General features: G+C 42.7%; 1 protein-coding gene and 1 long non-coding RNA gene across 2 annotated transcripts; one reads left to right on the top strand and one right to left on the bottom strand.

Annotated features, from left to right (window-relative positions):
• Positions 1 to 2,088: 2,088 nt before the first annotated feature.
• On the top strand, positions 2,089 to 9,260 carry LOC130276701 (uncharacterized). The gene is made up of 3 exons (XR_008845221.1): positions 2,089 to 2,207; positions 5,721 to 5,854; positions 9,121 to 9,260. It is a non-coding gene; the product is annotated as an uncharacterized LOC130276701 (long non-coding RNA).
• On the bottom strand, positions 6,609 to 37,898 carry OSGIN1 (oxidative stress induced growth inhibitor 1). The gene is made up of 6 exons (XM_056526413.1): positions 37,608 to 37,898; positions 19,007 to 19,098; positions 15,934 to 16,070; positions 14,745 to 14,936; positions 14,279 to 14,370; positions 6,609 to 10,088 (listed from the first exon to the last, which is right to left on the bottom strand). Exons 2-6 carry the CDS (start codon positions 19,068 to 19,070, stop codon positions 9,101 to 9,103), a joined length of 1,473 nt encoding a protein of 490 aa, XP_056382388.1. The 5' UTR covers positions 19,071 to 19,098; positions 37,608 to 37,898; the 3' UTR covers positions 6,609 to 9,100.
• Between the last annotated feature and the right edge of the window lie 34,191 nt (positions 37,899 to 72,089).

Below are 72,089 nucleotides of genomic sequence, written 5' to 3' on the forward strand. Positions count from 1 at the left end.
TAGTCCACAGCGCAAAGTGGGGGAGAGTGAGGGTATAGACATTGTGACAGAATCAATGGTATGAAGAGGTTAAAGCAATCAAGCTTAGAAGTCATAAGTGTAGAAGGTCACTGGTTATGTGTAAACAACAACTATCCTGAATGTGGATAGTGTTCCCAGATGGAGGATATAGTACCTGCTATTGATGTATCATCAGATGAAGAAATGGAATCCAATGTTGATTTTGCAGTTCTAAGTCCTCTATTTGGGCAGCACACTTTGTGTGGGACACAACCCTGGCCGATGGTGTCTCGATCAAGCAGCGCTGTTCAAAAATCGCTCTCCGGTATGTGATGTCACTGTGGAAGGCTACGAGGGTCAAAATTACTCAATTTTTATTACAGCAGGAGGAACAGTCAGGGAATGATTACAGCAGCTTCAATGTTCTGCTGTGTCAATGTTCTGCTGTGTTGAGCAATGTTCTGCAGCAACCTTTGGCTAGCCACTACTTGTTTCTCAGCAGACATCAAAAGCTCAGCTGATGCTAACGAGCATGCTTCTTGTTTCCCAGGCTCAGCCAGCCGCTTCCCTGATGGGCCCTGGCTATTTAATCTGCAACAGTACAGTGTGTCTCTGTCTTTAAGCGGTCTCTGAATTCCAAAAGTGCTCCTGACTGTAATTCCATGCATGACCCTGGTCTGGCCAACATCCACTCTGATTCCTGTTCTTGGTTCCGACTTCTAACTACATTGCTTCCAATATCCTAACTACAGATGGTCGAATTTTTCAAAAATTAATCCAAAAATGTGTAAAAACGCAAAAGAAAAAACGCAGCATATGAACACTCATCTAGGGTAACAACATAAACATTTTTTTTATCAATACGGGGCAAGGACTGCAAAATGTATATTCAAAATAAAAGGTAGATAATAATGAAATCACAAAAAGGGTGTGTAAAAATTTTTTTTTATATGTTGTTACCCTAGAGGAGTGTTCATATGCTGCGTTTTTTCTTTTGCGTTTTTACACATTTTTGGATCCTCCACTCTTTATGCTTGTGCAGTCCCATGCATACTTACGACTGCCCCCCCCCCCCTTTTTTTGTCATATATATTCTTCTTCTATTTATGGGTTCCTATCCAGATAAAATTGCTTCTTTATTCAGTTTTTTTGATTCCCTTGTGAATATACCCACCGGGGAATTATTTTCTGCCATGGGTGTGACCTTTTTGAGCCATATGATACGTCTATTCACACTAGTTGTATTTTAAAGGTTTATTGTGAACATATTGTTTTCTATACCACTCATATTTTTATAATTATATTTATCTGCATTTATGTTATTTATATGCCCTTTGTATATATTTTTATTTTTATTGTATGTATACTTATGCATATATTATCATGTGGTAGCATTCAAAAGTTTGTAAATGGTTAATTGTTGGGGGTATATATACCTGCCACTAGCCTCATTTTGTCATGCCTGAAGAATCTGCGCATGCGCAGCGAAACGCGTTGCATTCAATAAATCCCTTGATTTTATCCTGCTTTCTGACGGTTCCTTTCTGCGCCGGACAAAACTCCTGTCTTTATGGTCATTTCATCCTCGTTTCTACTCTACTAAGGAGGGCTGCAGTGGACCGACTTATACACTTCACGCTAAACCTTGTTGTGTGTGGGCGCACAACCAACTTTGGTGAGCGGTTTGGGATCACTTCCCTTCCCCCCACTCACAAGATCTGCTGATCCCGCACATGAGGCGCCTCCTTCCCTCTCTCTAAAGACCATAGGGTGGCACAATGATAGAGCCTGGAGGTGGCAGCAGCATGACGAGACCATAGGGTGGCACAATGACAGAGCCTGGAGGTGGCAGCAGCATGAGGAGAGGTGGCACATTTGGCTCCATACTTCCCACTGCTGCCACCATGCTACCACCTTGTTAGCTAAGCTGCTGCCTCACAGGCAACCTGCCACCCTCTTCTCCTGATGATGAAGCCCCTTGTGAACCCAGCTCGCAAGTGCGATCGGCTTCATCATCATCGAGTTGTGTCTGGAGTTGTGTCTGCACGTGACTGATGTCATCCTCAAGTTTCTCAACGGTGTCTGTTTCAGGAGCCGCAAACCTGGGTGCGCCATCACGGATGTGGTCCGGGAGTGGAGCCTAGTCCGGTCTCAGGCACGCCCTTTGGAACAGCTGATTGGAGCAGGACGGGCATGACATATGCAAGGTTTGTTGTGATTGCAAGTATATAGGATTCCTATTGGCATGACAGGTATCTCATGCGACAAGCATGAGCTGATTGGGTATGACGTCAGACTCAGAGCTTAAAAATCAGAGGGGACACATGTAGCATTCATTCTGCTAGCTGTCATCCTTGAGAAAGCCACACATAGTGGCAAAACATGTAGGATGTTAGCAGTTATATGGTTTTAATTATCCACTGGTTATTTTAATTATCCACTGGTATATAAGAAGTAAAATAAGAGGCATTGCACAACAAGCCTCTAATCAGCATCCAGTGGAAATAGTTGTGGTTTTAATATCCCTCCTTGTTTAATAAATGAATTAAAGGTTACGTTTTATAAGAGAGGGGATAGTGACAAAATAAGTGCCTCATGCCTCTTGTTGTTTAGTGTCTTAGGAGCCTGAATGCTCTCAACACCACCTCCCACGTCACTCTCCTCATCACTACTTGGCCGCCTAGCGGAGGAATCGGCGGATGTCTCCTCCACATCTTGGCTGGGCAGTAGCTGCTGACTGTCCTCTAGTTGATCGTCCTCGCTGTATAGTGAAGCTGAACCCACAGCATAAGATACTTCTGTAGGGGAGGGAACAGCATAGGACAGAGGCAATGGGAGGACAGGGACTGCTCCCGGGCCATGAGGGTTGACTGTTGACTGTGGGTGTCGTATGTCACTTGGGATGAAGTGGATGACCAAGTTAACCAATCAATGATGGCTGCTGGGTTGCTGGTCGAGACATGACTGCTAGCTAACACTGGGAGCTCAGACCTCTCACTGCGACCACGCGCCCCTAGTCTGCTGCAACCTCTGTCTGATGAATTTAGGCCTCTGTCACTCCTCTGTGCACGGCCTGGCACTTCTCTGCCTGACATACTTGTAGAATGCATATATATTAAATTTTTTATAGAGCAATATGCCCCTATATGGCTGCAACAGAAACTTGCAGAACACTCAATGTGTGTATATAGATCCCTGCTTATACACTAAAAGGCCACTAAACGCTTGAAACAGAAACCACATACAACAGCTGAGTGCGTCTATATTTTACTTTTTAAAGAAAAATACGCCCCTATACGGCTGCAACAGAAACCTGCAGAACACTCAATGGCCCTCATTTAGTATTGCAAACCCGACATGTTTTGTCGGGTTGTGCGCCAGATTTTGTCGCATTGCGCCAGAAATTCTGTCTGCGATAGATTTTACGCCAGAATTTGCACCAGAATTGAAAAAACCCCATCTAACTCCCCATTTTTCTAAGAAAAACTGAAAAAAGGGATGTCTCCGAAAAGGGGCGTGTTCCTGACATTTTCACAAAAAAATAACATATTTACTAAGGTTTCCACATGAAATGTGGTGGATTTGAGCTGAGAAAAAACAGACAGATCAGAGCATGTGTAAAAAAACCAAAATGTAGGGAAACCTTAGTAAATACCGTGGAAAATAAATTGTAAGGAATTAAAACCCACAAAGAAACCTACACAACACTTTTAGTAAATAAGGGCCAATGTGTGTGCGTATATATCCCTGCTTTTACACTAACAGGCCACTGTACGCTTTAAACAGTAAACACATATAACAGCAGAGTGCGTCTATATATTACATTTTATAGATAAATACGCCCCTATGCGGCTGCAACAGAAACTTGCGGAACACTCAGTGTGTGTGTATATATCTCTGCTTTTACACTAACAGGCCACTATATGCTTGAAACAGAAGAAAACACATACAACTGTGGAGTGTGTAAATAGAATAATACGCCCAATACGGTTGCACCAGAAATAAGCGTAACAATCTAGTGCGTAAGTCTTTTAGTACTTTTACACTTACTGCCCCCTATAAGCTTTAACCAGAAAAAAACGTAGAACTGCGGAGTGCGCACTATGGTTGCTTGCAGTCTTTGAATGGGGATTGCTCCCAGTTCTGATCTCAATTGGCAGACTCTGAAACAACTTCTTAAAGGGGTTCTCCCTTGCTTATACTGTTTTTTGTTATTATGTTTGTGTGTTATGTGTGTATAAGTATGTGTTTTTTTATGTGTGTTGTGATTATGTATATATGTATTTTCTTACCTTTTGGGAAGATCCGGAAGCTGGCCCCTTTTTCTTCCACTGGCTTGCTGTGCACCTCGGCCTCCGCCATGTTGTGCTCGGTAAGTGGGATGTCGGGGGGTGTGTTCTTGCTTCTGTCCTTCCTATCTTCTGACATCCGTGGCAAATCTTATCTTCCTGTTTCTTCCGTGGCTCAGCGATGAATCTGCAGCCTCTTCCGGTGCATGCGCAGGTAGTTTTTTTTTTTTACCAATAAAGTTTTTTTTTGTCTAATTGACAAACTGTCTGCGCATGCGCGAGTACCCAAGTGCTACGCTAACAGCGTAGCGTACGTCAGGCCTACACTAATAGCATAGCTTCGCGCAAGCGCAGACAGTTTGTCAATTAGACAAAAAAAACTTTATTGGTAAAAAAAATAAATAAAAAATACTTGCGCATGCACTGGAAGAGGCCGCAGATTCGTCGCTGAGCCACTGAAGAAACAGGAAGAAAACATTTGCCTCGGACATCAGAAGATAGGAAGGACAGAAGCAAGAACACACCCCCCGACATCCCACTTACCGAACACAACATGGCGGAGGCCGAGGTGCACAGCAAGCCAGTGGAAGAAAAAGGGGCCAGCTTCCGGATCTTCACAAAAGGTAAGAAAATACATATATACATAATCACAACACACATAAAAAAACACATACTTATACACACATAACACACAAACATAATAACAAAAAACAGTATAAACAAGGGAGAACCACTTTAACTGTCCCCGCCTGCCTGCAGTGATGCCTGAGGTCAATGGATTTCCCCTGTGCTTATCTGTATTGTCAGTAATGCTGATTAGTGACCACACAGTGTCTGCTCTCTTTCTAGCCAGAATGAATGCTGGCTTGAGGTGAATGGATTCGCAGCTGTAAAGATCTGTATTGTCTGTAACAGTGATTAGTGTGCACACACAGTCTCTACTCTCTCAGCAAAACATCTGGGAAATGCCCATCTTCAGCAATGGCTGCCGAATATACAGGGCTGATTGGCTGGCCGGCCGGCAATAGGCTGCAAGCCGCCCTGTGATTCAAGGTGATCTCGCCTAACCGCCTTCCCAGACTTCCTTGCCCCATGTCCTCACACTTGTAGATGCCATTTTGGGCCCCCGGCCAGCACAAAATTTAGTGAATGGAGCGATCCATTACCACAAAGCGCAAGGAAATTCCGATTTGTTCAGAATCAAATTTCGTATGAAATTCAGAAAGAATTCGACTTCGTCAGCTTCGATTTGTCCATCTCTAATCCTAATATTTCCCTATTTTTGAGTATCTGCTTTGATCCTGACCCCTGGCTGTGTTTGACCAAGTCATTGGATTTCTACATTGTTATTTTTGTATTTTTATTATTTTAAAAAAGGTTTGATTTGTACTGCACTCCTCATCTCTCATCTGGTTTTATGGTTCCTGACAGGAGGAGAGTTAACAGGGTGGGAAGACTGATTCGAGATGAAGGAAAGCAATGCATTCTTGGAATTGTAGTACTGAGCAACTGCTAAGACCTACAAAAGAAATGGATTTGGGTGGTTTCAGAACTCGGAAAGACAAGTAAGCAATGTTCTCTGCATCTATGGCATTTTTTTTTAACCTGATATCGGTATATTCTTTAATTGTTTAACTGACCAGAAGTTTAGTTTTAGTTACTGTTTGACAATTTATTTGGATATTGAGAATTTTGAATATTTTGCATCCATTAGTTGTTATCAATATATCCCATTTTGATGAATGTTTAGAGTGAGTACCAATTTTCCACCAATTCAGGCATAAGTTTAGACTTTACATATACTGGAACCAATGACTCAGTTAAAGGGGTACTCCACCCCTGGACAACTTATCCCTTATCCAATGGATAGGCCTCTGGGACCACCACGATCTCCGTGCGCCCCCCTGGTGTTCTGAAAATTTTTGTTGGCTGGGTTTTGGTGGCCGTGGTTGTGACGTCAGGCCACACCCCTCCATTAATGTCTTTGGGAGGGGGCGTGATGAGCTGCCACACCCCCTCCAATAGACACAAACATGTTTAGAATGTCGGGGTGCCGCCCGGGGATCTTGGGGGGGGGGGTTCCAGCGGCTGAACCCCCGCGATCAGATATCTTATCCCTATCCTTTGGAGGGATCTTAACTGACCCCACTTGCAAGGAAGTTTACCCTGACAAAACAGTGTACGAAGACTACTCTGAGCTAGCAGAGATTACAGTATGGGCGCACAGGTTTCCACCTCTACATAAATCCAGCCAGCCTGGAGGCTTAATAACAACTCCCAAAGTTTACATTAAGTAAGTGAAGAGACATTTTTGACAGTTTAATATAAATGTTATTTATTGTAAAAATAATAAAATAGAATAAAATATAAAAAAAATTCTTTAACAGTAGTTACAAAAATACAAACTTCAAATATATATATATATATTAAAATTACATGGTGATATATTACCAGTTTAACTTCTAAAATACAATGTACAGTTATACAAAGAGTTCAGCATTCCTTTCAGTGCATTTCTAATTATTTAAGGATTGATATTCCATTTGCTAGTTATGTTTTTCAGTTGTCTGTCTATTCCACATCTAGAGACATAGAACCTTCTGGGGTTGCTAAACTTAAGATTCTACTTATTTAAAAATACCAATTGATTAAGTAAGATTTGGTGTAATACATTGTTTATTTAGTAAAAATTTTACAGGGGGGCCAAATTACCTAAATAGAGCTCCCTCCCCTTCTCTACTAGGTGGCAATTTGCCTTATAGGCTTTGTTCAGGCCTAGTGGTAGCAGTGTTAGTTTTACCATGATCAATTAATAGGTTGTCTGCTTTGAAATATGTTTTTTGTTAGAAAGGTCATGTGACAATAAGGTGATCATATCGTATTCTGCATGCCGGGATCCCCTGCATCAGTAGTAATCTTAGGGCCAATATAGCAGCATAAGTTTAATTCTCCTTCGCTGGTGAACTAGAGCATTACAGGGCTGTATATGTAAGGCATGGGTATGCAGGTTCTCCACAGTGGGATACTCTCATTGTACTGCTCTGGCTAATAGTTGAATGAGAATTTCTGTATAAATGCTAGATAACCCTTTTAGGGGAGCTTCTTCTATAGAAGTAGTTTTAGCAAATTAAAGATGCTGCTATAGAATAATGATCTCAAGGAATGTTATAATGGCATTTACTTAAAGCGCACCTGTCACCAGGAAAACAGGGGTGTAAAGAAACAAATATTTAGATAAGGCTAGTAATTAGGATTCCAATCATACCTTTTTTTTATGTCCATAGTCCTTTCCAGTACTGAGATATAAACCTTTTTTATTATGGAATTGAGGCTTAAGTGTCCAGGGGTATTCCCCAGCCTGACCAGAGACAGGGGCATAGCTATAGAGGTAGCAGTCGCACTGGGGCCCTGGTGTCTAAGGGGGCCCCAAAGCACATCTTCCCTATAAGAAACTGGTATTATAATTGGCCTATGGGGCCCTGTTGCAGATTTTTCCCAGAAGCTACAAGTTACGCCTCTGGTCAGAGCCCAGGTATGTCCAATCCATGCCCTCTTTATCTACTAGCTGTTAATGAAACATGGTAGGTAGATTCAATTGTGCCAGTAGGTGGTAAAAATGAGAACATGGGCTGGATTTGTTGTGCTGGGGAATGCTCTCTGGGCACTTGAGCCTCATTTGCATAATAACAAAATGGCTTATATCTCGGTACTGGATAGGACTATGGAAATAAGACGGTATGCCCAGAACCATTATAGTGCCAGTGTTTTTCTGCTGACAGGTCCATTTTAAAATTTTCTTTGGCACATATGTATTTTATGAACACCATTTAGAAAATGTCCCACACATTACCTCTAATCTAAAAGGCTGGCTAGAAAGGTGCCCCAGAAAGTAGGGGTACTGTGTCACATTGAAAAAATCCACTAGGTGTATGGTGATTATTATAAGGTTATGCTCAATGGGAAATAGAGTGTGCACATAAGCTTGTTTTGGAGGAGACTGTGATTGGCTAATATGAAATAGTATATTCCTTCTGGAGGAGAATTCATTTGTACACATTTCCATATAGGACTTTGCCTCAAATAAAATCTCCATAGAGCAACTGGGTCTCTTCAGTGGAAAACAGTAACCGCCTTTCCTCCCAGAGAGAATTGCTATAAAAGTCATAAATAAGGTTTAAGTAATATACAATAAGGTTTAAGTAATATACATATATAAAAGTCAAATGCCTATTGAGCAGCAGTAAATGTGATCCTGTAAAATCCAGTTCACATTCATGAAAATTGTAAACAGGGTCTGAGGGTTAAAGGTCTGTAGTTTATTGGGTGTGACCTGCTGACGCAAAAACGAAATTATTTTCTTTTAACTAAAAAATATGTTGCCCAGCAAGTAACATTTGGAATGACTGTACGCTGGTTACAACCAGATTGGCCCCAAGCTAAGAACAACTCTTAACCTTACATGTTATGTTCTTCAATTGGACATTTTTTTCTTTTCTACTGAGTGTTTATGAAAGATGAATTACCTATAAAAAAATGTCATAGAATTTTTGCTATAAAATATTAATACATATTTTTTTACCCCTCAATATCAAAATATAGTCTTGTAGAATATTAATACAAATGTGAACCCCTTAATATTCTTGTAGAACGGTAATAACAGACAAAATTCTTGAAGTTGCATTCTTTTTACGTATGTAAGTCCAGTAGCTTATTTTATGGGACATTCTACATTGTTTTAAAAATGGCCTTTCATCCTGTTATTGTGGCTGGCCTAAGATGTATCCTAAAATGTGGTACAGTATTGTATATCATTAGGGGGGCCTTTTCTTAGATTTTAGGAGATTGCTAGCAACAGCCAATGCACCCCCTTGGACAAAGCGTACAAAATAATCACCGGCCAGGGGTCCCACGGCATACAGTCCTTTCTCTTGAATACACTCGTATGTGAATGGATCAATATCAAGAGGATTCCGTTTGGAGTTGACCGGTTGCTCTGTATCCAAAGCCAAGTCTGTGCCATTTTTAGGAAGGAAAGACAAGTTTGGGTTAGATCCAATGAGAATAAAAACCATTGAAACCTTAAAAGCTGTGTGCTGACCATTCTTGTCTCTGAAGGTACATTTCATGTCATCATTGAAGCACACAGCATGGTGCTCTGGTAGGCTTGTGTAGCCCTTGTAGGGTCCTCCTTGAAAGACTGATTGTTCTTTCATCATTTGGTGTACTTTATGGTACTCTGGGTACATGATATGCGGTAACTGGTTAAAGATGAGCGCAGGATCATTAACTCGTCTTCTGAAAGCATGGATGACAGGGATGTTGTAATGGCGAGCTAGAAGAATGGCATCTGCAGCAGTCAGTCCGGCCCCTATGATCAGCACTGGGTCAGACTCTTGGTGGACCTTCTTAAATTTTACTGCTTCCTCAAGAGCAGATATCTGATGTGAGACAAATGGAAGGTCTTCTCCTTGGATACCCAGCCAAGAAGGGCTGTCAAATGTGCCTGTTGCCAGTACAACATTCTCAGCATAGAGACAGAATTTCTGCATGGAACCAATGTCATTTTCAATAAATCCACTAACTTGGAATACACTTTTGTCCTGGTTTTGCTCTTCTTTAAACTCTGCATTATTCCAAATGGGCTCACTCCCGATACCGTTTTCCATGTCTTTACTGATTTTCATAACAGAAGTGACAACTGCACCAGATAAGAAATTGTTCTCTAGTCTTTTATTCTTTACATAGTATTGGTAATAATTCAGGATGTCCCCTGCAGTGGACCTGTCATTCCTGAGGTTCCTAAATGTAAGAAGAATAAAACCTACATTAATATTTCATGACATGCCAACATTACCATAATTTTAATACACTGAATTAAGTGATTTATATCGCTGAAACGAACAAAAACCCACAATTCACATTGTTACTCTTAGCATATTACCATATAGTCTGCATAATGCAGACTTCACATAATCAATCTCTTTCTTTTCAGAACACTTCTGTTACCTTGGTAACTGAAGATCAATGACACGTTCAGGTCTTTTCAACATAATAAGAAAACATTGCCTTCCAAAGGAAGTTCATTTTAAGAAGTCTACTTTCTTAGATTTTCTCGCAATGATGCTAAAAGTGATTTTATTCTATCCTTGCACCAACCATTCTTATTCTCTCCCAATCTAGTAGAAATCTTGGATTCAATGTGCAGATAGCATTATGTCATTCAGAAGAGACTGTAGCTGCTGATAAACATAAGTGTCAAGGAGGCAGTGCTAAGCTGCAGGGTGTTCACTGTCTCCCTCCGACACCCCTCCCTACACTGACTAAATTATATACAGGGGTCAGTGCTCGAAGGTGAGCCATGAACATCAATCAATGTAAGAATGGGTGGGGGAGGGAAAAGGCGTGCATCCTGTGGCTCAGCACTGCCTCCTTGATGCTTGAGCCCTAAGCATCATCTAGAGCTTAGAGATTCCCTTTAAAGGGGTACTCCACTGGCCAGCATTCGGAAGTAAATGTTCCAAACACTGTTTTTGCGCTGCGGGGGTTGACCACGCCCCCGTGATGTCATGGTCATGCCTCCTTGATGCAAGTCTAAGGGAGGGAGCATGAAGGCCATTACGTCCCCTCCCATTTACTTGCATTGAGGGGGCATGACCATGATGTCACGAGGGGTGTGGCTGACCCCCGCAGCGCGAAAACAGCGTTCAGAACATTTTCTTCCAAACGCTGGCCAGTGGAGTATCCCTTTAAGTTGAATGTATACGCAAACAGATGGAATTACAGTAAGTAAACAAAAGCACTACATGTGCTGTTAGTTATGTTTACTCTCAATACATGCACACATCTTGACTATATACCAAGCAAATTTTACTTGTACCTCCATATTCTATCTGGTAAAATGTTTTTTTTTTCCAGAACTAGCACAACTTCTGTCTATATTCTTCATATGATATTGCAATTCAGTTCCATTCAAATGAATAGGGCTTAACAGCAATACCTCACACAACCTGTAGTGGCACTGTTTCTGGAATAAAGCATCCATTGGACATTTATACTATGCTTTAAAAATGAAGCTTGTTTCAAGAGAAAACTCAGGTAGATTGAGTTTGTTAACTCTGCAACCCTGATCTTTAAGCTTTTTTGTTAGCTTTTCTTGGAAATGTCAGAAATGCCTTTTGGATGTCATGAGGTTAATTATCCAAGGGGTTTTTTATTTATTTATTTATTTTTTTTTAAATCAACTTGTGCCAGAAAGTTAAACAGATTTGTAAATTACTTCTTTAAAAAAAAATCTTTATCCTTCCTGTACTTATTAGCGGCTGTATACTACAGAGGAAATTCTTTTCTTTTTGGATTTCTTTTCTGTCACTACCACAGTGCTCTCTGCTGACAACTCTGTCCATGTCAGGAACTGTCCAGAGCAGGAGAAAATCCCCATAGCAAACATATGCTGCTCTGGACAGTTCCCAAAATGGACAGAGGTGTCAGCAGAGAGCACTGTGGTCGTGACAGAAAAGAAATCCCGAAAGAAAATAATTTCCTCTGTAGTATACAGCCGCTAATAAGTACTGGAAGGATTAAGATTTTTTAATAGAAGTAATTTACAAATCTGTTTAACTTTCTGGCATCAGTTGATTTAAAAAAAAATTTTTTTCCACCTGAGTACCCCTTTCATAAACCCAGGCCATTATTTTGAAATATCTATCATTTTCCAGCTCTTCTGAGAGGAGGAAAAATAGTTTCTATTGTGAACGTAGAAGCATAAAGCAGCAAGCCCCTTCATTGTGATACTGGAACTAGGTGATAACCTGCCATTAAGATTTTGTATAATTATTCACAGTACGTATTAACAGTACAAAACCCCTTTATGTGGAGGCTGCATAATATTTGATAATATTACCATTGACATAATTGTATACATGGCTTATTCAAGTGCAAGTTGTGTGCGGTATGAATACATGAGATAACTGCGGGTGATTAAGTGAATAGGGGTGAACGTCTGGAGGCGGTGTGTTACAGCAATTACCTACTGCAGATTGTATCTGCTCGATTACAAAGAAGAACCTTCCGGAACGTTCTTATCATATTCACCCCTCAGCTGTTAACTGTACCATTCCATCCAATAGAAATAGGTGTTTAAATGTGAATCTACACAGGCTGTCCTCACTTTAAACATGATGTCTTTTTTTGGATAGTTGCAATATACAATAGTGTATATTTTTTATATGCTCTACAAAATACAATTATTTTACAAAGCCAAACGTCAAAGGATTTAGTCGTCATCTTAAGGTGGCCATACAGTTATAACAACTGCTGACTGCACAGTTCAGCCAACAGTTACTGTATCTCTCCCAACTCATTCCACATGAATGTACTGCCCGACTGAACAGGTTTCCTCTATGGAGAGACAGCTTATCCCTCCCAGAACAATAGGAGTGGGTGGTAAAAAGCTCATCTTGAGAGGCCACCATACACTTTAAAGCGAACCTGTCAGATCCAACAATATTTTTAATTTTTTTAAATATATCACTCAGTACCTAATCCTGACCATGTACATGTCATTTTTATGTGTCTAGCACCTTTATTTATTGTTTTATTACACTTTTAATTTAGCTCACTAGTCCAAATTCCTCTCAAAGGAAGGGGCCTTACTGTGCAGGTCTCCGCCCCCTTCCTCAGTATGCTGTCTGCTCACATCTCCCCTAGCATTAGCAAAACTACAACTCCCAGCTTGTCCTCATGACAGTAGTGGGACACAAGCTGACAGTGGGAGGATTTTTCCTCTAGCTGTGAGCCCTGCGTTCACAGCTGTCAATCATGAAGTGTGTCCATGATGCATGGACACAGCAGGATTAGTATGTGTCCAAGCAGGCGGGGGGGGGGGGGGGCAGTTGTTTGACTGGCTTTTTCAGTATGAAATACTGAACATTTTCTAATGAAAGCAATTGCAAAACCTATTGGTTTTGCATGATTTACAACATATCAAAAGTGTTTGTATCTGATAGTGCCCATTTAAGCAATTAATACCACTGAAGGCAGTGGGTAAGCCAACTTTAGTCTAAGGTGCATGAGCACCAAAAGGACGTGAGTTGAAGTATATGTATGTGAATTATTCATAAAATTACCCATTTAGATCTATTTTTTATTGGTGAAAGTGGATATTAACTCTAGCTAATAAAAGGGAGACCTGAGCAAAGGGTCCTGTTCTATGATGTCCATATTTTTATTAGGGTATAGAAAGGGGTTGTCATTGTGAGACAACCCCTTTAAGTTATGGATGCACTTTCATATACCTGGTCTGTTCAGAACAACCAAAATTTAAAGCTGGAATTGCTCTCTTTAGCCAACAATTACCTATATTATATCTGCTTATTGTTTATTTTATTTGGACTGCTTTGTTTTAGGCAGTTTTACTAAAAACATAAAACATTCTGAAAGAACTGTTTGAGATTGCACCAAAAATTCTCATAAACAATGCTACTCTTTCCCAAGTGCTGTGTCTGGTATTGCAGTTCAACCCTATTCAAAGTAATTGTAAAGCTCCTATACAAAAAAAAACTATTTTACCATCATTTACATCAATTGTATTCTAAACAATTCTATTCTGTCAGTTGTGTCTCTTTTGTATGGGTGACAATCAATATGGCCATCACTGTAGCTCACATAACAGTATTTTCCCCAAATTCTAAGGCCTGTGAATGACAAATCTATCTATCTAATTTAATACAGGGGCGAAGGGACATATCCCCATACAAATAGTCATATTTGCAATTCTGCAGGGTTGGAATCCTGGATGACAAACCCTAAGAGAACTGTAATGACAGCTATATTGACTGTCACCCAGATGTCCTGGCTACTGAAATTTGTTACAGTGGAGGATACCTCAAAGATTTATATATTTACTGGACAGTTTTTATTTCAGTGCATGTTACTGTATATTTCTATTTTATCCAGGCATATGCTTCACCTCCAAATACTTGATATCTCACCTTTTTTTCGTCCTCATCCAATCTTTGAAAGATAAATCAGGGAGCCCCATCCAGTCTCCACGACTAAGAGTTATCATTGAACCCTCAATTGCCTGAAATAAAAATGTAAAGCTTGTTATATGTCTGTCTCAAAAACTATTTATCCATATTTGGTCACAGTCAGGACGTAGCCATGGTCATAGCAGCTGGGACCTTTTCTGCCAGATAAGGTGACCCCAGTATTATGATATACATGGCACATGGTAAGTGGGTGGCACTCTGACAGATTTTGCATATGGCCCAAGGAGCCTCAAGTTGGCCTCAATCTGGAGGGATCATGTATTGCATACTTTTGATATTATTCAATATAAAGGTAAATTATAGTGAATAGACAAAGAATTGGCCACCATGCCCTAATAGGCTATTATTGACAATCCTTCCATTTCTAATATTAGATATTCACAGTTTTTTCATTAGGAATACATACATTCCACGCTCCTCCGGGTGGACCTCGGCCAAGCACCAGGTGAGGAACAGCTCTTTTGGGTTCTTTTGTCCACTGCAATACAGACTCCACATCTCCCAGGAAGTCAGTGTCTGGCCTGAGCAAGGTATCGAACAACAGAGCAACCGGACTGTTGGAGCGACCTTCCAAGCCCTCAGACAAATACTCCAGGTCCTAAAAAGAGAAAAACAATGAATAGTGAACACAACACCAGATGTAACAGCTGCTTTCCATTGTATAGAACAGGGGTCTCAAACTGGCGGCCCTCCAAATGTTGCAAAACGTCAACTCCCAGCATGCCTGGACATATGCTGCAGCTATTGGCTGTTAACAATGCTGGGAGCTGAAGTTTTGCAACATCTGGTGGGCCAGCAGTTTCAGACCGCTGGTATAGAATCACCTAGTTTAACTTAAATGTTTTAAGAGTATGATTATGTGGTTTCTGCCATATGCATGGCAGACCATTATTGTGTGACCATTGGGGATGCCCTATTGATCAGCCGAACCAGGGACTCTAGTGCTTGACTTAGAACTGTGGTCCTTTCACTGCAATAATGGTCATAACAATGCTCTTCTCTATATGGCTGTGTCTGGTATGGTAGACCAGACACAAGTATTGTTATTGGGTATACTTACTTTAGGCCACTTTCACACACAATCTATTTTGGTGAGTATTTTGCAGTAGTAATTGTAAGCAAAGACCAGGAGTGGGTCTAATCATGGAAGTGGCATACATCTTTCCATTTTCCTTTTCCTCTGTTTATTTTCCACTTCTTGTTATGGCATACAAATTACAGACCTATATACTGACATATGAACATGGCCCTAGCAGAGAAGATATGCCGATTCCGACATTCAAGGAATTTCAGAATCATTACACTTGCCCCATGAATCCATTGGTATAGATACAGTGTGTCATTTATGTACAATAAGGGTCAAGGCCATATGAGGCTTTACAGACTTTAGCTCTAAGGGCAGGAGGATTATAAATACACCTCTAGAATATAGTTCAGACTCAGTATCAATATTAGATAAGTAAAGCAATGTATTAACAAAGTTACTTAACCTTTTAAGGTAGAACACATGAATTATCAGTAGTGTGACATTGAATGATAAGATAATGTTCATATAACCATTAGAATAGATAAGTTTCTTTGTAGTCTGTACTGACCTGTTGAGTGATGGGAACATTGGGGAATTCCTCCAGCTTTCTTTGTAACATTGGGTTTGGATGTGTAGCTTTGTCTATCAAATATGGAGTATAACCAGACAGCAAGTATGAGAGACAGATGCCTGATGGACCATTACCTGGAATACAAAGGTATTAAAAATGGTTATGAAAATATAATGCCTTTAAATTACATACTCCATGATCACAGCAGCAAACATACTTTACAGGTATGCACAAATACATATTGAGACCTAGTAAGTAATCTAGAATTGTATGATAAAGCCCCAAAGTGCAGTATAGTATTATTTAAGGTGGCTGTGACATCAGTAACCAGGCCCTTCTCTAAGGCACTTTGGGCATTACCCTATGCTTATGATTTCCAAGTGTACCTATCCTTTAATATTCATGACGTCACTCCATGCCCCGTCCATTCACGTCTATGGGAGGGGGCATGAAGGCCATCAACGTGACGACACCTCCCCGTCTCGGAGGCAGCGTCCGGCACAGATTCCCGGGGGCTGCACCAAGACCGCGGGGCTCCCCTGCGATCATACATCTTATGCCCTATCCTTTGGATAGGGGATAAGATGTATAAAGCTGGAATACGCCTTTAACTCTTTGCAACAGGGGTAAATAGAAAAACCTAGTATAGTGCAGCAAAATCATGAATGGGACCCTCTTCTTTGTGCTGGTTAATGTCTACACTGAGAACAAAAACCAAAGCTCATTTGTTCCTGCTAAGTTTCTTATCTGTTCAAGAGAGGTAGAGCAAGCAAATTTATCTACAGCAGTTGCTCACTTACTTGCTTGGTATCCAATATTTTGTAACTGAAAAAGGCTAAACCCTTTTGCACCAACTGATGCTCTCCATTAGGATAAAAAGGTCTTAACATTTGTGAACATGCCCTATGTTTCTGCTGTGTTTTGAGAATCTGTTACCCTTTGTTATGACCAACCTATAGAACCACAATGGGAAAGAGAAAGATTATGTCCGGCATCGCTAGTCCTGAAGGCAAAGAACGGTGGACTGGATATTGGCAAATACTGTGTACACCTGTAGTGACTCTATGGTGTTCCTCATAAGGTGGTGCAGTAATCAGTAAACCAAAGCAACATAAGCATCATTTTTTTTTTTAGAGCCGAGGAACGTGCTCTTGAATCATCCAAAGTGCAAGAAAAAGTGCAAACGTGTTACACAAAAAAAAAAATGTGCACAGAGGATGTGGTCTATCATAAGCCCTTCTCCGATAGGAAAGAGGCCACCCAACAAACCTTACCCTTTGCCTCCGGACCAAAAGGTACCTGTGAGGTTCCAGGTTCGATGTCCCTTTTTGCCAAAGTTACTAAGGGACCACAAATGCTCCCGACATCCCCCTAGGCGTTAGCCAAGGTATCCGCCCGCAGAGCCCATAACGGTAGGTACCCTGCCAGAGCAGGAGTACCCGGGGTGTTTGCAGGGAGGTGCGGAACCTAAAGGCCACACACACCTCCCCTAGACTGCCAGGAGGGACGCCCAGAAGGGCTACCGCATCCTGACAAATCCTGTGGACACACAACACACAAAAAGTGACACAGTGAGACAAAAATAAATAAATAAGCGAATGTGTGCAGATATACTGCCCGGACATCCAGCCGGATCTATAAAAATTTCTCTGATCCTTGCCAGAAGGCCGGGAATCAAGAGGTGAGTACCACAAAGGTGCAGAGATCATGGTGCCCGTGCTTCAACTCAGTGAGTCTATCTTCCCAGTGAGTTTCAGCACCTCGGGGTCACCACTCCCCGAGGCACTAAAGTACCTCGGCTCTAGACCCTCTCAGACTCATGGCGAGACCCGGAGGAAACAGGTCGCATCGGGGCAGCCGTTGAGCTGCTCCCTACCATGCAGCACTCATCCCCACCAGCTCCACACTGGCGTCGCCTGCCACCAGCATGAAACTGATAAGAACAGATACTACACTTGATCTTAGCTAAAAGGCATATACTAGAAGAAGACGAAATGGAAAACGCACTCATCGGGCAACTTGTTGAGGCAAACAATTTCTTTGCGAGCCAGAGGAGGCCCCCACGTGCGCAAAACTAGTTGCCCCCCTTGCACGCCCCCTGCCTGTTACCATCTCAAGCTCCCTGTGCACCTGTCTCTCTAACCTCTACAGAACGCTGTGAATAAAGAAATTGTTCGTCTCAGCAAGTTGCCCGGTGAGTGCGTTTTCCGTTTCATCTTCTTCCAGTATAAACCTATAGAAACAACTTAAAGACCCCACACACTCAATTCAACTACAATCTCCTGGTCTGTCCCAGAAGTATTGGTGGCTGTTCTCCACTGTACATGCAACCAAGGAGGGTTGTGGGAAATTGGGTGCAATGTTGCATGGCACACAGCACAACTACAGTTTGGAGAGGAAACCAGGAATAGATCAGTATCAACTGTATAGTGATATCACTTTATTTTTACCTAAAATACCACACATTTGTACTCCTGGTGGTATTTGTATTTGGTGGTATTTGTATGTTGTGCACTTTGTTTAGTGGGAAAACCTATTTAATAGTATCTGTTCACCCACTTGTCAGTACATTTATTCAGCTTTAAAAAATGAAGTACACTGTTTTATTTCCGGTAGGACATTCCTTACACTCAACTCACAGCAGAATACAGCAGTCTGAATACAGAAGTCCCTGGGGTTCACTATTATCTGCTGTAATGGAAAGGCTTTCACTGCTCTGTGGGAATATGTCACAAATGTAATGAATGTTTTCTCCTGCTGTGATGGTCAAGGAGAAACTGTTGAATCCATAACAATAGAGTTTTGCTACACTATGGAGAACCTGACAGGCAGCTTTCTTAGTTGGTTTATGATGACATCATCAGCTGGCATGGGCACAGTCAACTTATGTAATGAAATACAAGTTGTAGCTTGCCCTGATGTCTATAAACCAAGGATTATATTAACTGAGCTAAATTGTAGGTCACCGGTGAACTGGATTAGTGGATGACTCATTGTCGCAATTCCAATAGCATCATGGTGGTTTATGAGATGCGGGCAGTGTTCCTGGTTGTATGAATCAGAAGCTTACCTATAACAAGCACTGGAAGCGGTGATCTCATACTTGTGTGGCATTCAGCTAGTTTTGCAGACATAGTGGTCACTCAAATCCAGTCAGAGGTCCTGTAATCGAAAACATAACTGTTACTTATATAGTAGTTTATTTTTGCTTATATCATATAATCACATAGAATAACAAGGAGACTAGGTAGAGGAACCTGTGCTTGAGAAGACATCATATTCCATCATTTTATCATCATTTTATGTACACTTGTCCCCTCCATGCCAAGGCATTCCAACATTGCCAGTTGTATTTCAAGACGTTAATATCATATGTTAGATTAAAAAAATTCAAGTTCCTGGATGATTCTGGAACTTTGGTGCTTAAATGAATATTCCTGCACTGTAACAAAAATAATATAGCTCTGGGGATCTTGTAAAATAGAAAAAGAATTATACTTACCTACTTCTGGTTCCCCCAACACTGATTCTTCTTCTTCTGGTGCCCTACTGCTTGCCCTTTTATCCTGCTTTCGAGACGACTGTTCGGAACAGGACCCGTCCTCTCAGCCAATCACTGGCTGAGACGGGGCAACGCTGAGCTGAAAGATTCTGCTCCAAATCGGAAGCAGGTTGTAGAGATGGACATCGGTAAAAAAAGGACCAGAGCATAAAGACCAGTGTGGGACTGGGGGTAGGTAAGTATATATAAATTTTTTTTTCTTTTTACCAGGGCCCCAACACTATTTAATTTTTTTGTTACAGTGTCAAAATACCCCTTTAATATTTGTAAAAGAAATCCTTTTGCTAAACTGGCTCTGCATGACTTAGAACTTGGAATTGCTTTCCATCATTCTTTGGCAGACAGACTGAAAAACTAAACCACTGACTATACAAGTGTCAATTTAAAACACTATCTATAATGGTAATCTGGGTGGGTTATAACCTGTTTCTCAGCTTTCTGGCTGATTGCCCAAAGTAAGAGGCTTAGAAAGAGCAGTACTGCCAGTGCCTACACATATTCTTTGACTGGTATTATCTTAAATCTGAGACAACTGCCAGGTTCAGTGTATGATTGGCAGAGAGTGAAAAGACTTCATTCCTACAAGATATGTGAGTGAGATTTCACTAAAACAGCCCTGCCCATCAGTCCCGCTAGTAATGCCACTTCCCCTCACCTAAGATTCATTCTGATAATATTTACAGTAGGCAGTCTGCTCGGTTTCTGCCAACAACAAAACCAAAATGGCTCTCTTTAACCTTACTATTATCAGGGATCTGCTTCTGTATAGTATGAAAATATGGATTGGCAGGAGAGTTTTAAATGGGTCACATAGATTGCCTTATAATATTACATAACTTAGGCCAGAGATACAACAATGGAAGGCACATAGGCAAAGGGGCTCCCTCAGTCACCTATTGGGTTTTCAAGGTAGCTGGATTCTTAATGACACATAATATAAAAACTATATTCATTGGGCATTATTGTTATCCTCTTGACTTGTAAAATAAGGGTAAATATACATTTATATTTAATAGCATTTTTACATTCTCTGCCCTAAACAATGACAGCTATTTAACACATTACATGTTCGCTCACAATAGAGTCAATAATTAATACAATTTATCCCACAAAGGAAAGTCCTTCCTATGTTTTTTTCCAATGACATTTTTACGTTATGACTTTCTAAACACGTGATTGAAAAAACAAAACAAAATCACTGTGCCCTCCAGATCCAAAATAGGTGCGTCATCGGGAAATTGAACTACAGGTATTTGGTGGCCCAAATATACATTACAGTAAAGTTGCCAATCTCTGCTGATTTCAGCAGGAATGGATGGCCAACTAATGTATAGAGTGGTTTTCCCATTCCCCTTGACAGATGGTGGGGAAAAATAGGTAGGGCAAGTTGAATTTCGACTACCTGAACCTTTTGTTATTCAGAAGATAAACCAATACCAGAGTAGCCTGGCAGCGGCTTAACCCCAACCCCCCCCTCCCCATTTGGAATACACCAAGGCTCAACCGGACCAACCATTCATGCCCAGGCAAGATGTGTATTGCTAGCTTAAAGAGTGCCACTTTAACTGGTTAATCCAGTGCTTCTTCTGCACAGCACCTGAATACTGGTTCTCTGGCCATCATAGCCTGAAGAAGTCTCGGACGACCACTTAGAGGTGACTGCTTTAAAGTGACAGCAGGTCATGACTGGTGCATTTTGGGTTTCTCCGCTCTGAAAATGTAACGTGCGATAGCTCAGGGTTGCATTATCCTAACCTCGCCAACTAGTTGTACAACAATAATCCCATCAGACTGCAATCTGTTTTGGAAATCTGTGAAACATATTCATGAAAGTGAGACACCATGACATGCCGGTTTCTCTACATTCCGTTGTGGAGCCAAATCTCTTGGCACAAAAGCTATAAAACGTTGTAGTGTGAGAAACTCTTATATAACGTTTCCCAAAATACAGTTTTTGTAAGGAATATCACTTGGTGAAAGGAGAAGGTTTAAATGGGGTACTCCATCCCTAAACATCTAATACCCTATCCAAAGGATAGGGGATTAGATACCTGATTGCAGGGGTCCAACCTTTGGGAACCCCCCATGATCTCCAGTGTGGCACCCCAGTCATCCGGTGCATGGAACCAACTCTTCTCCTTGCTGGATGACCACAGCCATAGACATGAATGGAGGGGGCATGGCGTGAAATGATGGCTCGGCTTTGGATAGGGGGATAAGATATTTAGGGGCAGTGTACCCCTTTAAACATGTGAGTGTTCAGCATAGAAGGGTTTCATATGTTGTAGTATCCACAGCAGCCTCAACCATCTGTCTCACGAGTGATAAGAAAGGTCTCTTCAACTACGAGTGAAACCGGGTAAATTCTAGGAATTTTAGTTTTCTGTGCTGCTATCTGTAAAGTTTTGCTTTTCTTGTAAATAATGTGTTACACTACATAGAAGATTCAATTAGATGACTATTCTACTGTTTATTGTTTACATATAATATTTATAATGAAGTTAAACAATTAGAAAATATGAATAAATAGCATTTATGTTATGTTACTATATATCAATGTTGGATAAAAAAAAAAAAAAAAAAGCTTTGGTATTAATACAATGAACTTTGCTTGGATTACACAATGCCACATTACATGAAGTCATTTATTACTAGAATATTCCAGACTTTTATCTATTTGGAAGATTGCTACATATCAGCATTCTTTAATCTATGCCAGGGTTTCCCAACTTGTGTGCCTCTAGCTGTTACAAAACTACAACTCATATATATATATATATATATATATATATATATATATATATATATATATATATATGTATATACAGATAATGAATATACAGCTTTTGGCTGTCTGGACATGCTGGGAGTTGTAGTTTTACAACAGCTGGAGGCACACTGGTTAGGAAACACTGATATACTTTATATAGTAATACAGAGGTTGTGTAACTTGTAGTTTCTGGGCTCCAGTGCAAAATCTGCTACAGGGCCCCATGTGCTATCTATAATATTGCTTTCTTAAAGGGGTACTCCGGCCCTGAGACATATCCCCTATCCAAAGGATAGGGGATAAGATATCTCACCGCGAGGGTCCTGCCACTGGGGACTCCCGCAATCTTGTATTCACCACCCACCTGTTTGAGCTGCACGCAGCGGTGCCAGCTCACAAACAGCCGGGTGGCGACCACGGGGCTGGAGTATTGTGACATCACGACTCTGCACCCGTGTGACGTCACCCCCCGCCACCACTATGCAAGTCTATAGGAGGGGGCGTGATGGCCCCGCAATCGCCACCCGGCTGTTTGTGAGCTGGCACCGCGGCGTGCAGCTCAAACTGGTGGATGGCGAATACAAGATTGCGGGGGTCCCCAGCGGCGGGACCCCCACGGTGAGACATCTTATCCCCTATCCTTTGGATAGGTTATAAGATGTCTCAGGGCCGGAGTACCCCTTTAAGGGGCAGATGTGCCTTTGGGCCCCCTTAGACACCATGGCATCGGTGCGAATGCTATCTCTGCACCCCCTATAGTTACGCCCCTGATAATATTGCTTGGTTCCCTATAAACCCTGCATATCCTTCAGGTTGCATAAAACCCAATTTGCCTATTATGTTTTTTTTCTTTGCCAGCATTGGTTGGCCAATGGGCAACACCATTATAAACCCTTCTTTATTTGGACATAGAAGATGAAAAATTCCACACATAGCTTGAGGCATTGACAAATACAGACAGAAATTTGCCATTGTTGTGAACTACCAAAACTACTAAATTGCGGCCCAATGACACATGCAGAGGTAGTGTAGCTACAACGAATTAACTCAAAGGGTTAAAGAAAGAACCTCTGTATAGCATGTGTCACACTGATACTAAAACTTAACTTTTATTCAAACTAAATGTTTAATAGGTGAGGAAACAAAAAAAGTATTAAAATTACAATTCCACTGCTGTAATGGATATATGCGATTATACGATTATGCCTAGGTCCTCTGTTGGATTCCATACTGTCAGCTGCCTCCTTGATAAAGCCACACTATAGTGGCGAAACATGTCGGGGTGTGACAGTACTGTATTTTAACTAGCAACTCCAATGCAGTCTATGCTTAGTAATAGCCAATAATAAGGTCCAGATAGAGCCACTCACACCTGCGGTGCACAGCAGGTGCGGGGTGCCAAGTGGTCATAACATCTCTGATATAAAGTCTGACTAGTGGTCACGCATATAAGTGGCAATATAGTAGAGAGGTACCATCTCAAATTGGGTAACAATCCGCCTTCTCAAAATTTTCCAGTTAACCCAGTTAAGTTTTAGTATCAGTGTGACACATGCTATACAGAGGTTCATTGTTGTGAACTAGTCACCATTGCATTTCATTCTCATTTCTCCTCTGTAACCCCTTACTGACCTAGAACCCATTTACGTAAAGCACGCCTTTCCGAGTTCCTCTTCCGTACAAGGGTGATAGGCACTGTAACTTCGAGATACACAGTTTCTTGGTCACATGTTTGTCGACTTTAAACAAAAAAAAGGCAGATTCAGCGATTTGACAGCTGAACCTCAGAGACAAGATTTTTGTGTGACAGCGAATCTGCATTTCCTGTACTTGGCAGTGAAATACCACTGTGTTCTGCATTCCAGTGATCTGGTATAACACAGCTTTCATTATACAACTATACATCACCAAGATAAATGACATTCCTAGACCAACAGTATTACTTATTGTAGCAATGAAGGAAAAGAGTAACAAAAAGTTGCACAGATTTGGGACAAATTTGTCAGCATTGGTGCCGAGGACAGATTTTGTAGGTGGTTAAGAAAATGTACTTTTCTTAATTTTACCTACTGTTTGACCTTTGGCCTAATGTAGTATTCAGGGAAATCATTTCAGGTAGAGTTGTCCTTTAAAGACTACAGGCACCATTGAAGATTTATTTTACTGCATTACATGCATTTTTATTTATTGTAGACTTTTTTTATTGCATTATATACATTTTATTTATTTATTGAAAACTTTTTTTTATTGCATTATATGCATTTTATTTATTAAATAACTTTTTATTGCATTATATGCATTTTATTTATTTATTGAAAACTTTTTTTATTGCATTATATGCATTTTATTTATTAAATTACTTTTTATTGCATAATATGCAATTTATTTATTGAAGACTTTTTTATTACATTATATCCATTTTATTTATTGACAGCTTTTTTTTCTTGCATTACATGCATTTTATTTATGAAAACAATTGTATTCCATTATAGTCATTTTATTTATTGAATAACTTTTGTTGCATTATATGCATTTTATTTATTGAAGACTTTTTTAATTTCATTATATGCATTTTATTTATTGAAGACGTTTTTATTACATTATATGCATTTTATTTATTGAATACATTTTTTATTACATTATATGCATTTTATTTATTGAAGACTTTTTTATTGCATTATATGCATTTTAGTCATTAAACCAATGTTTGCAAATGGCATTTATTAAAAATATTGTACCATTTGTCCAATGCAGTCAGTGTGTGTGTCTCACAGTTCAATACTCAGTCTCAGTCTGCAGACCCTCTCTCTGCTCTCTTTAAAGGGGTACTCCGCCCCTAAGCATCTTATCCCCTATCCAAAGTATAGGGGATAAGATGTCTGATTGCGGGGGTCTGACCACTTGGACCTTCTGCGATTTTCGGCACAGTACCCCTGAACATAAATATTTAGAACACCTGCTGTGCTAGGCTTCGGGTGGTCGTGGTCGTCATGCCCCCTCTATCAATGTCTATGGGAGATATATGGATGGGGCATAATGGCTGTGGTCGCTCATAATATGACACAGAGAAAATCTTGCTCTGTGCATGCAGATTACTAGGGTGCCGAGCCAGAAACAGATCTTCTCGTGTTCTCTATTGTCCATCAGCCACTCACCAGTAGAGCCTTATATGGCCCCATTTGGGAATTTAAAAATTTGACCCACTCCTCAGGACACCATCCAGCAGGAGCCCAAGATAAGACAGATCAATTGGGAGGACTCAATATAATTATGGGGATAATCATACCTACAATGGATTCCTCCCACCAATTTAACACCAATTACCACCATCCTGCCAACGCTACTGCCATGACACCAGATGCACAGTGCCAAAAACTTCTGGAGAATGCAAGAGATGGAACCAATAAAAGAAGGAGACACCCATATGTACCCCCAAAAATAGGGAAAGTGGGTTGTTGTTTTTTTTGTCTTGCTGCCAAACACTATACATAGAGAGTGTTGAATGGCTTACATTCACCAACACCCCTCCCCACAGGCTGTGATTTAATATCATTTAATAACAGACTCGCACCTTCTTCTATACTGTTAGGGCTTACAGAGGCATCTTGGAATGTGTAAAGGGATCTTTTCAGTTTTATGAAGACTTAAAGCTATGTTTATTCCTGTGAGACCCAGATGACCAAATAATAAAAAACATAGGAATGTATGGTTGGTCATATGCATTTGTTACTTTGTTATTAATTCTGCTTAGTCATGAAGTTAAACCGTATAATAATTTGGATTATAACTTCACATACTTGCAGAATTATTGTTTCGAAATTAGCATCAAATCTCTTTAACAAAACACAGCACATTGGGGGAGATTTATCAAAACATGTGCTAAGGAAAAGTTGCCCAGTTGCCCAGTTGCCCATAGCAACCAATCAGATCACTTTCATTTTGCAGAGGCCTTGTTAAAAATGAAAGAAGCGAGTTGATTGGTTGCTATGGGCAACTTTTTCTCAGCACAGGTTTTGATAAATCTCCCCAAATGTTAGTAAATTAAAGTTTTATCAAACCCTATGGGGGAGATTTATCAAAACCAGCCGAGAGGAAAAGTTGCCCAGTTGCCCATAGCAACCAATCAGATCGCTTCTTTCATTTTTAACAAGGCCTCTGCAAAATGAAAGAAGTGATCTGATTGGTTGCTATGGGCAACTGGGCAACTTTTCCTTTGCACAGGTTTTGATAAATCTCCCCCTATGTGCTCACTAAGGAGGAGATTTTTCAAAACCTGTCCAGAGGAAAAGTTGCTGAGTTGCCCATAGCAACCAGTCAGATCACTTCTTTCATTTTTAACAAAGCCAACTTTTCCACTTTTGATAAATCTCCCCCTATAAGTTTCATTCATTGTAATGCAGTGAGTAAAATCGGCGGTGAAAACCTGCTCTAAAAACAACATTAAAATTCCCATGAAATACGTGTGAACTCAGTTACGGATTTTGCGCTGCTTTTTCCAGCATAAATTTTACACTGTATTTGCACGTTTCCTAACCGAAGGGTAAACTCCTGATTAAGATGTCAATAGAGGGAGTGTGTCAATGCTTTCACTGGTGAAAAGCAGTGTTAAAATGTCTTGACTTTTTGTACACTGCACAAAACACAGTAAAAGCTTAAAATTTTGATGCAAGTAAGCAATTGCTTAAAAATTTGCCACAATTTCCCCCCCCCCCCCAAAAAAAAAAAAAAAAAAAATGGATATCCCTCAAGTTACAATGGGGGAGATTTATCAAAACCTGTCCGGAGGAAAAGTTGCCCAGTTGCCCATAGCAACCAATCAGGTTGCTTCTTTCATTTTTAACAAGGCCTCTGCAAAATGAAAGAAGCGATCTGATTGGTTGCTATGGGCAACTGGGTAACTTTTCCTTTGCACAGGTTTTGATAAATCTCCCCCAATATTAATTGGTTCCAGGATGACCATTGTATGTTGAAACCATTGTATATTGAGACCAGAACTCTATGGAAACCTGGTAATTGGTTCTGAAGCCCCAAAATGTCATCCAAAAATAGGAAAAAAAATGAGGATTAAAGATAAATAAGTAGATAACTAATATAGATAAAGCAAATCCTTACATATAAAAGTAAGAAAGATCTGCTGGGAGTTGTAAATCACTGTCTATGTCAGTGTTTCCCAACCAGGGTGCCTCCAGCTGTTGCAAAACTACAACTCCCAGCATGCCCGGACAGCCTTTGGCTGTCCGGGCATGCTGGGAGTTGTAGTTTTGCAACAGCTGGAGGGAACCTCTTTGGGAAACACTGGTCTATGTAGAGGGCAGGAGCTTCATCAGGGTCCTGTACAGTACACACAGTGTCCTAAAAAAAGTAAAATAGAGCCACCCTCACCTGATGCCCAAAGGAGCAGCTAACCCTGGTACAGGTAAAGAGCACAGAACATGTAATACCTCCCTGTACTGTAGGGGGCGCTACCAGACACTAGTCAGTGCATGCATTTTAGGAATACACAGGTTTTACCAGTGAAATATCCATTCTGACTGGTCGGTTCTTCCAGCCATTGACACGTTTCGCAGATTCCATAGCATTGTATGTTGAGGCTGGTTTCAAGTTACAATGGTCCAGAAAAGACCATTGTATGTTTAAACTATTGTATGTTGAGACCATTGTAAGTTGAGGGATCACTGTATTTCCCTCCCCCTCCAATAACTTGAGACTGCTGCTATTACTAATATGTAACACTTATTTAGGTATTTAAATATATAAATAAATAAATAGATAAATAAATAAACATTACATTAAAGGGTACCTCTCATCCCAAAAAATTTGATATATTATAGATTAATGTATGCAGAATAACTTTACAATTGCTTGTTATTAAAAAATATGCTTCTTTCTATTTAATTTTCCACTTTGAAGAAATGACCACTAGGGGTCTCCCTACCAGTCCTGGCAGCAAGCATTTCAGACTCATGTTGGAGTCCTAAACACTACGAGCTGCCAGTCTGCTTTGTTCACAAAGGAGAACACTCAGAGCTGCCAGCCTGCTTTGTTCACAGCCTGTCTGGCTGTGAACAAAGCAGGCTGGCAGCTCTGAGTGTTTAGGACTCCAGCATGAGTCAGAAATGCTTGCTGACAGGACTGAACGGGAAAAATACAATAGAAAGAAGCATATTTTTCATTAACATGCTATTGGAAAGTTATTCAACATTCATTAATCTAAAATATATCAAACGTTTATTTGATGAGAGGTGCCCTTTAAGTTTTAGCATAAAGCCTACATGACTTTATGGATAGTTTTTATCAGTACTGTCACATATACTCCCCTCCTTCTTAACCCGTCCACTGCTCTGTCAGTAATCATTACCATGCACACATTTAGGGGGAGCCCCACCTACATGACGGTGCTGGCATGTGTTTCTTACTACTACAATGACTTAGTAAATAAAGCCTAGATGTAGAGCGGGAGCACAGTCCTTGTACGTGCAGGTCTCATGTAAGACATATGAGCTACAAATACTTGTTCCAGTTATACTGTACATAAGAGTGACAGTAGTATACAGCACTATTCTTCCCGTCCAGCACTGTATTGTGCAACAGATTCAACATTACATCACAGGGAGTGAATTCTGTTCAGTTCTCTCTTACTTATATCTGTACAACTAGGTGAAAAGCCTTCTTGCTTCCATTACAGCTTACCAGGAAGGTTGTCACTAGAGATGAGCGAACTTACAGTAAATTAAATTCGTCACAAACTTCTCGGCTCGGCAGTTGATGACTTATCCTGCATAAATTAGTTCAGCTTTCCGGTGCTCCGGTGGGCTGGGAAAGGTGGATACATTCCTAGGAAAGAGTCTCCTAGGACTGTATCCACCTTTTCCAGCCCACGGGAGCACCTGAAAGCTGAACTAATTTATACAGGATAAGTCATCAACTGCCGAGCCGAGAAGTTCGTGACAAATCGAATTTACTGTAAGTTCGCTAATCTCTAGTTGTCACCTAGGTTTCTTTAAGGGGTACTCCACCCCAGACATCTTATCCCCTATTTATAGTATAGGGGATAAGATGTCTGATCATGGGGGTCCCGTCACCGGGCCTCCCGCGATCTCTGTGCAGCACCCAGCATTCCTTTAAAAAACTGGGTGTGAGTGGCTGGGGTCGTGATGTCACGGCCACGCCCCTTGTGATGTCACACTACACCCCCTCAATGCAAGTCTATGGCCACCACGCCCCCTCCCATAGAGTTGCATTGAGGGGGTGTGGTGTGACATCACAAGGGGCGTAGTCATGATGTCACAACCCCCTGCTGCCTGCTCCAAGTGGAGTACCCCTTTAAGTGCCTAAATGGTAAAATATCTATTTTATAGAGGAATGGGGGATGTAATATATTGGCTGTATGCGTTTGGTATCCATTATTCTGTTGTTCTGAATGGTAATTCTACCTAGTCATGTGATCACTGCTATTATACTACGGCGTGGCTGACTCTAACTGAAGGGTAACGTCATGATTTAGATGTCAATATTATTATTACTGCTCCTGTTATTTCTATTAGCTAGTGATAAAGTTATAAACACTACATGGCTTTTTTGGATAGTTATTATCAGTACTGTGTCATATATACTCTTCATCTTCTGGATCCTTCTAATCTTCTGTTTCTTATTAATGATTACTTGCAGATACACAAGGCCACACCTAGTCACATGATGGCGTTGGCACGTGTTCCTTAATACAGCAGTGAGTTTGTAAATAAAGGCTATGTGTAGAGAAGGAGCACAGCCCACTTATTGCATAGTAGTACATGTAGGTCTTGTGTACAGTACATGAGCATAGTCATACATGGAGGTCTCCTGTACAGTACGTGAGCATAGTCCTACATGTAGGTCTCCTATACAGTACATGAGCATAGTCCTACATGTAGGTCTCCTATACAGTACATGAGCATAGTCATATATGTAGGTCTCCTATACAGTACATGAGCATAGTCATACATGGAGGTCTCATGTACAGTACGTGAGCATAGTCCTACATGTAGGTCTCCTATACAGTACATGAGCATAGTCATATATGTAGGTCTTCTATACAGTACATTAGCATAGTCATACATGGAGGTCTCTTGTACAGTACATGAGCATAGTCCTACATGTAGGTCTCCTATACAGTACGTGAGCATAGTCATACATGTAGGTCTCATGTACAGTACGTGAGCATAGTCCTACATGTAGGTCTCCTATACAGTACATGAGCATAGTCATATATGTAGGTCTCCTATACAGTACATGAGCATAGTCATACATGGAGGTCTCATGTACAGTACGTGAGCATAGTCCTACATGTAGGTCTCCTATACAGTACATGAGCATAGTCATATATGTAGGTCTCCTATACAGTACATGAGCATAGTCATATATGTAGGTCTCCTATACAGTACGTGAGCATAGTCATACATGTAGGTCTTGTGTACAGTACATGAGTATAGTCATACATGTAGATCTCGTATACAGTACTTGAGCATAGTCATACATGTAGGTCTCATATACAGTAAGTGAGCATAGTCATGCATGTAGGTCTCATATACAGTACATGAGCATAGTCATACATGTATGTTTTGTGTACAGTACATGAGCATAGTCATACATGTAGGTTTTGTGTACAGTACATGAGCTTAGTCATACATGTAGGTTTTGTGTATAGTACATGAGTAGTGTTGAGCGGCATAGGCCATATTTGAATTTGCGAATATTCGCGAATATATGGACGAATATTCGTCATATATTCGCTAAATTCGCATATTCGTAATATTCACGTTTTATTTTCGCATATGCGAAAATGCGCGTATGCGAAAATTTGCATATAATAAAATTTGCATATGCTAAAATTTGCATATGCTAATTTTTGCATGTGCGAAAATTTGCACGCCAGTCTCACATAGTAGTATTAGAGTCTTCTGTACACCACACAAGCTGGAAGCAGAGAGGGATGATCACTGTGATGTGTACTGTGATAAAAAAAATAAAAATAATAACGAATATTCGTAATTACGAATATATAGTGCTATATTCGCGAATATTCGCGAATTTGAGAATATGCGAAATTAAAATTGCGAATATTCGCGAGCAACACTATTAACATGAGCATAGTCCTACAAATAGGTCTCATATACAGTACATGAGCATAGTCATATATGTAGGTCTCCTATACAGTACATGAATATAGTCCTACACGTAGGTCTCCTATACAGTACATGAACATAGTCATACATGTAGGTCTCATATACAGTACATGAGCATAGTCATACATGTAGGTTTTGTGTACAGTACATGAGCATAGTCCTACAAGTAGGTCTCATATACAGTACATGAGCATAGTCATACATGTAGGTCTCGTGTACAGTACATGAACATAGTCATACATGTAGGTCTCATATACAGTACATGAGCATAGTCATACATGTAGGTCTTGTGTACAGTACATGGACATAGTCAAACATGTAGGTCTCGTGTACAGTACATGAACATAGTCATACATGTAGGTCTCATATACAGTACATGAGCATAGTCATACATGTAGGTTTTGTGTACAGTACATGAGCATAGTCCTACAGGTAGGTCTCCTATACAGTACGTGAGCATAGTCATGCATGTAGGTTTTGTGTACAGTAAGAAGAAAGTTTCACTTGTAGGTCTTGTGTATAGTACACGAGGATAGTCATACATGTAGGTCTCGTGTACAGTTCAGAAACCAACCAACCCAAAGTGCTGTGCCTTTGTACCTTATATAATATCATCCCTTCGGTTATATTAGACTGCCATCCAAATTCAGCTAGAGCACTGACATTTTACTGGAAAGTTTATGTAATACATATAAATCTACAAATGTTCAGTATACAGATGGTCATTAAAGAGTCACATTTGAAATGGATACATTCATGCAATTGTTTTATGAATAACACTCAGCTCTATATCGTCTGCATTGCATTTAGTGATACCTCGGCATTAACAGAACTACATCGAGAAGTTGGTGATAATCACTAATAGGTTGTACTAATAGGCTACATTCATATATCATGTAAAAAGAAGACTGATATCCACACCACAGAGCCACAATAAGATTGGATTAGATTTTTGGGCAGATTTTCACACATTTCACTAATTTGCATTGCATTGAATAAAATCCGCTGTGATAACCTGCGCAATGTTCACCACAGATAAAACATGTCACAGACCTGCAGCAGATTCAGTCTATAGGTGAACAGGATTTGTTAAAGCCCCTTTCCCTAATATTGTACTGTCATCAGTTGCAGAATTTTGGTACAAAGTTGCAAAAAAAAAAAAAAAAAGAAACTTTGCAAAAAGTATGCAATGTGTGTATCTGCGCATATGCTTTCCCATACAGAAGGCTGTATCTTTACAAGGATGTGGAGGCGAAATACTGCTCTAAAAAGGACACATGGGAGGTAGTTTCGATATACACTGAATTAGCCTGGTAAGAGTGACTGTGCAGAATGTTTATAAGATGATATCTCACTATCGCTGCCAGCTCATACTAATTTCATACGGCTGGGGAGCATGTTACGCAGCTATTTTAGGTGACCAAAGTCCTTTATTTATGTTAGGTATGTGCAGGTGCAGTATATAACACTATTAAAGGGGTCTCAGGGTTTTATATAAAAATGTCAACTACCCCAAGACATCTTATCCCCTATCCAAAGGACAGGGGATAAGATGTCTGATCACGGGGGTCCCGCAGCTGGGGCCCCCCCACAATCTCCCTCCCATAGACTTGCATTGAAGGGGCATGGCCGTGATATCTCGAGCCTCCGCTCTGCATCGCCAGCAAGGAGTGAAGTTCGCTCTGTGCACCGGATGTCTGAGGTCCCACAGCCGAGATCGTGGGGGTCCCAAGCAGCGTGACCCTGCGATCAGACATCTTTGGACAGGGGATAAGATGTCTAGGGGTGGAGTACCCCTTTAAGATTAGATTGTAGTTTTGCAACAGCTGGGGGCACCCTGCTTGGAAAACACTGGTCTATGTAGAGGACAGGATCTTCTTCGGGGTCCTGTACAGTAAACACAATGTCCTAAAAAAGTAACATGGAGTCTCCCTCACCTGGTGTCCAAAGGAGCAGGTAACCCTGGTACAGGTAAAGTGTACAGAACATGTAATACCTCCCTGTACTGTAGGGGGCGCTACCAGACATCAGTCAGTGCATACGCTTCAGTAATACAGGGGTTTTACCAGTAAATTGCCCATTCTGATTGGTCAGTTCTCTCGGCCATTGACAAGTTTCACAGATCTGGACTGTCTTTGTCCAGATTGTTATTGTATGTTGAGTCTGGTTTCAACTTACAATGGTCCAGAAAAGACCATTGTATGTTGAAACTATTGTATGTTGAGGCCATTGTAAGTTGAGGGATCACTGTATATACTTTAAATGGGGGAGTATAGCTTCAGACAATCCTTTCAGGTACAGTATATCAGGTTGCCCAGGTTGTTGGAATAAAAATGATAAACTTTCACTTACCTTCCACCTTTTTCCCCAGTGCCACTTGAATCAATCTCCCATCCTTCTTCATGCTTTTGGGGCCCAACACGTCACACTGCACACAGCTAATCACTGGCCACAGAGATGTGGTGCCTTGGACAGTGATAGGCTGAGTGGCACTGTGATGTAACGGGCCCCGGCACCAGGAAGAAGTAGCATATTTACTCCTGTCCCAGCCTATAGGAAACTTTTCAAAACTAGCAGAAAACTTCCTTAAAGTGTACCTGTCATTATAAAAACCTTTGACATGTCTTGGTCGGGGTCTGGCTGTTCAGACCACAACCAATTAGTAGAAAGAGTGGGAAGAGCATTTGCATTATGGTCATAGACTTGCATTATGGTCATAGACTTTCATTATGGTCATGTGACACAGAGCCAGTAGTGAACCCACTAAGCCCATAGTGGTGCGTCATTATACCAGCACTTTGTCATTTTCTTGTTCATAAAAGGTAAAATATAGTTCCCTCACATTAGGTGCAGTATAGTCCCCCACATTAGGTGCAGTATAGTTCTCCACATTAGGTGCAGTATAATGTTCCCCCACATTAGGTGCAGTATAGTTCTCCACATTAGGTGCAGTATAGTTCCCCACATTAGGTGCAGTATAGTCCCCCACATTAGGTGCAGTATAGTTCCCCCACATTAGGTGCAGTACAGTTCCCCACATTAGGTGCAGTATAGTTCCCCACATTAGGTGCAGTATAGTTCCCCACATTAGGTGCAGTATAGTCCCCCACATTGGGTGCAGTATAGTCCCCCACATTAGGTGCAGTATAGTCCCCCACATTAGGTTGGCAGTATAGTTCCCCCACATTAGGTGTAGTATAGTTCCCCCAAATTAGGTGCAGTATAGTTCCCCCACATTAGGTGCAGTATAGTTCCTCCACACTAGGTGCAATATAGTCCCCCACATTAGGTGCAGTATAGTTCCCCCACATTAGGTGCAGTATAGTTCCCCACATTAGGTGCAGTATAGTTCCCCCACATTAGGTGCAGTATAGTTCCCCCACATTAGGTGCAGTATAGTTCCCCACATTAGGTGCAGTATAGTTCCCCACATTAGGTACAGTATAGTCCCCCACATTAGGTGCAGTATAGTTCCCCAACATAAGGTGTAGTATAGTTCCCCCACATTAGGTGCAGTATAGTTCCCCCACATTAGGTGCAGTATAGTTCCCCACATTAGGTGCAGTATAGTTCCCCCACATTAGGTGCAGTATAGTTCCCCCACATTAGGTGCAGTATAGTTCCCCCACATTAGGTGCAGTACAGTTCCCCCACAGACATACAGACTTCAGCCATATACAGTGTATGGCTGGAGGCTGTATGCCTGTTTCCTGCCCCACTTCAATATTTCGACCACCGCTCCGGGGTCACGATCTACTGCTATGGCCTACGGGTAGATCGTGACCCTGGAGCGGTGGTCGGAATACTGAAGATGATGTGCTGCTGGTCACTTAACAAATGCGCACGTCCTCCTCATCGCTCTGCTCCGCTCGGCTCTGTTACTATGGGTGCACGCACGGGACATCAGTGACGTCCCTGCGTACCCTACCTCCGGGCGGCCCCTGTATTTTTAAAGTTAACATGGGGCCGGCGGCCGCAGAGAGGTAACTGGGGTATCCCTGTGTCCCGAAAAGATTTTTTGGGACACAGGGATGTCCCTAATGTGACGCAGCCACATCTCAAAGCGGCCCCAGGTCCGGCGGCCCACCGGGAAATTTCCCGGTATACCGGTAGGCCAGTCCGGGCCTGATGCTGAGACCCCACAGAAAAGGTGTAACCTGAAGATTCCAGCTCCTGGGCCTGGGTGCAATCACACCTTCTGCACCCCCTATAAATACGCCCCTGCCCCTCAGCTAAGTGGGTTTGTACCATCTTTCACCAAAAATAGGTCCATATACTCTCTAAAGAATCTGTCTCTTTCAGAAAGCAGATGGTGGAAAGTTGCAGCAGTTTATTTAGCAATTGGTGGGGGGCTCAGCACCCAGACCCAGACTGATCAAAACTTATGACGTGTCTCTATGACAAATCTAAAGCATTCTTTGAATGACAGCAACACTTTAAGTTCAACACCTAAATCATATGCAGTATGCTCCTGAACTCCCTCCAGCTGTGACTGCAGGCAACCAGAATTTACGTGATAAGGAACACGTTGTATCTAGGGGTTATGCATAAACTTGGTTATACGTAAACATAGACTGGGTTAACTGTATACTGGGTCAGATGCTAACTGATGCAAATCTGTTTTTATCAATTCAACAGCTAGGAGATAGACATGCCTACAGCAATTCAGAGTGGCAAGGCGCTGTTCTGCTAAGGCGTGTTTCGTGCCCCGCTCGTAAGCTGGTAAAACGCGCCTCCTCCATTCATTTCTATGGGAGACTTGAATGAAGTTTTTTCCGCTGGACATCTTTTTTAACCCAACACAGCAATGTGTTATGTTGGCATATCCTAATGCGCCATAGATTATAATTATTTTACTATTATAATTTTTTTTTATTATTATTTATTATTACAGCGCCTTTGGTTCCAGTAATTGAGGAGTACTCATCTGTACGTGTGTGATAATCCCATATACACCTGGAAAAACATATGACATGAAATGATAATATCATGTAGTCTACATAGTCTACACCTGTGAGATTACATGATGTTGCTTTATACATGGGATGTCATGTGCTGTACTATTTTATAATGGTATAAGAACATTTGAATTCTATTTACTGTACTACTATACAGTGGTCCCTCAAGTTACAATATTTATTGGTTCTTGGTCGACCATTGTATGCTGAAACCATTGCATGTTGAGACCAGAACTCTATGGAAACCTGGTAATTGGTTCTGAACCCATCAAAATGTCATCCAAAAATAGGAAAAAGTGAGAATTAAAGAAAAATAAGTAGATAACTAATATAGATACAGCAAGTCCTTACATATAAAAGTAAGAAAGATCTGCTGGGAGCTGCAATCACTGTCTCCCAAGCAGGGAGCCTCCAGCTGTTGCAAAATTACAACTCTCAGCATGCCTGGACAGCCAAAGGCTGTACGGCATGCTGGGAGTTGTAGTTTTGCAACAGCTGGAGGCAACCTCTTTGGGAAACACTGGTCTATGTAGAGGACAGGAGCTTCTTCAGGGTCCTGTACAGTACATGCAATGTCCTAAAAAAGTAACATGGAGTCGCCATCAGCTGGTGTCCAAAGGAGCAGCTAACCCTGGTACAGGTAAAGTGTACAGAACATGTAATACCTCCCTGTACTGTTGTGGGCGCTACCAGACATCAGTCAGTGCATACGCTTCAGTAATACAGGAGTTTTACCAGTGAATGCCCATTCTGGTCAGTTCTTCCATCATTGACACATTTCACAGATCTGGACTGTCTGTAGCATTGTATGTTGAGTCTGGTTTCAACTTACAATGGTCCAGAAAAGACCATTGTATGTTGAAACTATTGTATGCTGAGGCCATTGTAGGTTGAGGGATCACTGTACAGTATTTTGTTACATATTCAATATTGCCGAATTAAAGAACTTGTGGGATCTGCACAAGTGTCACTAGCCTAGAACAGTCTATATCAGTGACACATGGATCTCCAGCTTCTGCAAAACTCCCCCAACCACTGAAGGAGCACAGGCTGGGGACCACTGGTTTACCTGGACAGCAGCCAAGGAATAAACTTTAATACAAGTTATGTCACAAACTTTATGCGCTCTTTTATTCAGTCATATTTTTTATTAAGCTATACAACACCATAAAGAATGAAGAGTATTGTGATCTGCTGAGAATCTTATAGAGGTCTCTTACCAGGAGCAGCGAGCAGAGCTGTGGTCAGTCCTGTGGTCCTTATGATTGCTCAGATCTCTATCCATGTGCAGTAACGCTGTCATCTGCTATATATAGCTGGAAGCAGGTAGGTCGATGTTGCAGGGGGTGGTGCTGGATATTTCAGGGCGGTCTTACACATTTCGTGCGATAAGCATGAGTCAGCAAGGCTCAAGTTACTAAGCTTGTGAATGGGCTCAGCTTCAGTGACATAACCGGCAGGATGATAGTGATGAGGCTCCCAGACATGGACACAGCTTGAGGGCAGAGGGAAAAGCCCATCCCAATGAGGAGAGAACATTCTGGAATAGAACGGGCTGTGATGGGAAAACATGAAAGGAGGAGACCTTCCCGCAGCAGGGAATACAAAGCATTCATACAGATCATGTAACATGAGGCGGGGTGTGAGGTGCAGGGCAGATGTTGTTACCCTAGGGGCAGATGGCATTAACCCCTTGTATTTGTGACGCCAGGGCGTGGTTTAGCCTATAACCACCCGAAGGTATACCGCTGGATCCTGGGCTAGACACAAAGGCAATAAAGACTCTGATGCCAAGTTACGGACAACGGTAGCTTTACTGATGGTAGGCAGATGGTAAAGTCTATACAGTTCAGCCAGGGCCCAAGGAGGTGACCAGTGACGCAGAGACCTTAAGTGCTTGCTGGGTCTTGTAGTACGATTGGCTAATTGAATGCAGACCATGCTGAGTTGACAGATGACAGGGACTGACTGGACTTGACTCATAAAGCTGGGACTTTATCTTACTTGAATAGATGTTGGCTGCAGGACTTGACTTTGAAGTCTCCAATCCTTTGGACACACACACTAGGCACGACTGACCTCTGTAAAGACTTGGTGTATAAGAGAAAGAGCTCCACCCAGGGCTTATATGGGGGAGACTAGCAGGGAGCCCATAGGTCACCCCTCGGATCACCTGGTCACTGGTACCTCCTGGGTAACAATCACATGACATATCACATGGTATAACTCTTACAGTGATAACACATTTTATACAGTACAACATATTTACAATGGGGAAACTAATGCAGGGGGCCCTGGTGACACTGAAGGATTCTACCTGACAGGGCAGTGAAGATACGGGGAACACCTCTTGTACTGGGCCACCACAATTTCTTTTAGGACAAAGCCATTCTGCAGATGAAAAGTTTAGGACGCTTTCACACTGAATTTTTGGTGTACATTTTCCATATAAGCCGGGACAGCTCCCAGCACATAGATCAGAGGTATCCACAGACCCTCCCTGACCGAAGCCAAAGAATGTATGAGTTCACTGTAAGGCATAGTGCAGCAGACTGTACTATTCCATGGCTCTGCACGGAAGAAAAACATATACTGTGGTCCCTTAAGTTACAATATTACTTTGTTCTAGGACGAACATTGTATTTTGAGACCGTAACTCTATGGAAAACTGGTTACTGGTTCCAATGTCTCTAAAATTTCAAACCAAAATAAGAAAAAAATAGATGCCAACATAACTAATACAGCTATTTTTTGTTGCAGCAGTGTTGCCTTCAGCTGTGTGCCTACAGTTTTGCAAAACTACAACTCTCAGCATGCCCAGACATCCTTTGACTGTCCAGGCATGCTTGGAGTTGTAGTTTTGCAACAGCTGGAGGCACATATTTGGTAAAACTCTGTTTTACAGCAGTGTTGCTGCAGGATGTGTTCCTCCTACAGCCTTGTCAATCAGCCATCTTGTGTCCATGACCCTTGGACACACTCATGCTGCTGTGGGACTCATCAGTGTCCCAGGAGGTATGGGGACCCCTAGTGGTGGGATTTTCAAATGCAATTTTCTTTAATAAAATGTGATTTTTTTTATAAAGAAGTATATTAGAAAAACCACGTGACATGTCATGCTTATTATTTTAAAGTTTTGTAGAAAATGATTCAGTTTAAGGTTATGAACTGACAAAGTTTTTGTTTGCCATGTTTTTGCCTGGAAAGAAAAGACATTATAAGAAACTACTCCTCATTTTTCTCCTCCATGATACAGTTTTTGTAATGTTCCATCCCCTCAATAGTGTGCGCAGACATTTTCATGGGGGTTTTAAGTCATGTGATTCTTTTATCATGTAATTCTAGGATTTCTATTAAAGGCAGTTTGGGAGGGGGCACACACATTTTTTTTTCCACCTATAAGGGTCTATGTGAGATCAAAAAAATTAATAAAAAAAAGCCATACAAATTTTGAAAAGCTGCCACTGAGTAATAAAAAAAAAACCCCATCAAAAACACATGGTATAGTGTGCAATGTTTCCCTGTTGACCCCAAGCTAACATCTAGCACTCTATTTGAGTGTTTTTGGACAAAAATGCTGTGTCTGTTTCCAGCCCAACTTATATTTTATACATTTATGTCTCTGCTCTTTTTATGCTTACGAGTCCAGTCGGCTTCCCACCCAAAAATTACCAGCCTTTCCTACAGACAGATATCTGTCAGTCACCACTTTTCTATGCATGGAAATCTAGTGAGTGTTCTTATTGGTGATCACCAATGGAAATTCACAGGAGAAAGGTTGTGAGTCACTAAGTGGGACCACCCACTGGACTCTTAAAGGGAACCAAGCATTAGATTTAACATATATTATGCTTGGCAACTCTGTCTAGGGAGCAGAATGATGACGTGAGCTGTCAATTATGAATAGAGATAATTCCGATCCTAACCACTCAACCCCTTAGATGTTGCAGTAAATAGCAACACTAACATATAGGTAGCTATGAAGAGGGGTCTCTTCTGTGACCCACTCACAACTCGCAGTTGGGTTGCCATGGTAACCAGAATACTAATGAAAACCTTCAAGTTGTCCATGATTGATGGCTAACAATTTTTTTTGTTTAAATATATAAAAGAATGAATGAAAGAAATATATATATTTAAAAGAAGAAACCCCAATATAAAACATTCATTTTTTTAACATACACTGGTTAAAAAATGTGTAATATTTTATTTTTGTCCCTGCAGCTATTGCCTGTGTGTCTGTCTCTATGAGGAGTCCAAATACAGGAAGTGAGGTGGACAAGCAGGGATCTGTGCACTAAGTAAAAGCAGGAGAGTGTGCACTGAGGCTCTATAACATGCTCCTGGCTCATACATCAGGATGATTGACAAGCCAGGAGCCTGCACAGAGCCCTGCTTGTCCACCCTCACTTCCTGTATTTGGACTCATCATAGAGACACACAGACAATAGCTGCAGGGACAGCATTTTTTCACCTAAAAATTACCCATAATTTTTAACCTATGTATATTACAAATATACCGTATTTTTCGTCCTATAGGACGCACCGGCGTATAAGACGCACCCAATTTTTAGGGGCAAAATCTTTAAAAAATAAAGATTTTGAACCCAATAGTGGTCTTCAATCTGCGGACCTCCAGATGTTGCAAAACTACAACTCCCAACATGCCCGGACAGCCGTTGGCTGTCCAGGCATGCTGGGAGTTGTAGTTTTGCAACATCTGGAGGTCCGCAGATTGAAGACACTGCAGGAGGAGGTAATACTCACGTGTCCCCGCCGCTCCGGACCCGTCACCGCTGCCCTGGATGTCGCTCCATCACTGTCCCCGTCGCTCCAGAACGTCTCTGCTGCCGGCCGAGTATCCTCGCTCTCCGTTGCCGCCATCACGTCGTTACGCACGCCGACGCACATACGCGATGACGTGATGACGAAGTAGAGCGCCGGCATACAGGGGATCCCTGAACGGAGAAGACACCGAGGAGGCAGGTAAGGTCCCCCCCCCGGTGTCCTGTAAGCACTAACCCGGCTATTCAGTCGGGCTGTTCGGGACCGCCGCGGTGAAATCGCTGCGGTCCCGAACAGCCCGACTGAACAGCCGGGTTAGTGTCACTTTCCCTTCAGATGCGGCGGTCAGCTTTGATCGCCGCGTCTGAAGGGTTAATACAGGGCATCACCGTGATCGGTGATGTCCTGTATTAGCCGCGGGTCCCGGCCGTTGATGGCCGCAGGGACCGCCGCGATAGGGGTGTATTCGCCGTATAAGAAGCACCGACTTTTTCCCCCCAGTTTTGGGGAAGAAAAAGTGCTTCTTATACGGCGAAAAATACGGTACATAGAACGGTATTATCTACATTGTATAAAAAGTTAAAAGGTATACTTGAAATAAAACACTATTTATCCTAAATGGTATACTCTGTTAGAAAAAAATACTCAATGCTAGAATTGCCCTATTTGGAAATATATGGATAAAAATTCTGGACATGACAGTTTTTTTTTTATTTTTTATAAAAAAGATACAGGACACTCAAACCTTCCTAATTTTTTAACTTGTAGAAAGGAGTGATAGACTGCCACTACTCTCAGTAAGATGCATATGCGTCTGGCGGTGAAGCTGGAAGGATCTGAACCTGCAGCAGAAAGCAGTCTGGTGGCGCTCAAGGGAAAATTGCAATTCCAATCAGGTCAGTAGAAGAATAGGAAAAAGACAAACTTGGCGACTCACCACTGCTTTGCTTGAAGACTTTATTGAACAAAGTCACTGCATATCATCGTACATTAGCAGGAAAGGGTGGATGAGGCGGGGGGAGAATCGTGGGACAATTGTGGGACAAGCAAGCAGTGGTGAGTCGCCAAGTTTGTCTTTCTTCTATTCTTCTACTGACTTTCTTAAAGGAGTAGTCCAGTGGTGATTCAGTGGTTTACAACTTATCCCCTATCTTAAGGATAGGGGATAAGTTGCAGATCGCGGGGGGTCCAACCCCTGGGGCCCCCCGCGATCTCCTGTATGGAGCCCCGACAGCCCGCGGGAAGGGGGCGTGTCGACCTCCGCACGAGGCGGCAGTCGACACGCCCCCTCAATACAACTCTATGGCAGAGCCGAAGCGCTGCCTTCGGCAATCTCCGGCTCTGCCATTGAGATGTATTGAGGGGGCGTGTCGGCCGCCGCCTCGTGCGGGGGTCGACACCCGCTATCTCGGCGGAGAGCCGGGGCCCCGTACAGAGAGATCGCAGGGGGCCCCAGAGGTCGGACCCCCCGCGATCTCAAACTTATCCCCTATCCTTAGGATAGGGGATAAGTTTTTCACCACTGGACTACCCCTTTAAATTGTTACTTGTTTTACATAGACTTCTCTTTTAGGAATTTGCAGTGATATCTAGTTGTTTTTCCATATATTTATATTTAGTACATAATGATACATTTTTCCTAATTGCTGTTCCTCCCCTGCATTTCTTAGCTGGTCGCATAGACCTTACAGACTTTCCCAACTGAGACATAATCATCCTGTACGATAAATCTAGTTTTTAGAGATTAATTTAAAAGATCCAGCTGTGCGTGTGAAATTGAGATGTTCATGTAATCTGCCAGAGCTTCCAGATCTAAAATTAGACCACATACCGCTCTGCTGAAGACTTGGAACCGCTATGTGTTAGCAATGCTGTTATATTCCACAGTCATCTTGCTCATTCCATGTAAGGAGAGGACAGACCATGATTATTTGAGGTTCTTATGGAGAATGAAAAAGTAAGTATAATTGCTTCTAAAATTGTTAGGTAAACTAAAAGGAGTTGTCCAGGGAAAGAAAACATATCCTCTATACACACAATAGGGGATAAGTCTATCAGGGGTCAAGTCCTGGGGAAAAAAAGTGAGGGAACTCATCCAAGATTTCCACTCAAGGGCTGGTCCTGCAGGACTCCTGCCAAAAAAGGGCAGGAACTCAGTTCCCATGCGTTCCTGTAGGACTTGAGCCCTGGGACCCTCCACAATCTCCTGAACAGGATACCCGCTCTCTGAGAGGAGTGTGTGCTGCAGATGACACATGTTCCATTAATTGCTATGGCAGAGCCGTAGAGACCAGAGTGCTGTACACTGGCATCTCTGACACCACCATAGAAATCAATGGAGTGCATGATCTCTACAGCAGTGGTTCTCAACCTCTTTTGCGACTGTACCCCCAAAGGGTCAAAGTATATCCGTTGGTACTGTTGGCGCATAACTTACGCGTGAGGGGTACCCGCAGACAAGATAAGTAATAAAACTACTTATTTTCATAATGGCGTGTGCTTACCTTTCTAATGCGATACTTGGGCTTGTTTTTGTGCCATCAAAAATGTGATGCGAGGATGGATGCTGCGGATGGCTAGTATAACATCACCTTTTGGCATTTGCCCCCTTCCATCTTAAACAACCTTTGAGGGGTTACCCCCTCGCGGGGATTAACCCTTCACTAGAACCCCCCTTAAAAACAATCTTCATTCTTAACTTGTAAAATATTACCCCTTCACACAATGGTTAAAATTGTCAGTGGAGGTTGTGGTATTAGGGAGCTATAGTTACTCCTCTCTTATATATAGAGCTTGTGTTATGTAATTCTCCGTGCCAATTTTATATTGCTTAGGCGCAGAGTATACCTATGCTCTGAACTCTTTTTGTCCCTCCACTGTTTAAAACTAACTACCAGCCCACCCGACGTTTCGGTGATAAATCACCTTTGTCAAGGGTTAGAGACTAACCCTTAGTCTCTAACCCTTGACAAAGGTGATTTATCACCGAAACGTCAGGTGGGCTGGTAGTTAGTTTTAAACAGTGGAGGGACAAAAAGAGTTCAGAGCATAGGTATACTCTGCGCCTAAGCAATATAAAATTGGCACGGAGAATTACATAACACAAGCTCTATATATAAGAGAGGAGTAACTATAGCTCCCTAATACCACAACCTCCACTGACAATTTTAACCATTGTGTGAAGGGGTAATATTTTACAAGTTAAGAATAAAGATTGTTTTTAAGGGGGGTTCTAGTGAAGGGTTAATCCCCGCGAGGGGGTAACCCCTCAAAGGTTGTTTAATTTATGATTTGCCCTGTTACCTCCAGGGACATATTTTGTGGATAAAACCCTTCCATCTTAATCCCCTCTTGCCATTAACCCCCCCCCCCCTCCCCCGCCATCTTATTCCCCTTGTGCCATTATTTTTTTTAAAAAGTGAGGGTTAGTATCCCCTTCTCTGTCCTCTGACACAATCTTATTCGAAGAGATGCAGCGTAAAATGTCCAATTTACCACCTTCATGAACCAAATGCTTTCAGTGCCCACTGTTTTCCTAGCTGGAGCTGAAGATTAGTGTTGAGCGGCATAGGCCATATTCGAATTCGCGAATATTCGCGAATATATGGACGAATATTCGTCATATATTCGCGAATATTCGCATATTCGTAATATCCCGTTTTATTTTCGCATGTGCAAAAATTCGCGTATACGAAAATTAAAGCATAAGCAAAATTCGCATATGCGAAACTTAGCATATGCAAATTTTCTTATATGCGAAAATTCGCACACCAGTCTCACACTGTAGTATTGGACACTCCTTTATACCACACAAGCTGAAAGCAGAGAGGGATGATCACTGTGATGTGTACTGTAAAAAACAAAACAAAAAAAAAACGAATATTCGTAATTATGAATATATGGCGCTATATTCGCGAATATTCGCGAATTCACGAATATGCGATATTCGCGAATAAAATTCGCATTGCGAATATTCGTGAGCAACACTACTGAAGATGCTCTGCGGCTGCCCCCTGCAGCTCTCTGACAAACTAAGTTCTCCCCATGCTAGGTACTTCAGCTGCAGGGGAAGACACCAACAACTTCTGCTTTAACCAGTCTGCACCATACTGCAGAGCCACTTCTCTGACCCAGCTTAACAGGTTCTCCAGGTCTCCAGACAAGTTCTCAAGAACTTTGTTGCTGTTCAGCAGATCGACAGGACCCGCATTACATAGTAAAAGGAGCTGAAATCAAATGGTTCCATACACTGTGCAGTGGCTGGGCATGGTTCCTGTTATAGGTAACTATTAATTTCAATATTTTATACTGGAAAACTTACTACTTAGGGGAACTCCTGTGAAAACCTTTTTTTTTTTTATACATCAACTGGGTCCAGAAAGTTAAACAGATTTGTAAATTACTTCTATTAAAAAATATTTATCCTTCCAATACATTTTATGGGCTGTATACTACAGAAGAAATGCTTTTCTTTTTGGATTTCTCTGATCTTACGACCGCAGTGCTCTCTGCTGACCTCTGCTGTTCATTTTAGGAATTGTCCAGAGCAGCAAATGTTTGCTATGGGTAAGCGCTGCAGAATCTGTAGGCGCTATATAAATAAATAAAATAAACTAAATAAAATATGGGGATTTTCTCCTGCTCTGGCCAGTTCCAAAAATGGACAGCAGAGGTCAGCAGAGAGCACTGTGATTGTGACATAAGAGAAACCCAACAAGAAAAGCATTTCTTCTTTAGTATATAGCCCCTAAAAAGTACTGGAAGGATTAAGATTTTTTTAATAGAAGTAATGTACAAATCTGTTTAACTTTCTGGCACCAGTTGATTAAAAAAAAAAAAAAAAAAGTTTTCCACGGGAGTACCCCTTTAAAGTCCTCCACTATATGAGAACAAATGGAAAGAAAGGGATCAGCTCACTGCGTTCATATTTAGTTGACTGCTCGCAAGTATAAGCACAATGGACACAGAAATAAACACTGGTCCAGACTCCAGGTAAAGCAATGACAAAGATGAAGGGTCATTGACACAACTGACTGAAGATTAGATTATTATACCATTTATGAAGATGGGTCCATGGAAAATCCACAAAAGTGGCAGATTTGTAGTTAATATAGGACTTGATGGGGTGATTTACAGTGGAATGCAAAGACATAAATATCTTGGGTTTGTTGATATATATATACAATGCTACATCTGTTAACCCAGCATTTAAAACAACCTTTAGTGTAGAGACAAGCCAGGTAGTTACATTGTCCACATATAGACAAGAGAATAACATGGCAACTAAGGGAATGTTCACACTGAGGAATTGGAGGGGAATCTCCACGAGTAATTCTGCTCTCTTTTTCCTCTCCAAGTCATTCAGCAGTGAAATCCCCATAGAGCTGTGCAGAATTTCTACCCCTCAGTTCACACTGAGGAATTTCCTCAAGCAGAATTCTGTCGAGGAAGTCTGTTCCGCTTGAAGAAAAAACATGTTCTTTCTTTCAGGTGGAATCAGCGTCTTACTCGCATAGAGATCAATTTATTTATTTTTTGAGTCAGAAGCATTTCCGTGCGGAATTGGTGCGGAATTGGCGTGGAATTTGTGCGGAATTTTCGCATGAAAAAAAAAAAGTTATGAATAGAAATACTTGATACTCCTCCTCCGCATGAAACCTGCATTTCCACGCGGAATTCCACGCCAATTCCGTGTGAATTCTGCACGATTTCCACGTGAAATCTCTGTGAGTTCTTGTGGAAAAGTACCAATATTTTGAGGCAGAAAATTTCTGCTTAATTTCTGCCCCAATTCCTCAGTGTGAACATACCCTAAGAAAGTAGCACCTCTGGCCTTCCATTTGATGCCATCCTGCAATGTATTGGAAACATCTTCAACTTGATGTATAATCAGAAGATAGAAGAAGAAAAAGCCTCCTCCCTGGAACCAACATGATGAGCTATTTCATACTATAGGCAACTAATATATATATAGTATAGTATGAGTGACAGTCCTTAGCTTGTAGGGTAGTAATGTCTGCTGGTAGAATTCCTATATAATGTTCTTTGTAACCTATTTAGTGTCTGGTCCCCCATTAAGGACACATTCAGAAGTACAGCCTGGTTCAGATGATGTTCCATTGTAAACCTTCATTCATTTGTTGTAATTAATATATTCAATAAACTCGTTATTTATACAGAGAGACTCTTTCCAGATAAGGATAAGGCTGCCTATATAGCAACCATAGCACCTAATATAATTGTGTTAGATGTTGTTGGTTGTAATAGATGATCCTCCTTGTATCTGGCTATAGACGATCGTCCTCCATCTAAAGGTTAACTAGGAGACGGAAAACCTAGCACCCATCAGACACGCCACATCTGTAGATAATAGCCGTAATCAACCATCAAGAAACTATTTGTAAGTAGTAAATTAAGAACTCCGCTCTCTAGGTTCTGCACTGTCAGGTGAACTGGAGGCTGACAGTGGGTTGTCATCTATGTGTGTTAAATTGTGTTGCCATCTAACATGCCATATTAATAGGAACTAAACACCACTCTATTCTATTGCTAGTGTTAGTTATTTTTGCTAATTTTACCTTTTTTTCAATAAAGAGTTTGGGGTCTGTTCACACTGGAGCATCTGGGTTGCATAATCACATATGTCACCATTAAATTCTGATATTTTTAAATTGCAGACTCAATCTCTTTAAGTTTAGCACCCTCATGTATGAAAAGTATCTAAGAAGAAAAGAACAAAATGATCCAGCACGGAAGAAATTTCCAGCTTTATTCAATCCTCTTTAAAAACAGCATGGCAAGGCACACTTCCCATGGTCTGAACAATCTTGACGCATTTCGAGCGCATGCGCTCGAAATGCGCCAAGATTGTTCAGACCATGTGAAGTGTGCCTTGCCATGCTGTTTTTAATCCCTTAACGACCACGGACGTAAATGTACGTCCTAGTTTGGTGGTACTTCGCACACCAGGACGTACATTTATGTCCTGTGTATGACTGTGAGCATCGGAACGGTGCTCGCGACATACACGGCAGGTTCCGGCTGCTAGCAGCAACCGGGGACCCGCCAGTAATGGCTGACATCCGCGATCGCGCAGATGTCCGCCATTAACCCCTCAGATGCCGTGATCAATACAGATCACGGCATCTGCGACAGTGCAGTACTTCAAATGGATAATCGGATCGCCCGCAGCGCTGCCACGGCGATCCGATCATCCAGCATGGCGGCCTGAGGTCCCCTCACCTGGCTCTGGCTGTCTCCCGTGGTCTTCTGCTCTGGTCTGAGATCGAGCAGACCAGAGCAGAAGATCACCGATAATACTGATCAGTGCTGTGTCCTATGCATAGCACTGAACAGTATTAGCAATCAAAGGATTGCTATAGATAGACATAAAAAGTGTAAAATAGAAGTTGAAAAATGTAAAAATAAAAAGTAAAAGAAGTGAAAAATCCCCTCCCCCAATAAAAATGAAAATTGTCCGTTTTTCCCTAAAAAGTACTTGAAGGATTAAGATTTTTTTAATAGAAGTAATTTACAAATCTGTTTAACTTTCTGACACCAGTTGATAAAAAAAAAAAATAAAAAAAGTTTTCCACGGGAGTACCCCTTTAACCCCTACAGGACCCATGACGTAACGGTACGTCCCGACACCCTGGGTCTCAAGGACCAGGGACGTACATTTACGTCATGGGCAGTTCTAGTCCCCGCCATGCGCCGGGCAGGGATCGGAGCGGGGGGTCTGTCAGTACATGCTGGGAGTTGTAGTTTTGAAACAGCTGTAGGTTTGCCCCCCCATGTGAACGTACAGGGTACATTCACACGGGCAGGCTTACAGTAAGTTTCCTGCTTCAAGTTTGGGCTACGGCTCAAACTTCTAGGGAGAAACTCACCGTAACACGTCAGTGTGAATGTACCCTAAAAACACTACACTACACTAACACATAATAAAGGGTAAAACACTACATATAAACCCCCGTACACTTTCCCCCTCAATAAAAATGAAAAACGTATTGTATGGCGGTGTTTCCAAAACGGAGCCTCCAGCTGTTGCAAAACAACAACTCCCAGCATTTCCGGACAGCCACTGACTTTTCCAGGAATGCTGGGAGTTTAGCAACAGCTGGAGGCACTCTGTTTGGGAATCACTGGCATAGAATACATCTATGTCCACCCCTATGCAATCCCTAATTTAGTCCTCAAATGCGCATGGCGCTCTCTCACTTCGGAGCCCTGTCATATTTCAAGGAAACAGTTTAGGGCCACATATGGGGCATCGCCGTAGTCGGGAGAAATTGCACTACAAATTTTGGGGGGCTTTTTCTCCTTTTACCCCTCATGAAAAGGAAAAGTTGGGGCTACACCAGCTTGTTAGTGTAAAAAAATTAAAAAAATTACACTAACATGCTGGTGTTGCCCTTTACTTTTTATTTTCACAAGCGTTAAAAGGAAAAAAAGACCATCAAAATTTGTAATGCAATTTCTCCTGAGTACAGAAATACCCCATATGTGTGCGTAAAATGCTCTGCGGACGCACAAGAAGGCTCAGGAGTGAGAGAGCACCATGTACATTTGAGGTCTAAATTGGTGATTTGCACAGGGGTGGCTGATTTTACAGCGGTTCTGACATAAACGCAAAAAAATAAATACCCACATGTGACCCCATTTTGGAAACTACACCCCTCACGTAATGTAATAAGGGCCCCACAGGTGTCTGACAGATTTTTGGAACAGTGGTCCGTGAAAATGAAAAATTTTATTTTTCATTTGCACAGCCCACTGTTCCAAAGATCCGTCAAACGCCAGTGGGGTGTAAATACTCACTGCACCCCTTATTAAATTCTGTGAGGGGTGTAGTTTCAAAAATAGGGTCACATGTGGGGGGTTCCACTGTTCTGGCACCACGGGGGGCTTTGTAAACGCACATGACCCCTGACTTCCATTCCAAACAATTTTTTTCCCCAAAAGCTCAATGGCGCTCCTTCTCTTCTGAGCATTGTAGTGCGCCAGCAGAGCACTTGACGTCCACACATGGGATATTTCCATACTCAGAAGAGATGGGGTTACAAATTTTGGGGGGTATTTTTTGCTATTAACCCTTGCAAAAATGTGAAATTTGGGGGGAAACACACATTTTAGTGAATTTTTTTTTTTTTTACATATGCAAAAGTTGTGAAACCCCTGTGGGGTATTGAGGCTCGCTTTATTCCTTGTTACGTTCCTCAAGGGGTCTAGTTTCCAAAATGGTATGCCATGCGTTTTTTTTTGTGCTGTTCTGGCACCATAGGGGCTTCCTAAATGCGACATGCCCCCCCGAGCAAAATTTGCTCTCAAAAAGCCAAATATGACTCCTCTTCTGAGCATTGTAGTTCGCCCGTAGTGCACTTCAGGTCAACTTATGGGGTACCTCCATACTCAGAAGAGATGGGGTTACAAATTTCGGGGGGTCTTTTCTGCTATTAACCCTTGCAAAAATGTGAAATTTGGGGAGAAACACACATTTTAGTGAAAAAAGTAGTGTTCTGGCACCATACGGGCTTCCTAAATGCAACATGCCCCCCAAAAACCATTTCAGAAAAACGTACTCTCCAAAATCCCCTTGTCGCTCCTTCGCTTCTGAGCCCTCTACTGCGCCCGCCAAACAATTTACATAGACATATGAGGTATGTGCTTACTCGAGAGAAATTGGGCTACAAAGATAAGTATACATTTTTTCCTTTTACCCCTTATAAAAATAAAAAAATTGGGTCTGCTATTCCTGTGAAACACCTAAAGGGTTAAAACGCTGACTGAATGTCATTTTGAATACTTTGGGGGGGGGGGGGTTGCAGTTTTTATAATGGGGTCATTTGTGGGGTATTTCTAATATGAAGACCCTTCAAATCCACTTCAAACCTGAACTGGTCCCTGAAAAATAGTGAGTTTGAAAATTTTGTGAAAAATTGGAAAACTGCTGCTGAACTTTGAAGCCCTCTGGTGTCTTCCAAAAGTAAAAACACATCAATTTTATGATGCAAACTTAAAGTAGACATATTGTATATGTGAATCAAATTTTTTTTTATTTGGAATATCCATTTTCCTTACAAGCAGAGAGCTTCAAAGTTAGAAAACTGCAACCTTTTAAAATTTTTCATCAAATTTGGGGATTTTTCACCAAGAAAGGATGCATTACCATAAAATTTTACCACTGCGTTAAAGTAGAATATGTCACGAAAAAACAATCTCGGAATCAGAATGATAACTAAAAGCATTCCAGAGTTATTAATGTTTAAAGTGACAGTGGTCAGATGTGCAAAAAACGCCCTGGTCCTAAGGTGTAAAATGGCCTGGTCCTTAAGGGGTTAATCCCTTAATCTCTTAAGGACCCAGCCATTTTACACCTTAGGACCCGGCCATTTTTTGAACATCTGACCACTGTCACTTTAAACATTAATAACTCTGGAATGCTTTTAGTTATCATTCTGATTCCGAGATTATTTTTTCGTGACATATTCTACTTTAACATAGTGGTAACATTTTTTGGTAACTTGCATCCTTTCTTGGTGAAAAATCCCCAAATTTTATGAAAAATTAGAAAATTTAGCATTTTTCTAACTTTGAAGCTCTCTGCTTGTAAGGAAAATGGATATTCAAAATATATATATTTTTATTCACATATACAATATGTCCACTTTATGTTTGCATCATAAAATGTACAAGTTTTTACTTTTGGAAGACACCAGAGGGCTTCAAAATTCAGCAGCAATTTTCCAATTTTATTGCCGACTAGGAGGCTCATAATATGCTTTCCAAATTCTTTACTACTCAAATAGCAGCTGAAATAACAGTGAACAGGTAAAGAGAAAAAACTTGATAGAATACAACCAAACATGCTGTACAGGTGTATGTCCTGGATAACCAATCAGGTGTGGTGACAGGTGATATAAGTCAGCGAGCCCTAGTATCTTCTCCTTTCTTTGCTGCTCGTCAGAAAGATAAGTACCCTATACAACTGTGTATTTTTCCTCACAGATATTTCAACTAAATAAACTTATTATCTTTAGCCCCCTTACACTCTTATTTTATATATAACCATATATATATATATATATATATATATATATATATATATACTTATACTACATACTTATTGTTCCATAGAATTTTCCTTACCAGTTTTAAATACCATTATTCCTCAGCATTCTTTCCCCTCTGCCCCCCTTCCCCTTTCTCTTATAATATACTTATTTCTCTCTCTCCTTTTTTCTTTTATGGTGCTCCGTTACCTTGTTGCCGCCGCTGTTTTCCTCAGGAATATAATACTTTCGGTAACCCCGTTGACACGCGCAGTGGACTTCTATTACTCCCCGTCGGCGCCATTTGCTTCCTTGCCCGTTCTCTTAAAAGTACGCGCGTAATCTCGCGTCTCGCGAGATCTTGTTATCTGCCTGATTCCACTCACAGTTCGCATTCTCCTCACTTCTCCTCAAGACCCTGAGAGTGACGTACGTACGTAGATACATTCTTAGTTCTTTTCTCAGCCTATGTAAAACTATTCTATATATATATATATATATATATATATATATATATATATATACTTATCTACTATATATATATATATATATATATATATATATATATATATATATATATATACATCCTCCACTGGCTCAAAGAATTTCTTTTTTATTGAATTGGCCATTTTGTTCACTATGTTTTCAACCCCAGCAAATGAACAAATTAACAATGACCCCTCACACATCCAGAAGTTAGTGGACCAGTCTATCCAAAATTCCCTAAAGTCTGCTATGGGAGACTTCCAAGACACTATTATTAAAACTTTGGCCATGAATAATCCTTCTACCAATCTCCCCAATAGTCCCTCTGACATTTTCTGGTCATCGGATGATTCGGTAGCCAAAATGGCTAGGGGTCATAAAAAACTGGGCAAAAGATCCCACAAAGGACGTTTCTGCTCGGCAGATCCTAAACTTTCCTTAGCAGTAAATGAAGGAAATGCTCTAGAGATTGATGATCCCACTGCTAATCCCAGTGAAAGGTGATAGGTGACGTTTTATCTCACCACAGACCCTCAGCCCTGGAGGTGAATAAAATAAAAAGAGCACGAAAAGCTCAGTCCAGAGCAAAACCGGACTCATTTAATACTCATTCTTCTAGTTCTTCTGAAGATGAGGATGATATTGATAATGATGATGAGTTTGATGAGGATCATTCTCAGAACTCTGATATTGAGGAAGGTGAGATTTCTGTCCCTCACGGACCTAATGAAGCATCTAAATCTCATTCTATTATTTATGATAGCAAAGGAAACCCTTTATTCGATCCGGATCTCATATCCCATCCTAGATCTGGCGAATGGGTTCCTCAACCTATAGTGGCCAAATATGTATCTACCTGGATTAAAAAGCCTTTAGACAGGGCTGCCAGGAATAAACTAAGGGCAGAATGCCCCAGACCCACTCTACCTGGTAAAGCTGCAGTCAAACCAGACGTTGATCCTGTATTAGTCAAATACATGTCAAAAACGGGTAAACACCCAAAGAAAGGGCTTGATAGATCTCTCCACATCTGCCAGGATAAACTGCTGGATGCAATTGGCCCTCTGACATAAATGATGGACATTGTTGAACATGCCTCAGCCTCGGGCACTACCTTAGAAACTGAGGTTATGAGAGGCTGGATCCAAAGATCCATCTGTTATTTTGGTAATGCCAACGCAGCCTTATGTTCTGAGAGAAAGAAAACTATTTTAATGAGATTAGACCCACAGCTGGCATATCTAGCTAACTCTGAGACCGAGCCCTCTAATGAAGGACTTCTTTTCGGAGACAGTGCCATCCAAGAGATAGGCAAATATGTTGGCATCTTCACATCTCTGGACAAGGCCCAGAATTCTCTGAAGAAAGTATTCTCTCAGGGCCGGGAAAAGTAGGGGCCGTTTTCCCGGCCACCCATTCGCCAATAGACAGTCCAACAGAGGTTCCTATCAACCACAACAACAATATACTTACCCCAATACCTCCTTCCAACCAAATCCGATCCCTTTCTTCCCTTCAAGAGGACGTCCATGGCGTGCCCGAGGACAGCGTGGATTCTCCAGATCCAGACCGTCATCAGGTAAGTCTCCCTCCAGCTCCAGAACCTTCTTTCCTGCCTCCTCTGGGAGGTTGACTCCAACATTTTTTCCCCACTTGGGCTTCCATCACGTCAGATGCTTGGATTGTACAGACAGTTTCAGGATATCTGATAGATTTCCTATCTCCCCCAGTTCAATCCTTATTTCCTCACCAAATTCAATTTCCTACCCAAGATTATCATCTCATTTCAAAAGAAATCAAAGATTTAATTCTAGAAAGAGCCATCAAAAAATCCAGTCCAAACTCCCCAGGCTTCATAAGCAACATCTTCCTAGTGAAGAAAAAAGATGGAGGTCATCGTCCAGTCATCAACCTTCGTCAGTTGAACGAGTTTGTCTCTTACCAACACTTCAAGATGGAAGGCATCCATCTCCTAAGAGATCTTCTTTTAGCTCAAGATTGGTTAGTGAAAGTGGACCTGAAGGATGCTTATCTGACTGTACCTATCCATCCTTCTCATCAAGTTTACCTCCAATTCTTTTGGGAGGAGATCAAATGGCAATTCACTTGCCTTCCATTCGGCCTATCCTCAGCTCCATGGTGCTTCACCAAGCTGATGAAACCGGTGGTTGCCTTATTAAGAAGTCGTGGGGTGCGTCTTATAATATATCTAGACGACATTCTCATTATGGCTCAATCACCCACTATTCTTACCCGCCACCTAGATTGGACAATTTCTCTCCTTTCCAACCTGGGTTTCTCTATCAATATGAAGAAATCTATTCTTTTACCTTCCAGGAAGATGGAATTCCTTGGCTTCATGATAGATACCGTTTCGTCTACACTCAGCCTTCCCCCAAGAAATTATTTACCATCAAGAAAGAGATCCTTTCTGTTCTACGCAGACAATCTGTCTCGCTCAGAACAATTGCGAGGATAGTCGGACTCTTGTCAGCCTCAGTTCAAGCAATCTTCCCTGCACCTCTACATTACAGAGCTCTACAGAGATTGAAAAAACATTATCTTCACAAAGGCCTCTCTTACTCAGACGAGGTCACTCTATCATTAGAAGCAGAAGAAGAGTTGCAATGGTGGCTCATTCACATCCAACTCTGGAACGGGAAAGCAATATTCAATTGCAGACCCGATTTGATTATAGAGTCCGACGCCAGTCTTCAAGGCTGGGGAGCTCGATGCGGCTCGGCCTCAACAGGAGGCAATTGGTCCGAGAAGGAATCCAATCTGCATATCAATTGCCTAGAGCTATTAACAGGTTTTTTCGCCCTCAAGAGCTTTGCGAAATTCAGATCGCACGGCTGCATATTGATCGGCATGGACAACATCCCAGCGGTGCAATATATCAATCGCTTAGGTGGCACGGGTTCCAAAATCCTTTCGGATATAGCCACTCAGTTATGGAATTTCTGCTTAGCCAGGAACATAATCTTAAAATCAGAATATCCTCCAGGTCTCGACAATTCAGTAGCAGATTGGAACTCCCGATATCTCACGGATTCCAGCGACTGGATGCTAGATCGTTCAGTTTTCCAGTCTATCAACAATCTCTGGGGTGCGATATCTTTGGACCTTTTCGCATCCCGTCTCAACCATCAGGTACGGATGTTTTACAGCTGGCATCCAGATCCGGAAGCCATAGCTCAAGATGCATTTCTTCAAACCTGGCCTCTCGGCACTCTCTACGCTTTTCCTCCTTTCGCAATGATACCCAGAGTTCTCCTTCAAACAATGTCTCTCCAAGCTACTCTAGTCCTGATCACTCCTTGGTGGCCAGCTCAGCCCTGGTTCCCTCAACTCCTGAGCATGACCATAGACTTTCCCAGACTGCTTCCTTCTTTTCCTCACATTCTTCTAGACCCCAATTCCAATCCTCATCCTCTGATCCTTTCGAACTCCATATCCCTCGTGGCGTGGTTAATTTCGGGCAATTCTCAAATGACATTGGACTTTCACAGTCATCTAAAGACATTCTGGCTGAAGCCTGGGCCCCAGGTACCAGAAAATCTTACCGATCAGCTTGGAAAGTTTGGGATAATTGGTGCTTTAGAAGACTCATGGATCCCGTTCAAGCACCTGTTACCCACATTATAAACTTCCTATCAGAACTATTCGATTCAGGCAAGGCCTATCGCACGATTAATCTATATCGTTCGGCCATTTCTGCACATCATTCTTTATTCCTTGATATTCCCATTGGTAAACATCCACTTATCTGTAAATTGCTTAAAGGCATTCGTTTTAAGAGACCCCCTCGTCCTAAATATCTATCTACATGGGACTTATCTCTTGTTATTTCCCTACTCTCATCCTGGTCGGATAACGACTCTATCTCTTTAAAATTTCTCTCATTTAAACTAACTATGCTTTTATGTCTAATATCTATCAAACGCGTCTCTGATGTTCGTGCTTTAGACATTTCCAGAAGATCTTTTTCACCTCAAGGAGTTCACTTTGAAATATGTAGACTCACAAAAACCTCTCTTCAATCTGTTTTTTATCCTTATTTCCCTAATCGGCCGGATTTATGTGTAGTTTCTTGCCTTCAGTCCTACGAACGCAGAACCTCTTCTCTTCGATCTTCTTCTCCTCAACTTCTCATCTCATACTGCAAACCCCATCTTCCTGTTTCCTCTTCCACTTTAGCAAGATGGGTTAAAACCACAATGGCACTCGCAGGTATCGATACCTCCCTTTTTGGTGCCCATTCGGTACGTAGTGCTATGTCTACAAAAACTGCTATATCAGGTGGTTCTCTATCAGATATCTTGAAGGCTGCAGATTGGTCCTCTGAGTCTACCTTTAGAACTTTTTATTTCCGCCCTGAACCTCATGTTTCCACGTCTGTCTTTTAATATCAAATGTATTTTGTTGTAGATGTTAATTTGTTTTTCTTTATATATAGACACATGAAATAGCTTTAAACTAACATATTATGAGCCTCCTAGTCGGCAATAAAATTTAAGATTTTCCTAGCTACTGTGAAGGAAAATATAGATTTTATAACAACAGGAGGCGAATAATATCCCCCATAACCCAACCCTAATATTATCTTGTTTTCTTTATCATAGCTTACTAAACCGACAAGAAGAATCTCCAAAGCCCTTGTCCTCATCAGAAGATACTTCTACACGTCTTCTTTGTCTTCTAGGAACAACCTTCTTCTGGAAACTGAATTTTCTACCTTCTACAGAGGAAGAGGCTGAATCTTCATTGTTCTTTCTTGGTTATTTCCCATTTATTGATTTATTAATGACTCTCATCAAAGAAAGGAGAAGATACTAGGGCTCACTGACTTATATCACCTGTCACCACACCTGATTGGTTATCCAGGACATACACCTGTACAGCATGTTTGGTTGTATTCTATCAAGTTTTTTCTCTCTACCTGTTCACTGTTATTTAAGCTGCTATTTGAGTAGTAAAGAATTTGGAAAGCATATTATTCACCTCCTGGCATTATAAAATCTATATTTTCCTTCACAGTAGCTAGGAAAATCTTGAATTTTTCACAAAATTTCCAAACACTATTTTTCAGGGACCAGTTCAGGTTTGAAGTGGATTTGAAGGGTCTTCATCTTAGAAATACCCCATAAATAACCCCAGTATAAAAACTGCACCCCCCAAAGTATTCAAAATGACATTCAGTCAGCGTTTTAACCCTTTAAGTGTTTCACAGGAATAGCAGCAAAGTGAAGGAGAAAATTAGCAATCTTAAATTTTTACACTCGCATGTTCTTGTAGACCCAATTTTTGAAGTTTTACAAGGGGTAAGAGGAGAAAATCTATACTTATATTTGTAGCCCAATTTCTCTTGAGTAAGAACATACCTTCATATGTCTTTGTAAAGTGTTCAGCGGGCGCAGTAGAGGACTCAGAAGCGAAGGAGCGACAAGGGGATTTTGGAGAGTACGTTTTTCTCAAATGGTTTTTGGGGGGCATGTTGCATTTAGGAAGCCCCTATGGTGCCATAACTGCAAAAAAAAAACACATGCCATAGCATTTTGGAAACAAGACCCCTTGAGGAACGTAACAAGGAATTAAGTGAGCCTTAATACCCCACAGGTGTTTCATGACTTTTGCATATGTAAAAGAAAAAAAAAATCACTAAAATGTGTGTTTCCCCCCAAATTTCACATATTTGCAAGGGTTAATAGCAGAAAATACCCCCCAAAATTTGTAACTCCATCTCTTCTGAGTATGGAGGTACCCCATAAGTTGACCAGAAGTGCACTACGGGCGAACTACAATGCTCAGAAGAGAAGGAGTCATATTTGGCTTTTGGAGAGAAAATTTTGCTCGGGGGTATGTCACATTTAGGAAGCCCCTATGGTGACAGGACAGCAAAATAACCCCCACATGGCATACCATTTTGGAAACTAGACCCCTTGAGAAACATAACAAGGGGTACAGTGAGCATTTACCCCCGACTGGTGTCTGTCAGATCTTTGGAACAGTGGGCTGTACAAAATTTTTATTTTGCACAGCCCACTGTTCCAAAGATCTGTCAGACACCAGTGGGGTTTAAATTCTCACTGCACCCCTCATTACATTCCGAGAGGGGTGTAGTTTCTGAAATGGGGTCACATGTGGTTTTTTTTTTTTTGCGTTTGTCAAAACCGCTGTAACAATCAGCCACACATGTGCAAATCACCTCAAATGTACATGGTGCACTCTCCCTTCTGGGCCTTGTTGTGCGCCCCCAGAGCACTTTGCGCCCACATATGGGGTATCTCTGTAGTCGGGAGAAATTGCATTACAAATTTTGGGGGGCTTTTTTCCCCTTTTACCTCTTGTCAAAATGAAAAGTATAGGGCAACACCAGCATGTTAGTGTAAACAATTTATTTCTACATGCTGGTGTAGACCCCAACTTCACCTTTTCATAAGGGGTGAAAGGAGAAAAAGCCCCCCAAAATTTGTTAGCCAATTTCTCCCGAGTACGGCGATACCCCATATGTGGCCCTAAACTGTTGCCTTGAAATACGACAGGGCTCCAAAGTGAGAGCGCTGTGCTCATTTGAGGCCTGAATTAGGGATTTGCATAGGGGTGGACATAGGGGTATTCTACGACAGTGATTTCCAAACAGGGTGCCTCCAGCTGTTGCAAAACTCCCAGCATGCTTGGACAGTCAACGGCTGTCCGGCAATACTGGGAGTTGTTGTTTTGCAACAGCTGGAGGCTCCATTTTGGAAACAGTGGCGTACCAGACATTTTTCATTTTTATTGGGATGGGGAGGGGGACTGTGTAGGGGTATGTGTATATGTAGTGTTTTTTACTTTTTATTGTATTTTTTGTTAGTGTAGTGTTTTTAGGGTACAGTCACACGGGCGGGGGATTACAGCGAGTTTCCTGCTGCGAGTTTGAGCTGCTGCGCAAAATTTGCTGCATCGCAAACTTGCAGCCTGATACTCACTGTAAGCCCCCTGCCCATGTGAATGTACCCTCTACATTCACAGGGGGGGGGGGGGAAGAACCTCCAGCTGCTGCAAAACTGCAACTCCCAGCATGCACAGTCTATCAGTGCATGCTGGTAGTTATAGTTTTGCAACAGCTGGAGGAACACGGGTTGGGAAACACTGAGTTAGGAAACAGACAATGTTTCCCAACCAGTGTGCCTCCAGTTGTTGCAAAACCACAACTCCCAAACATTCTCAGGCATGCTGGAAGTAGTAGTTCGGCAACATCTTTAGAGCCAGATGTTGCCGAACTATAGCTCCCAGCATGCTTGGAGTTGTAGTTTTGCAACATCTGGAGGACTGCAGTTTGCAGACCACTAATACAGTGGTTCCCAATCTGTGCCCTTCCAGATGTGGCAAAACTACAACTCCCAGTATGCCAAAACTGTCCAGGCATGCTGGGAGTTGTAGTTCTGCAACATCTGAAGGGCCAGATGTTGCAGAACTACAACTCCCAGCATGCCTGGACAGTAAGGGCATGCTGAGGATGTGTAGTTTTGCAACATCTGGAAGGGCACAGTGGTCTCCAAACTGTGGACCTCCAGATGTTGCAAAACTGCAACTCCCAGCATGCCCAGACGCCAAGGCCTGTCTGGGCATGCTGGGAGTTGTAGTATACAGGGTCCCATTACAGCAATGCATGTCACTTTACGGTGACGTGCATTGCTGTAAAGGGTCCGACCGCGGCTGAAGAGCAACTCACCTGTCACCGCCACCGTCTTCATCGCCGGGATCGGGGTCTTCAGGGACGAGGTAAGTACCAGGGCCGGGCCCCAGCACTCCCCCATCCCCCGCCGCGTCCTCCGGTCTTCCTCCCATCCTCTCTGGACTTCCAGTGGCCAGGCAGGGTGGGAGGAAGTAACCGCCCCCCCCTGCGATTGGTCGGTTAGCTAACCGACGGATAGCAGGGGATAGGAGAAGGTGGCAGGCTTGCCACCTCACTCCTATACTCCAGCATGGTCCTGGCTGTCTGTGACAGCCGGGATTATGCAAAATTACCGGGCGGTCGGGTCCGAGAGACCCGATCAGCCCGGTATCGCAGCAGATCGCAGGGGCGATTTCCAGACATGGCCCCCCTCGGCGTTTGCCCTGGATGCCTGCTGAAGCATTTCAGCAGGCATCCACTTCCGATCTCTGCCCGGGGCGCGGCAGAGACCGGAGAAACACCAGGACGTACTAGTACGTCCTGGGTCCTTAAAGCCCAGGGTGTCAGGACATTCTAGTACGTCCTGGGTCCTTAAGGGGTTAAAGTCCTCCACTATATGAGTACAAATGGAAACAAAGGGATCAGCTCACTGTGTTCATATTTAGTTGACTGCTCGCAAATATAAGCACAATGTACACAGAAATGAACACTGGTCCAGACTCCAGGTAAAGCAATGACAAAGATGAAGGGTCATTGACACAACTGACTGAAGATTAGATTATTATACCATTTATGAAGATGGGTCCATGGAAAATCCACAAAAGTGGCAGATTTGTAGTTAATATAGGACTTGATGGGGTGATTTACAGTGGAATGCGAAGGCATAAATATCTTGGGTTTGTTGACATATATACAATGCTGCATCTGTTTACCCAGCATTTAAAACAACCTTTAGTGTAGAGACAAGCCAGGTAGTTACATTGTCCACATATAGACAAGAGAATAACATGGCAACTAAGAAAGTAGCACCTCTGGATTCCATTTGATGCCATCGTGCAATGTATTGGAAAAGATAAAGAAAAAACAGGGATATGCGCCCCTAGTGAAGGATGTTTAAGGTGAGATGGAGACAGGTTAAAATGTTGCACTCACCGATTTGCGTTGTGCTGAGAGCACAACACCTTTGATAGCCTTAGATAAGATCTCAGGTCTGCAGCCACGGTCCTCTGGAGCAACAAGCGATGTCCCAGCAGTTTTAAGTAACATGAAAAGACAAAAAATGGGCTGTTGATGGCGCTGGTCCTTATGGAAAGAAAGTTCTATAGACCCTTCTCAGTGTCTAAAACGTGGTTTATTAACACAGAAAGCAACACGTTTCTGGTCCGAACTGGACCCTTCGTCTGGCAACGTGCATACAACATAGTGAACAGATGCGGTTAAAATACATTCTATCCGCAACCATAAAGGTTACGTTCATTTAGTAATTCACAAACATGGTTTACGCAAATAGCGTAGGTAAACAGAACATCTGCAGCTAAACACCTGATACGGTACGGGTGCATTACTGCATATGCACTTAGGGCCGGGGAGTCAGCAACCTGCAAGTGGCTATTAAGTACTGTCTAAAGAAGTTGCAATATGATAGAGGTCTGCTTAAATGTGCGGGGATCGCATTACTAGGAACATACGCCGGCCGGAGAGAGATCCCTTTCTTCTTCTCTGCGGTCGGGAGAACAAGGCTGATTGGGTAAATGGAGCTTAAACTGCTCCTGATAGGTCAGGGGGTGGAGATCTGTGTTACATGTGTTTCACTGGGACTCCGGAGCTGTCAGCTTCCTTAGCGATATGAAGTGGTGGCGGAGTTCAAAAGGGGCGGACCTAAAGAGATAGCTGTCACCATTCGGGTGAGCCTGCTATCACATAGCAGGGCGATATGCAACAGTGGCGAAGTTAAAAAGGGGAGAACTAACACGGATCATGGGTAAGAGAGTAGTGTGAACGGCATAGTGATGCTGATAATGAAAAATTGGGAGGCACCATTCTAGATAGATGAAAAATGTGAAGAGCGGGCTGATGGCAATAAGGCAATATATAAGTGCATCTGCTGCCTTATTCCTGGTAAATGGGTAAAGATAAACAAGGTATTTACTTGGAAAGCTGTACGAGAACCCAAGGGGTAAAGTCAGGGATGTATTAGTTGTAACAAACACAAGTAGCTACACATGAAAGTTACTGTTATTGGTATGCAGCAACTGTTAGAAGCCTGTTGTGTTGTAGAAAATGAGACGATTTTTTTTAGAAAACAGAAAAGCCCCTATTTGGCAGAAGTAATCCTAGATCCTATTATTGACGTGGATGGGGGGGGGGGGTGGAATGGTTGGGTCCCAGGTCTACAGTGTATAGGGCTGTCAGCATTGTTGGCATACGTAGCTGGGCTTATTTAATATGGCATTTTGGTGATGTATGAAATTGAAATGAAGGAACAGGCAGTTTTTGAAAACTATTAATTTGTTGCATAAAGATTATACAAGAATAGTTTCAGAGACTTCGTTGAGTCCAATTGGCTGAAGGGATCCACACTTGAAGATCCGGAAGACCTCTAGCCTCTTCAATATTTCAAATCTGTTGGAACGGGATTTTGGGACATGATCAACAGGTGTGACACTGAAGGGTTTAGCAATCCCTTTGTGGGCTAATCTGTAGCCTTTTTGCCGCACTCTCTTCTCACACTTTGTGGGCTAAAGCACAGTGCCTGGAAAGTCCATGCAAAAGGAATCCTGTCCTTATGTTAAATCTGTGCTTATTGATCCTGCTGCGCAACTTTTGGGTAGTCCGCCCAATGTACTGCAGGCCACAACAGTATTCAATAAGCTAGATGACAAATTTCAGACTCACAGGTAAGATGGTATTTCATCTGGAGGATTTCGCCAGAGGCTTTTGAGTGGAATTCTTGACAATTATGTACAATTTCAGCACAGCAGAGACATCTGGTTTTTCCGCATCTGAAGCTCCCTGGTTTTCCTTTTTGAGCTGGTCTCTATTGTAGTTGTCTGAGCTGGCTTGTAACAAGGAGGTTTTTAATTGTGGGGGCCCTACGGAACGTGACTCCTGGATGTTCAGGTAGACTTTCACAAAGAAATTTGTCGCTCCCAAGAATGTGCCAGTGCTGTTGAAGAATTTTCTTAATCTGATTAGAGGAGGAACTGTAGGTTGTAATGAAATTAAGTTCCCAGTTCTTAGTGGTGGTCCTTTGTATCCTTGGTTTTAGACAGTCTTCCTGTGTCAGATTTTTATTTTTTTCGTAGGCATCAGATAGCAGTTTTGGGGGATATTTTTTTGCCGGTGAATCTTTTCTTGAGTATGCCAGCCTGAGCACAAAAATATCTTTGGTTTGAACAGTTTTTCCTTATTCTCTTGTATTGGGAGTAAGGAATATTCTCAAGCCACTTTTTTATAGTGCCCACTGGAGAAGTCAATATAACTATTGGTATCGACTTTATTGAAAAAGGTTGAGGTAATGAATTTGCTGTGATCATGTGATATGATCAGATCTAAGAACTCGATGAATGTATTACTTGCATGTATAGTGAAGTTTATACCCCAGTGATTTTGATTGAGGTGTTCTAAGAGGTGGCTGATAGATGATTCAGGGCCTCGCCAGATAAAAATCAGATCATCAATGTACCTCCGATAGAGAACAATGTTCTCCATGATGTTACTGTGGACCCATATTTGTTCCATCTCGAACGCCCCCATGAACAGATTGGCGTAAGCCGGCGCCACCTTGGCCCCCATAGCGGTGCCCTTCCACTGATGGTATATGCCGCCGTCATACAGAAAGAAATTCTTCACCAGAATTAATTGGAGACCTTCCAATAGGAATTTTCTCTGGGGTAAAGTGATTTCTTCATCACCAGTGAGAAATAGTTCGACAGCCTTCAGTCCAAGTTGGTGGTCAATATTGGTATATAGCGATGTGACATCACAGGTGACCATGATGTAAGAGGAATCCCACGGGAGAGAAGTGAGCTGTTGTATAAGTTGGGTGGAATCCCGGAGGAAGCTCTGAAGGTTTACAACATATTTTTGCAGGTATAGATCAATAAAATGGGCAAGATTACTGGTGGGTGAGTTTGTGCAGGCGATGATGGGTCTGCCTGGCGGTTTATCCAATGACTTGTGTATTTTGGGTAGGTAATGGAAGTAGGGTTTATTTTGATTATTGACAGTAAGGAATTGATGTTCCTGTTTGTTGAGAATTCTATCATCCAGGGCCCTCTGAAAGAGTGATGTGAGCCCTTTCTGTATTTTTGGGAAGGGATTCGTGGAGGTCTTCCCAGAGAACTCGTGGTTGGATAGAATATGCATAGCCTCCTTTGGTATTGTGGGAGATAAAGAATAATCAAGCCTCCTCCTTTATCCGCCGACTGAGAAACCAAATTGTGGTTTTTTGGAGACCTTTCAATGCTTGTAGCTCCTCTTTCTTCAAATTGGAGTGGGTGGATGGTCTCCTCTTGTTTTTGGGGAGTGATTTAAGCTCCTGGGATACTAGTTCATAGAAGGTGTTGATTTGATGACCTTGGGATTGGATAGGGTAGAAGGTAGAGGGAGCACGCACAGATTGATGTTTTATTGGGTCATCATTGATCTGGTCGCAGGAGGTGGAGGCTTGATGTATTGTATTTTTGTTCTTCAAGATGTTAAAATGCCTCTTCAGGGTTAGTATGCATATAAATCTCTGAAGGTCCAGAAAGAGTTGGAACTGATCTGGCTGGTATGTTGGGCAGAATGAGAGTCCCCTTTTTAGAAGGGATATCTCATATGAATTTAACTTGTATTGAGATAGGTTGAAAATCTGTACTGTTTCCTCTGTTTTACTAGAAGGATCAGCATTTAATGCTGTATTCTTCCTCTGTTTACCTCCTCTGCTCCCTCTAACTCTTTTTTTCTTTTTTGTGTCTTTGTCTGAGGTTTGAAGATGGGGGCCACGGGTGTCCGAGGAGGAGGTGGATGGCAGCCATGACCCACCTCTAAAAAAGGAATAGACTCTTGGCGGGGCTCTGTGGTACCAAGAAGTGTCGGATGGTAATCCGGAATATTAGAAATTGTCACGATGCCGGCTGGCAGGTAGTGGACCCTCTGTGCCAGAGAGGGATTGGCGTGGACCGTGCTAGTGGACCGGTTCTAAGCCACTACTGGTTTTCACCAGAGCCCGCCGCAAAGCGGGATGGTCTTGCTGCGGCGGTAGTGACCAGGTCGTATCCACTAGCAACGGCTCACCTCTCTGGCTGCTGAAGATAGGCGCGGTACAAGGGAGTAGGCAGAAGCAAGGTCGGACGTAGCAGAAGGTCGGGGCAGGCAGCAAGGATCGTAGTCAGGGGCAACGGCAGAAGGTCTGGAAACACTGGCAAGGGACACACAAGGAACGCTTTCACTGGCACTAAGGCAACAAGATCCGGCAAGGGAGTGCAAGGGAAGTGAGGTAATATAGGGAGTGCACAGGTGATAACCCTAATTGGAACCACTGCGCCAATCAGCGGCGCAGTGGCCCTTTAAATCGCAGAGACCCGGCGCGCGCGCGCCCTAGGGAGCGGGGCCGCGCGCGCCGGGACAGAACAGACGGGGAGCGAGTCAGGTAGGGGAGCCGGGGTGCGCATCGCGAGCGGGCGCTACCCGCATCGCGAATCGCATCCCGGCTAACAGCAGGATCGCAGCGCCCCGGGTCAGAGGACGTGACCGGAGCGCTGCAGCGGAGGAGGTGCAGCGAGCGCTCCGGGGAGGAGCGGGAACCCGGAGCGCTCGGCGTAACAGTACCCCCCCCCTTGGGTCTCCCCCTCTTCTTGGAGCCTGAGAACCTGAGGAGCAGACTTTTGTCAAGGATGTTGTCCTCAGGTTCCCAGGATCTCTCTTCAGGACCACAACCCTCCCAGTCTACTAAAAAAAAATTTTTCCCTCTGACCTTTTTGGCAGCCAAAATCTCCTTGACCGAGAAGACGTCCGAGGAGCCGGAAACAGGGGTGGGAGGAACAGATTTGGGAGAAAAACGGTTGAGGATGAGTGGTTTGAGAAGAGAGACGTGAAAGGCATTAGGGATACGAAGAGAAGGAGGAAGAAGAAGTTTATAAGAGACAGGATTAATTTGACACAAAATTTTGAAAGGACCAAGATAGCGTGGTCCCAACTTGTAGCTAGGGACACGGAAGCGGACATATTTAGCGGAGAGCCATACCTTGTCTCCAGGGGAAAAAACGGGGGGAGCTCTTCTTTTCTTATCCGCGAACCTCTTCATGCGTGAAGAAGCCTGTAAGAGAGAATTTTGGGTCTCTCTCCATATAATGGAAAGGTCACGAGAAATTTCATCCCTAGCGGGCAGACCAGAGGGCAAGGGGGTAGGGAGGGGGGGAAGAGGGTGACGGCCGTACACCACGAAAAATGGGGATTTGGAGGAAGATTCAGAGACCCTGAAGTTATACGAGAATTCGGCCCATGGAAGGAGATCTGCCCAGTCATCCTGGCGGGAGGAAACAAAATGTCGCAAATAATCACCCAGGATCTGGTTAATTCTTTCTACTTGTCCATTGGACTGGGGATGATATGCAGAGGAAAAATTTAATTTGATCTTGAGTTGTTTACAGAGAGCTCTCCAGAATTTAGACACGAATTGGACCCCTCTATCCGAGACAATCTGCGTAGGCAACCCGTGAAGACGAAAAATGTGTACAAAAAATTGTTTAGCCAACTGAGGCGCAGAAGGAAGACCAGGAAGAGGAATGAAATGTGCCATTTTGGAGAATCGATCAACGACCACCCAAATAACAGTGTTGCCACGGGAAGGGGGTAAATCAGTAATAAAATCCATACCAATCAGTGACCAAGGCTGTTCGGGGACAGGCAGAGGATGAAGAAAACCAGCGGGCTTCTGGCGAGGAGTCTTATCCCGGGCACAGATAGTGCAGGCTCGCACAAAGTCCCCAACATCCGTCTCCAGAGTCGGCCACCAATAGAAGCGGGAGATGAGTTGCACAGATTTCTTGATGCCCGCATGACCTGCGAGATGGGAGGAGTGACCCCATTTGAGGATTCCGAGGCGTTGGCGTGGAGAAACAAAGGTCTTTCCTGGAGGAGTCTGCCTGATGGAGGCAGGAGAAGTGGAGATCAGGCAGTCAGGTGGAATGATGTGTTGCGGAGGGAGATCAACTTCTGAGGCATCCGAGGAACGAGAGAGAGCATCGGCTCTAATGTTCTTATCGGCAGGACGAAAGTGAATCTCAAAATTAAATCGGGCAAAGAACAGAGACCACCGGGCCTGGCGAGGATTCAGCCGTTGGGCCGACTGGAGGTAGGAGAGGTTCTTGTGGTCGGTGTAGATAATAACAGGAAATCTTGATCCCTCCAGCAGATGCCTCCATTCCTCAAGTGCTAATTTAATGGCTAGAAGCTCTCGATCCCCGATGGAGTAGTTCCTCTCCGCTGGAGAGAAGGTCCTAGAGAAAAAACCACAAGTGACAGCATGCCCGGAAGGATTTTTTTGTAGAAGAACAGCTCCAGCTCCTACTGAGGAGGCATCAACCTCCAATAGGAAGGGTTTGGAAGGGTCAGGTCTGGAGAGCACGGGAGCCGAAGAAAAGGCAGACTTGAGTTGTTTAAAGGAGTCTTCTGCTTGAGGAGGCCAGGACTTGGGATCAGCATTTTTTTTGGTTAAGGCCACGATAGGAGCCACAATGGTAGAAAAATGTGGAATAAATTGCCTGTAATAATTGGCGAACCCCAAAAAGCGTTGGATAGCACGGAGTCCGGAGGGGCGTGGCCAATTTAAGACGGCAGAGAGTTTGTCTGGATCCATCTGTAGTCCCTGGCCAGAAACCAAATATCCTAGAAAAGGAAGAGATTGGCATTCAAACAGACATTTCTCAATTTTGGCATAGAGTTGGTTGTCACGAAGTCTCTGAAGAACCATACGGACATGCTGGCGGTGTTCTTCTAGATTGGCAGAAAAAATTAGGATATCGTCCAGATATACCACAACACAGGAGTATAATAGATCACGAAAAATTTCATTGACAAAGTCTTGGAAGACGGCAGGGGCATTGCACAGTCCAAAGGGCATGACCAGGTACTCAAAGTGTCCATCTCTGGTGTTAAATGCCGTTTTCCACTCGTCCCCCTCTCTGATGCGGATGAGGTTATAGGCGCCTCTTAAGTCCAATTTAGTGAAGATGTGGGCACCTTGGAGGCGATCAAAGAGTTCAGAGATGAGGGGTAAGGGGTAGCGGTTCTTAACCGTGATTTTATTAAGACCGCGGTAGTCAATGCAAGGACGTAGGGAGCCATCTTTTTTGGAGACAAAGAAAAATCCGGCTCCGGCAGGAGAGGAGGATTTACGGATAAAGCCCTTTTTTAGATTCTCCTGGACGTATTCGGACATGGCAAGAGTCTCTGGGGCAGAGAGAGGATAAATTCTGCCCCGGGGTGGAGTAGTACCCGGGAGGAGGTCGATAGGGCAATCATAAGGCCTGTGAGGAGGTAGAGTCTCAGCTTGTTTTTTGCAGAAAACATCCGCGAAGTCCATATAGGCCTTAGGGAGACCGGTTACTGGAGGAACCACAGAGTTACGGCAAGGGTTACTGGGAACCGGTTTTAGACAGTTCTTGGAACAAGAGGACCCCCAACTCTTGATCTCCCCAGTGGACCAATCCAGGGTTGGGGAATGAAGTTGAAGCCAGGGAAGTCCAAGGAGAATCTCCGAGGTGCAATTGGGGAGGACCAAAAGTTCAATCCTCTCATAATGAGATCCGATGCTCATAAGAAGGGGCTCCGTGCGGAAACGTATGGTACAGTCCAATCTTTCATTATTTACACAATTGATGTAGAGGGGTCTGGCGAGACTGGTCACTGGGATGCTGAACCTGTTGACGAGAGAGGCCAAAATAAAATTTCCTGCAGAACCAGAGTCCAAGAAGGCCACTGTAGAGAAGGAGAAGGCAGAAGCAGACATCCGCACAGGCACAGTAAGACGTGGAGAAGCAGAGTAGACATCAAGGACTGTCTCACCTTTGTGCGGAGTCAGCGTACGTCTTTCCAGGCGGGGAGGACGGATAGGACAATCCCTCAGGAAGTGTTCGGTACTAGCACAGTACAGGCAGAGGTTCTCCATACGGCGTCGTGTCCTCTCTTGAGGTGTCAGGCGAGACCGGTCGACCTGCATAGCCTCCACGGCGGGAGGCACAGGAACAGATTGCAGGGGACCAGAGGAGAGAGGAGCCGAGGAGACGAAACGCCTCGTGCGAACAGAGTCCATATCTTGGCGGAGTTCCTGACGCCTTTCAGAAAAACGCATGTCAATGCGAGTGGCTAGGTGAATAAGTTCATGTAGATTAGCAGGAATTTCTCGTGCGGCCAGAACATCTTTAATGTTGCTGGATAGGCCTTTTTTGAAGGTCGCGCAGAGGGCCTCATTATTCCAGGACAATTCTGAAGCAAGTGTACGGAATTGTATGGCATACTCGCCAACGGAAGAATTACCCTGGACCAGGTTCAACAGGGCAGTCTCAGCAGAAGAGGCTCGGGCAGGTTCCTCAAAGACACTTCGGATTTCCGAGAAGAAGGAGTGTACAGAGGCAGTGACGGGGTCATTGCGGTCCCAGAGCGGTGTGGCCCATGACAGGGCTTTTCCGGACAGAAGACTGACTACGAAAGCCACCTTAGACCTTTCAGTGGGAAACAGGTCCGACATCATCTCCAGATGCAGGGAACATTGGGAAAGGAAGCCACGGCAAAACTTAGAGTCCCCATCAAATTTATCCGGCAAGGATAAGCGTATCCCAGGAGCGGCCACTCGCTGCGGAGGAGGTGCAGGAGCTGGCGGAGGAGATGACTGCTGAAGCTGTGGTAGCAACTGTTGTAGCATAACGGTCAGTTGAGACAGCTGTTGGCCTTGTTGCGCAATCTGTTGTGACTGCTGGGCGACCACCGTGGTGAGGTCAGCGACAACTGGCAGAGGAACTTCAGCGGGATCCATGGCCGGATCTACTGTCACGATGCCGGCTGGCAGGTAGTGGACCCTCTGTGCCAGAGAGGGATTGGCGTGGACCGTGCTAGTGGACCGGTTCTAAGCCACTACTGGTTTTCACCAGAGCCCGCCGCAAAGCGGGATGGTCTTGCTGCGGCGGTAGTGACCAGGTCGTATCCACTAGCAACGGCTCACCTCTCTGGCTGCTGAAGATAGGCGCGGTACAAGGGAGTAGGCAGAAGCAAGGTCGGACGTAGCAGAAGGTCGGGGCAGGCAGCAAGGATCGTAGTCAGGGGCAACGGCAGAAGGTCTGGAAACACTGGCAAGGGACACACAAGGAACGCTTTCACTGGCACTAAGGCAACAAGATCCGGCAAGGGAGTGCAAGGGAAGTGAGGTAATATAGGGAGTGCACAGGTGATAACCCTAATTGGAACCACTGCGCCAATCAGCGGCGCAGTGGCCCTTTAAATCGCAGAGACCCGGCGCGCGCGCGCCCTAGGGAGCGGGGCCGCGCGCGCCGGGACAGAACAGACGGGGAGCGAGTCAGGTAGGGGAGCCGGGGTGCGCATCGCGAGCGGGCGCTACCCGCATCGCGAATCGCATCCCGGCTAACAGCAGGATCGCAGCGCCCCGGGTCAGAGGACGTGACCGGAGCGCTGCAGCGGAGGAGGTGCAGCGAGCGCTCCGGGGAGGAGCGGGAACCCGGAGCGCTCGGCGTAACAGAAATGTTGGCAGTTGTTGCATTTCTTAGAAAGGGAACTAGTGTGTACTGGTTTCCGGTGTTATCCACCACCACAATACTTAGGTCCTGATTCGGTATTAAGGTACTGGTGGGATCTGGATGGTCGTAGACCGAAAGGTCCAGCAGTTGGTTGATTGTGCTGTTTGGACTATTTATACTTCTATCCAAAGTGGTATTCAGGTCTATCGGGGAGCTCATACTGTCTATTTCATTCTTTTGGAGGATGGCTTCATATTTTTTCTTGAAGCTCAGTCCAGCTTGTTAAAGCTTCAGCATTGGTGTACGGGATTGTTCCGGTGTTACAGTTTCACACTGAAGGTTATCAGTAGTAGGTTGTTTTTCTGGGGTTTTATTCTCCCCATGTCCTTCTTTATTACTGCTGCTAATAGTAGCAGGTCCCTTGTCGGAAAACACTAGCGTACCAGTGATCTCCTTATGGATAGCAGGTTCCATTTTAGTGGTTTTCAATTGTTTTGATTGTTGCTCATAAGTATCTGATGTTTCCCTTTTTCTCTTGAAGTTGCTATTTAGAAAAGATTTTGTATGTCCTTCCTTTCTGTGAGAATGAGCTTTAGAAGGGAGTCTGTCCCTAGTGTTATAATTTTTATAATTTTTGTTGTATGTGTTTTTTGAGTGCATGGTAGTAGCATTATTTACTTTTGATGTGAATAGGGTTGGAAGTGGAATGTTTGCAAACTTCCTCTGATGGATGCTGATTTACAGGCGGTTTATTGGGTAGAGATGATTATCTCTCCAATTCCAAGGGTCTCCCCTCAGGTAATCGCTCCTATCCCTATTTAATTTTTTGACTTTTTTATCAATAATCTCAGATTCTAGCTTAGTAAGTCTACCAGTAATATTATGGTTAATATAGAGGAAATCATGGTGCAGCTGAAAATTTTGGAGTTTTCTCACAGTTTCCTCTATATGAGAATTGGCATCAATACACAATTTTTGTCTTTTTTC

This window comes from Hyla sarda, chromosome 6 (assembly GCF_029499605.1).
Source record: "Hyla sarda isolate aHylSar1 chromosome 6, aHylSar1.hap1, whole genome shotgun sequence".
Taxonomy (NCBI): Eukaryota; Metazoa; Chordata; class Amphibia; order Anura; family Hylidae; genus Hyla; species Hyla sarda.

Coding starts and splice junctions, on each gene's coding strand:
- OSGIN1 (XM_056526413.1), bottom strand. CDS start 19,070: ATGTCTGCAAAACTAGCTGAATGCCACACAAGTATGAGATCACCGCTT. Junction 14,937..15,933: donor ATGTTCCCATCACTCAACAG/GTCAGTACAGAC, acceptor TTCTCTTTTTAG/GACCTGGAGTATTTGTCTGA. Junction 14,371..14,744: donor CACCCGGAGGAGCGTGGAAT/GTATGTATTCCT, acceptor TTTTTATTTCAG/GCAATTGAGGGTTCAATGAT.